Below are 69,903 nucleotides of genomic sequence, written 5' to 3' on the forward strand. Positions count from 1 at the left end.
AGGGTCTTTGCAGATGGAATGAGCTAGGATGAGGTCACACTCATCTTAGTGTGGAAGGTGGGCCCTAAATTCTATGACTAGGCCCTTATAAGGGGAGGGAGAGGCAGATGCAGACATGCAGGGGAGAGGCTATGTGAAGGCCAAGGCCGAGACCGGAGTGGTGCAGCCACCCGCCAGGGGACAGTAAGGACCCTCCCCAAGAGCCCTCAGAGGGAGCACAGCCTTGCTGTCACCCTGACCTCAGATGCCTGCCTCCAGAACTGGGACAGTGGATTCCTGTTCTGTAAGCCACCTCGTTTGTCCATTTATGGTGGATGTGACCACAGCCCGAGGGCTCTCACACTGTCCCATGGCCACATAGCTGCTGGCCACCAGAAGGGAGGAACAGCTGTGGGCCCCCTCTGGCCAAAGGCAAGCTGTGGGCTCAGCTGACAGCCGCTGGCAGCCACCTGAGGACAGCAAGGCTCAGTGCTTGCACCATCTGGGCCACACCCCGCAACGTCCACTCCAGGCCTGGACCGAGCCAGGCAGCCACAACCCCCACCCTAAGCAGCTCCTGGAAGGGACAGGAGCTGTGACGGCCACAATGATAACATTCATGGGCTGGGCGCAGTGGCTCATGACTGTAATCCCAGCACTTTAGGAGGCTGAGGTGGGCAGATCACCTGAGGTCAGGAGTTCAAGACCAGCCTCACCAACATGATGAAACCCCATCTCTACTTAAAATATAAAAATTAGTAGGGTGTGGTGGCATGAGCCTGTAATCCCAGCTACTAGGGAGGCTGAGGGACGAGAATCACTTCAACCCAGGAGTCAAGGGTTGCAGTGAGCTGAAACTGCACCACTGCATTCCAGCCTCGGCGACAGCAAGACTCTGTCTCAAATAAATAAATAAACAAACAACGTTCATCACAGCCCACCGTTGTTCCAGGTGTCCTAGGTACCCAGCTTCATGCTCAAAGCTACAGGCAAAGTGTTGGGTCATACAGGACTTGCCCCTGGAACAGGAAACCCAAGTCAAACTGGGGAACCTGCGAGGACATCTGTTAGTTTTTGCAACTGGACGTCCGGAGGGAGCGTGTACTTCTGGTGGCATCTGCTTCCCTCTTCCACGCCTGGGGCTCCGGCATGGTGGGCTTCTCTCAGGATGGGCCAGAGCATCCTGCAGCTTCAGGCCTCAGGGGCCTCCAGCAACGTCCAGAGGAAGGAAACTGCCTCTTTCAGGAGCCTGTGGCACTAAGAGGAAGCTTTCTATAAATGCAGCCGGCAGGCTTCCCCGCGGACCCCAGAGGCACAGCTGCTCCTGAAGCGAGCCCCGGGAAGGGGTGTAAGTTCAACCACAGAGCAGCCGCAGCCCTGCAGCAGCTGCGGGCCTGAGCTCCCCACTGGGATCAGGAAGGCGCGGTGGATCCTGGAGTGCTGATGGCTGTGTCAGAGGCATGTGAACCACAGCAACTCCGTCTTGAATAGGGGCTGGGTAAAATGAGGCTGAGACCTACTGGGCTGCATCCCCAGATGGTTAAGACATTCCAAGTCATAGGACGAGATAGAAGGTCGGCACAAGACACAGGTCATAAAGACCTTGCAGATAAGACGGGTTGCAATAAAGAAACCAGCCCAAACCCACCAAAACCGAGACGGTGATGAGAGTGACCTCTGGTCGTCCTCACTGCTACACACCCACCAGCGCCATGACAGTTTACAAATGCCCTGGCAACGTCAGGAAGTTACCCTGTATGGTCTAAAAAGGGGAGGCCTGAAGAATCCCCCTCTTGCTTAGCGTATCATCAATAAATATCCATAAAAATGGACAACCAGCAGCCCTTGGGGCTGCTCTGTCTATGGAGTAGTCATTCTTTTATTCCTTTCCTTTCCTTTTTTTTTTTTCGAGACAGAGTTTCGCTCTTGTTGCCCAGGATGGAGTGCAATGGCGCTGTCTAGGCTTGCTGCAACCTCTGCCTCCTGGACTGGGTATCAGTTTAGACTGTGAGGTCTGGCTCCAGCCAATGGATGCAGGACACAGCAGTAAGGATGACCCAAATGCATAAGGGATAAATATGTCTGCTCTCCCTTTGTTCATTGCACTCTCGGGGCAAGACTGCTGGCGAGTGTACCCTTTCTGCAGAAAGTAAAAATTGCCTTGCTGAGGGAATTAAATTTATGTTCAAGTGCTATTTCTTTATGGCACCAGAGAACAAGCATTTAGCATTTCTAACACGGGTTTAAGTGATTCTCCTACCTCAGCCTCCCCAGTAGTTGGGACTATAGGCACGTGCCACCACACCTGGCTAATTTTTGTATTTTTAGTAGAGATGGGGTTTCACTATGTTGGCCAGGCTGGTCTGGAACTCCTGACCTCAGGTGATCTGCCCGCCTGAGCCTCCCAAAGTGCTGGGATTACAAGCGTGAGCCACCATGCCTGGTCCGATTTATTCCTTTACTTTTCTAACAAACTTGCTTTCACAGACTTGCCCTGAATTCTTCCTTGCGTGAGATCCAAGAACCCTTACTGGGGTCTAGATCAGGACCCCTTTCTGGTAACACGTGTGCCTGGCGGGGAAGGGGCCAGAAGGAAGGTGATGCAGAGGCCACCTCCCCTAACCCTCACCAGCCTACACCACCTCTGCCACTCCCACTTCACAGGCGAGAAAACCAAGGCTTAGTGTGGTGGGGCCAAGTGCTCAGCTGTCACAGCTGGAGAGCGGCAGGCCAGGATTCAACATAAAAAGCAGCCCTCTCAGATCCTGGGAGGACGAACAGGAGAGCTCCTTCCCTGTTCTCCAGTTTCCGTCTCAAAGTCTCCAGGAACCCCAGCACCCAAAATGTTCTTGTACGTGAATAAGGAAAAGAAAAGCCGACAGGTGATTCTCGATGCTCCCGTAGGCCCCAGGGAGCGGAGTAGTGCCATATTCCAAGCACCTGGACAGAGAGGGCTCTGCCAACAAGACCTCAGTCAGAAAGAGGAGGAGGGGGAGCCAGGGCAGGGGGCAAGGAAAGAGAGTTCAGTGAGGGGTCAGCGCGTGCGAAGGCCCCAAGGTGTGTCCCGGACATGGAATGTTCCGGCAACCAAGAGAAGGCCATTGTGGGCTTGAGTGCAGACAGAAGGGGAGAGTGGCTCAGCACAGCCGGGGAAAGCTGGCCAGAGCAGAGGGACCATGGCCCAGAAATGGCTGGGGAGCTGCGGATCTGTCTGGAAAGCAGTGGGCGGGTGTCATTGGCACCTGCTGCCATCCATGGATTCACCCAAGCCAAGGATGGAGATGGGGAACCAGCAGGCTCGGGACAGAAACATCCCTCAACATCTCCCATTAGCAGACAGCAACCGTGCATGAGCTGCTTTGGAGGACCACAGCTTCTGGCTCAGGGGCCAGCCTGAGTGTCTCTCCAAGGCGGGTCATAACCTCATCAGCCTCTCTCCTGAAACCTGAATGCCACACGCCTGCTGCGTTTCTCAGGATCTCACAAATCCTACCCCAGCCCCCAACATCCTGGCCAGCCTGACAGTTACTTCCTGGAGCATCTTCCAGAGTTCCTTCGGGTTTGCTGACCCTGGTTGGGTGATGGCATTTTCTAGCTCTTTCTGTCTGTACCCTAGAATGTAGCTTGTCCAAGCCCAGTGACTTAAGTCCAATCTATTCATTTCACCACTGTCCCCTGGCAGGAGGAATTCCTCTGAAAAGACCCCAGGAGCCTGGCAAGGGGTACACTGGGGAGGCAGCTGGTGACAGGGCCTGGGCAGAAAGCCTGCTCGTCACGAAGAATTCTTCGAACCTTTTGAATTCTGTACTATTTGCATATACTGCCTATTCAAAAATAAGTAACTAATTGAAACAGTGAAATCATTCTCTTTGATACAAAAAGGCAAAATCCTAACCGGAGTTCTGTCATTCTGCTGTTATCTCATCCCTGGGTGGAATCTGGTCACCCCAAACTCCCCACGCCCCAGCCTCAGCGTCTCCATCTGTAAACCCAGACCCAGGCCCTCCGACCTTGGTGGTGGGGCTCCACTTTGTGACTCTGACTCGTCATAGCCTGAAGCTGTGGCCCGGGCCCCGTCTCCGCAGGCTGGTTAAATCCCGGGAGTCGAAACCTCCACTCCAGGAGCAGGTTCCGTGGTCTGAGAGTCCAGGACAGCTTGTCACTCAGCAAGACAGCAGAGGGGCCACCCAGGGCGACCGAGGACACCAAGGTGCGGCCTGTGGCTGAGGTGCCCCCAGGAGTCCCAGTGGAGGCTCCAGGAAGGTCACAAGGGATCCCTCCTCCCAGGTGGCCCCTAAAGAGGCAGCACACAGTCCATGGAGGAAGAGGCACAGAATCAGTGAATCTGGCTTTCAAGGAGCGAATAAACTTAGGCTCGTTGGTGTCTCAAAGGCATCTGGTCCCCACATTGCTCTTGGGGTTCCTACTGGAGGCTCCAGGCCTCAGAGGCTGAGCAGCCAGGGACAACACTCCGGGGTGGCTGGCAGTGCCGCCCCTGTTTCCTGCCAACCTGGGACCCGTGGAGACCAGGAGCAGCCTGTAGTATCCCCGGGGCAGGAAGGGAGACCCTCGTCCCTTGTCCACCCACACACTGGGGATCCCCACGCCTCCCTCATAGCTTGTGAGGAGCCAGGGATCCAGGGTCAAAGTCAGACGCCGCAAGCTGGAGAGGAAACGTTGGCAGACGTCCCCTGGGTGGGGTCCTGGGGTCTGCAGGTCACGTGGAGAAGGCACAGCAAGAACAAGACTGAGGCCAGATGGCCGTGTCCAGCACACACTCCACAGCGGGCTTCCCACAGCTCTGCGCAGCACGGCGAATTTCCACCACCTAAGTGTGTCCACAGAGCCTCCACCAGATCAAAGCTCGACACTTCCCCGGCTTCCCAGACAGCCTGAGGACCCTCAAAACTGTATTAAAAAACCACTGTTTTGGTGAGTGAGTGAATCGTTCGCATGGTTCAAAATTCAAAAGGAACAGAATGATGTCGCCTGAAAACGTCCCATCCCAGGGACTCAGGCTCCTGCACCAGAAACAGTCTTTGCAGACATCTTTGCAGACATCCTATCAGTGAGACAATTAGAACCCTGAGCTCAGCCACCCCAGCCCCCATCCTGTCTTTCCCTTCATTATTCCTGGGCTATTGGGCCAAGCTAACTTTGGAAGACCTTTAGGCTACAGTTCAAATGATTGATAACAGGCTTTGCCCCAAACCTGCTTTTGTAAAGCTAATGGGAGGCCCCCCAGGCTTCCAGGAAGAGGAAACCAGAGTCCTACTAAAGGGCAGACACAAAGGATGGTCGGCCATTATCCCAGAGGGTATCAGATATGCAACTTCCCCCATTACTCCTGCAAATAACACCACTGCTGTAGTTTGAAGTATCTTTTGAGAGATCTTTCCAGGTTTTGTGCATGGCTGAACCTACAGCCCCACCCAGACCTCAAGGCTCCACCTGGACCTACAGCCCCGCTCCTGTGGCCCCACCAGAAGCAATTCGGCTGCAGGAGGAAGGGTTCCACCCCCTATGATTTCATCTCCACCCCAACCAATCAGCAGCAAACATCTGTTACCTGGCCACCCCCACCCAAACCCCTAATCTAAACCAGGTGCGGTGGTTCACACCTGTAATCCTAGCACTTTGGGAGGCTGAGGCGGGTGGATCACAAGGTCAAGAGATCAAGACTATCCTGGTCAACGAGGTGAAACCCTGTCTCTACTAAAAATACAAAAATTAGCCGGGTGTGGTGGCAGGTGCCTGTAGTCTCAGTCACTTGAGAGGCCGAGGCAGGAGAATCGCTTGAACCCGGGAGGCGGAGGTTGCGGTGAGCCGAGATCGCGCCACTGCACGCCAGCCTCACGACAGAGTGAGACTCCATCCAAAAAAAAAAAAAAACAATGAAACAAAACAGAAAAACCCCTAATCTGTGAGCTTTGGATGAGATGATCTGAGTATGAACTCCATCTCCCATGCGGCATAGCCGGCCTTGTGTCTATTAAACTCTCTACTAAATGTTGTGCTCTGTCTGTATGCAGCTGGCAGGAAGAACCCCTTGGGTGGTTACGAACCTTTACTTTTTTTGAGGGGGTAACATCTCAGTGGGGATATAATTCTCCTAGTACACAATTCACGCATCTAAAGTGCACAGTGAAATGGTTTTGTAAACCCAAAGTCTCAATTCACTTAGAAAGTTCATTTCTGGGCCGGGCGTGGTGGCTCATGCCTATAATCCCAGCACTTTGGGAGGCCGAGGTGGGCGGATTACCTGAGGTTAGGAGTTGGAGACTAGCCTGGCCAACATGGTGAAACCTCATCTGTACTAAATATACAAAAATTAGCTGGGCATGGTGGCGGGCACCTGTAATCCTAGCTACTGGGGAGACTGAGGCAGGAGAATTGCTTGAGCTGGGAGGCGGGGGTTGCAGTGAGCCGAGATCGTGCCACTGCACTCCATCCTGGCTGACAGAGTGAGACTGTCTCAAAAGAAAAAAAAAAAGAAAAAGAAACTTAATTTCTGGTTGGGCGTGTACAGGTGATTACGCGCCTGTAATTGCAGCACTTTGGGAGGACGAGGCGGATGGATCACCTGAGGTCAGAAGTTCGAGACCAGCCTGACCAACATGGTGAAACCCCGTCTCTACTAAAAATACAAAATTAGCCAGGTGTGGTGGAGTATGCCTGTAATCCCAGTTACTCCGGAGGCTGGGATGGGAGAATTGCTTGAACCCAGGAGGCAGAGGTTACAGTGAGCTGAGATCAACCCACTGCATTCCAGCCTAGGTGACAGTGAGACTGTCTGGGGGGAAAAAAAAAAAAAAAGTTTTGCCGAGGTGCCACAGCCTCAGGACGTCCTGATGACATGTGCCCAAGGCGATCAGGGCACAGGCTGGTCTTACACGTTTTCGGAAGATAGGAGACATCAATCAGTATATAAAAGATACAAGAAACGCCGGGCAACTCGAAGCAGGGAGGGGCCTTCCAGGCCACAGGTAGATAAGAGACAAAGGGTCGCATTCTTTTGAGTTTTTGATTAGCCTTTCACTGAATGCGCAATCGACAGGGATAGTCCCTGACGCCTTGGTCTGGCCGAGTGAAACAAAAGCAGGTGCATTTCCGTCTCAGGAGAGCGGAGAGCGGAGGGATGAGCTTCACAAAGCGTTTCCTTCTGGACAAACTGGGTGGGGAGGAATGTGGCTTTTTGATCTCTGTGGCGATCTTATTTAGAAATAGAATGGGAGGCAGGTTCCCAGCTTGGCTTTACGTGTTGGCTTGGTGATTTAGGGCCTTGAGTTTTAGGTTCCGTTCTGGGTACTAGGATGTTCACAGTGCCCTGCCCCCACCACAATCCACTGACCTTTTCCATCCCAGGTGAATCTGTAGGTCGGCAGCGCATTCTTCCTGGGGAAGGGCCCAGAGTTCTCTAATCAGGCCCTGTTGTCTCGCCAGCATGTGTTTTGTTTTTTAAATTGAGACAGAATCTCGCTCTTTTGCCCGGGCTGGAGTGCAATGGCGTGATCTCAGCTCGCTGCAACTTCCGCCTCCCAGGTTCAAACGATTCTCCTACCTCAGCCTTCCGAGTAGCTGGGATTACAGGCGCCCACCACCAGGCCTGGCTAACTTTTGTATTTTCAGTAGAGACGGGGTTTCACCATGTCGGCCAGGCTGGTCTCAAACTCCTGACCTCAAGTGATCTGCCCGCCTCAGCCTCCCAAACTGCTAGTATTACAGACGTGAGCCACCGCGCCCGGCCAACTCGCTGGCACTTTTAAGACGCCCCAAAGAGGAGGCCAAGCAGCCTCCATGCCCATCCACTGCCTTCCATGGGGTGTGGGTGTGCAGTGGAGACCCTGACAACTCAGGACACTGGGGGAAGAGTGTGCGCGTGGGACAGTGGGGTGAGTGTCCGAGTCCCGGACTGTGACTGCCCAATGGGTTCTTCCCACGCACTCCACAGACAAAATCAATCCACTGAGACTGTGCACTGCAGTAGAGTTTAATTGTCACGAGGGATCACCTGAGGTCAGGAGTTCGAAACCAGCCTGGCCAACATGGCGAAACCCCATCTCTACTAAAAATACAAAAATTAGCCGGGCGTGGCGATGGGTGCCTGTAATCCTGGCTACTCGGGAGGCTTAGGCAGGAGAAGCACTGAACCCAGGAGGCGGAGGCTGCGGTGAGCCGAGATCTTGCCACTGTGCTCCAGCCTGGGCAACAGAAAAAAATATATATATAATAAATCGTCACAAGGCTGGCCATGCCACAAGAGAGATGGAATTATTACTCAAATCAACCTCCCGGAAGGCATGGAGGTTAGGGGATTTTCAAAGACTAAGTTTCTCCCAAAGCTAGCTTGGCGCACACCCAGGAATGAACGAAGCCAGCCAGCCTGTGAGGTGAGGAGCGGGATGGAGGCAGCCGTGTCAGATTTCTCTTCCTGTCATAACTTTGCAAAGGTGGTTTCAGGACAGGGCAGGAAGGGCCTGTAACCTGCAGGTGCTTGACAATGAAAAAAGGAGAGTAAGGCCACACACAGCATCTCCACATCCAAAGTCCCGAGGAGGGGTGTCCTGCAGTGGGGAGAGAGGGAGAGACCACCAGGGGCCCTAGAAGGAGGAGGTGCCTCGTGCAGCTCACCTAGGAACCCATCTTCATCTCCACAGCGTGGAACTCCACGAGTTCTGGAAAGCTCTCCGGTGTGTTCCGGAAACAGCTCACTGCAAAGATCCCCCTTCCCACAGGACTGAGATGAGACTCAGTCCTGTGGGACGCTGGGTCCGCCCAGGAAGGCCAGATGATGGCCTCATCCACGATTCCCTGAGCTCTTTTGTACCCATAGATCCAGCAGAACAAAATGCTTGTTTAGAAAAACAACAAAAAGAGCTTGTTCAGCTTCTCTGCCTCCTCCAAACCCTGAACCGGGAGACCCCTCAGCCTAGTTCCCCCTGGGTCAGCCTGTAACTCCCACCTTAGCCCCTGAGACTGGGCTGGCCGGGGGGACCTGCTGTATCTGCTGCCCCTCAGGCCCCCTCACGCCACTCCCCCACCGATTCTTTCCAGCCCTGTTCCCTCTCTCCATCAAAGAAAACCCCTTTTCCTGACTCTGGAGGCCTTGCAGGCCTGTAAGTTGGAGAGGAATGTACCCCTACTGTGAGACGCCCCCTCACCCCTCCGCAAGCCCTGCACTAATCCTTTTGGAATAAAGCTGTCCTTACTAAATCCGGATTTGTTTTTTATTTGACAATTTCTTCTCTGTGAAACTCTCGGCTCAACTCAAGGGACGGAGCCAAGCTTAGAAATAAAACAGGAGCAGCGTCAACAGATGTCAGGAGTGGGGCCTCGTTTCTGCGTGGTGCATTCTGAGACCTGGGCACGCCGTCCCAAGAGGGCAGCAGACGCTGGGGAAAGGGTCACTGCCGCTGAAGGAGAGGGAGGGGGACAGCGGAGGATCCAGGCTCCTTCCGGCCCCTGGCCGCCTGAAGATGAAGTGTTGTCCTGGCAGTGTTTGAAACGCGGTCATTAAGGAGTGAAATCGGGGCGGTGAGTTGTGCAGAATGTGGCGAAACCTCTCTGGAGATGAAGAGTCCCAGAGCGTGCAACCTCTCGGGAGCCTGGGTCCAAGCCCACCGTGTCCTCACCCAGACCTGCCCACGCCTCTCTCCCAGCTGTCAGGAGTTGTCAAGGGGATTAAGGGGATTCTCTTTGCGTCCATGGGAACGGCAGCGGGATTAGCTGGGGCCTCCTACCGAGGAGGGGGTGCGCTCGGGGCAGCCCAGACTGCGCGACACTCAGAGAGCTTGGAGGGGCGGTGACCAGAGGTAGGTCACAGCCAGACACCAAGGCCTTCACTTTGGGGTGTCATTTCATGGGTAAGAACCCTCCCTTGGCTGGAGGTGAGGCTAGGGCCACACACCCATTCCCCAGCCAGCCTTTGCAGAGGTCAATGAGAGAGAGGCAAATTCTGGAACCTTTCCTCACCCTCTTTGACCCGGAGAGGAATTAATCTGGAACGAAGCTGGTTGAGACTAGTTTTGTGAGGGATCTGTCCACCCAGGGTGCCAGTGCGTTTTACAAGGCTCGCTTTCGTGGTGCAGTTGAGTTCCCACTCGCAGAAAGTACTCACCCCATGGCTATGAGGCAAAGGGCTGGGTCTTGTAGGAACCGGACGCCAAGCAGGGAACAGGTCAGTGCAGGGCCTGTTTGTTTGCTGTGGCTGCACGTGCACAAGGGACAGGAATGTAGGCGTTTCTGGCTGGAGGGAGAAGGTTGGACAAGCACAACAGCACCTTCGGGGTGAGCGTTTGCGTTTCCACTGGAGATGAGGCCAGGTGTCCTGCATTCAGGTTGCCCTGTGAGGAACTGAGGCCAGGCCCAGAAGGAGGGTGGGATGGAAGGGAGGGGCAGTCTTGCGGATGAGGGGTCAGATGTCCAGGCCCTCCAGCTGCACAGGTTGGAGAACCCGGGTTCTCCATGTGTGTGGGTCCTCCAAGTGCCCAGGCCCTCCAGGTGCCCACGTCCTCCAGGTGCCCAGGCCCTCCAGGTGCTCACATCCTCCAGGTACTCAGGCCCTCCAGGTGCCCACGTCCTCCAGGTGCCCAGGCCCTCCAGGTGCTCACATCCTCCAGGTACTCAGGCCCTCCAGGTGCCCACGCCCTCCAGGTGCCCGGGTCATCCGGGTGCATAGGTTTGAGATGCTCCCACTGTGTGCTTCCTACCATTTTGCATCCAATGCACACGGATCCACTCCGACCTCTTGGCTCTCCTGGATCACCCCAGGCAGGTGAAGGAATGTTTTGGAGCCCCATTTTCTCCTCCCTGAGACAGGGTGGCTCCTGGCCGCCGCCTCTGGGTGCTGCAGGCTCAGTTCACTTTCCCACGCTGGAACCTTCAGGCCAAGCCTCGGGGAGCACAGAACCTCGGGACAGTGGGGATCCAGGGCCCCCAGAAATCCAGCTGAAGGAGCTTCAGGGTGACTCCACCTCCCCTGTCCCTCAGAGCAGATGCTCCTAGAATGTTCGTCCTTAGAGCAAGTGAATTAGCGTTCCACCAAGGCTGCCCAGGGAGGGGAAAGGGTAGGGGCAGGGTGTGTGGGGCCCAGCGTGGGCACCGAGCCTGTGTCATCTGTGGTCTCAGTGGGCGGGCAGTGCCAGAAGAGTCATCTCCATCCACTGTCTCCCCTCCGTGCTCTCCCAAGGCGTGGCCCCTCCCCAGGCTGAGGACCCCTCCCCACCATCACCATCTCTGCAGCGTTTTGGCTGAAGACCAAGGACTTCCAGGCTCTTTAGAGGCCAGAGAGGCATCCTGTGTCTGGGACAGTTGGCGGTGACCCAGCCCAGGTGGGGAGTGACCAGAGGACACCCAGGCAGAGCCACTGTTCCCTCTAGGACTCCTGCACCCCCGCTCTGCCCAGATGTTGGCTCCCCACCCTGCCCGGGCTAGGACCCCCATTCACCTCCCTCCACAATTCCCGCAGCCTGTGAAGCCCACGCCCTCGGGTGGTTTTGGCTGACTCCAGGGCAGGGTTGCCTCCTCCTGTCCCAGGCGTGCCGCTCTCACAAACACAGCTGGCAAGCACAGTGTGGCGAGCTCAGGAGGATGGTCTAGGATGCAGGAGTCACCGGGAAGGGTCCCAGCCTGCAGCCCACCGTCTTCTGTGTCGGGCTCTTCCCACGACCACCTTTTCCTCCTCCCTCTGCTTTGCTCTGTCCTCCATCCTCCTCTGCACTGGAAGCCTCTCCAGGCCTGAAGGCGGAGTTGCCGGAGCTGTTGCTTGATTAGGGCCGTGGCCCCCATCCCCTGGCCAGGGGAATTCTCTCTTCTCTCCCCTTTTTTCCTCCCCACTTCCCCCCTTCTTCCCTCTTCTCACACCCTGAGCTGGGTTAGGCAGATCGGCTCTGAGCACAGAGGCAGAAGCACATTGATTCCGGTCCTCTCAGGGGCCAAGACCCTTTTACATCAGAACTGGTGAACGCAGCTGCCCCTGGGCTGGGGGAGGGGCTGGAGCACCACAGAGCCAAGGTCCCCGCTTTCCAGGCCAATGCCTTCCTTCCGTTTCCCTCCCTTTCCTACACCGGGGGTTAGGGTTTAATGTGTGTCTCCAAGCCTCCATGCGCTTCTGCCCGTAGTTCCCAGCAGGTCCTAACAGCTGCCCAGAGTTCCGTCCAGCGGGACCTCACGGGAAGACAGGCTCCCAGCAAGGAGCTCTGCGGGAGGGCGAGGTAGCAGGAGAAGGCTGGCGAGACCTGGGCTTTCTGCAATGAGGGGGCGGTGAGAGGATTGGTCACTGGTTCCTTCAGGAAGCCCTGCTCTCCTGGGGAGGGCGCACCTGACAGGCGGCTTCATTCAAATGTGTTTGGGGCTCCCGCCCCCACAAACGCTCCCCCCTCACCCTCTCTCTGGGGGAGAGGGAGCTGCCACACACCATTCGTTTACGCCTGCTGTCTCCCACGGTGCTCAAGGCATTGAAGTGTCAGTTGGAGGGAAGGCAGAGCATGCATGGCAGGCCTTGCTGGGTCCACCGGGACGAGGCCAGGCCATACACAGCACCTTTCTTGGCCTCATCGATGATTCTCTGAGCTGTTTTTGTCCCCACAGATCCATCAGAACGAAATGCCTGTTGGCCAGACTGGAGTTCAGCTCCTCTCCCTCCGGCAGGCCCTGAACCTGGACCCACCTCGGCCTGGGCCAGCCGGTGACTCCCCACCCCTGAGAGAGTGCTGGCCCAGGGAAGCTGATTCATCATCCCTCAGGCTCCCCACCCCACTCCCCACACAAGAACAAAGAACAAGGTTGAATTCTTTCCAGCCTTGTTCACATCCCCCATGAAAGAGAACCTTTGGCCAGGCACAGTGGTTCATGCCTGGAATCCCAACACCTGGGGAGGCTGAGGCAGGCAGGTCACTTGAGGCCAGGAGTTCAAGACCAGCCCGGCCAACATGGTGAAACCCCATCTCTACTAAAAATAAAAATTAAAAAAAGTAGCCAGGCATAGTGGTAAGCGCCCGTAATCCCAGCTTTTCTGGAGGCTGAGGCAGGAGAATCACTTGAGCCTGGGTGGCGGAGGTTGCAGTGAGCCGAGATCACACCATCGCACTCCAGCCTGGGTGACAGAGCGAGACTCCATCTCAATAAAAAAAAAAAAAAAAAAAAAGAAAAGAAAAGAAAAAGAAGTCTGGATTGGCCGGGTGTGGTGGCTCACACCTGTAGTCCCAGCACTTTGGGAACCCCAGGCCAGTGGATCACTGGAGCCTAGGAGTTTGAGACCAGCCTGCCTAGGAAACAAGCAAGACCCCATCTCTACAAAAAGTTAAAAAAAATTAGCTAGGTGTAGTGGTGCATACCTGTAGTCTCAGCTACTCAGGAGGCTGAGGCAGGAGGATCACTTGACCCTGGGAGGCTAAGGCTGCAGTGAACTGAGATAGTACCACTGCACTCCAGCCTGGGTGACAGAGTGAGACCCTGTCTCAAGAAGAAAAAAAAAAAAAAGTCTGGGTTGGGCTTTGATTTTGACAGGCAGGGGAATGTCAAAATCAAAGCCCAACCCAAACTTTTTTTTTTTCCTTTGAGACAGGGTCTCACTCTACCTGTGTCCACCTCCATTTACAGGGCTGGATATTGGCCCCCGCAGTGGTCTGGCTGAAGGGAGCCCCTCCCATCTTCCCACAGACCTGCGCCCCACCCAAAGGCCCAGTTGCCGCTCACTTGGGGCCCCCGAGCTGAGATGGGATGCTGGCTTCCTTCTTTTCACCTCTTCCACAAATACTGACCAAGGCTTTTGTTTGACCAGACCCTAGAGCTGGGGGACCCGGCAGGGGACAGAGCAGATGAGGACTTGTCTTCAGGAACCTTCCTGGGGTGAGGGTTCACCCATGGGTGACTGCAAGAATGCCAACACCAGCACTGCGGGTGCAGACCGTGCTCTGGGGGAGACGGGCTGGCAGAAGGCACCGTCAGGGCAGGTGTCTGACCATGAAGGGTGGCTGGAGGCAGAGTGGTCCAGGCTGAGCGGAAGGCAGTGGAAAGCCCCCGGATTGGGAGGGGGTCGGGGCAGAGCTTTGGGGACTCCAGGGGCCCAGCCTGACTGGAAAAGGGAGATTGGCCGGGGCCAAGCCAGGTGGGGCTGTGGCTCTGTGGGGCGTCTGCATTTCTCTTCAGGGCAGGAGGAGCTTTTCTGACTGGTGTCCAGCAGGGGTTTGAGGGATGAAGAACAAATCAGGTTTTTTTTTTTTTTTTTTTTTTCCTGAGACGGAGTTTTGCTCTGTCGCCCAGGCTGGAGTGCAGTGGCGCGATCTTGGCTCACTGCAAACTCCACTTCCCAGGTTCACGCCATTCTCCTGCCTCAGCTCCCGAGTGGCTGGGACTACGGGCGCCCGCCACCACGCCCGGCTAATGTTTTGTATTCTTAGTAGAGACAGGGTTTCACCGTGTTAGCCAGGATGGTCTCGCTCTCCTAACCTCGCGATCCGCCCGTCTCGGCCTCCCAAAGTGCTGGGATTACAGGCGTGAGCCACTGCGCCCGGCCAAATCAGGGTTTTTAAAGGAGTCGATTTGAAAAGGTTATTGCAGGCTGGGCATGGTGGCTCACGCTTGTCATTCTAGCACTTTGGGAGGCTGAGGCGGGTGGATCACCTGAGGTCTGGAGTTCAAGGCCAGCCTGGCCAACATAGTGAAACCCCATCTCCACTAAAAATACAAAAATTTAGCCGGGCATGGTGGCACACGCTTGTAATCCCAGCTACTCGAGAGGCTGAGGCAGGAGAATTGCTTGAACCTGGGAGACAAAGGTTGCAGTGAGCTGAGATCACACCACTGCACTCCATCCTGGGTGACAGGGTGAGACTCCGTCTCAAAAAAAAAAAAAGGTTATTGCAGCACCGAGGACTATCGCGATGGGGGAACTCTGCTCCCACCGCAGGGTCTACAAGGAGCTCCAGGGCTAGGCGAAGGCTTTTTGTTTTTTTAAGCTCCCAGCCCCACCCTCGGATATCACTCAACAGGCTCCCAGGGAGTCCCCAGACGCTGGTGCAGGTGTGTGGGGGCCTGCTTCACTGGTGACCTCACGTGGCCAGTGTCAGGGGCTGGGGCAGCCCGAGTTTGAGTTCTCTTCTCCTTCCTGTCCCTCGACAAGCCCATCGCAATGGTCAAGTTCCCAAAGGGGTATGCACCTGCCCCAGGTCCATCCAAGGTCCCCAGCTCCAAAAATTGCTTTCCAAATTCCAGCTCCCTTAGAGGGCGGCCAGTTCTCAATCGTGAGGGGTGAGCTATAAGATTAATTTGCCTTTGAATAGCAGAGAGGCCTGGGCCTCATCTTCCCAGCAGCGGAAGCATTATTATAATACACCCGAATTCTCCCAGAGCCCACGGGAGGTGGGTAGGCCCTTACTGCCTGGGTGGTCAGAGTGGGGGGCTCACACAGATCCTGGGCCAGGGCTCCACGTGACCCCAGTTGCCGCAAAGGTTCCCAGCACCCCAGAATGCCCTGGTCCACCACTGGGCAAGGTCTCCCTAATGAAAGGGCCGCGGGGAGGAGGGTGCCCAGCACACTAGGGAAAAGCTGCCCAACCCCCAGTCCCAGGAGACCTGCAGCCAGGAGGCCTCTTTGCTAACACCCCGTGGAGCTGACTGCTCACTCCAGTGACTTCATATTTCTGGCACCTGGAGCCTTCCTGGTTCCTTGTGGGACTCGGTGGCTCCAGGATAAGACTCAGACTATGGGACCCACTCAGGGCCTGTGACCCCAATCCCTGTCCCCCACCTCCCGTTCAGCTGGGACAAGACTGCATGGGTCCTGCAGACAGGCACCTCCACTGGATCCAGGATGGAGCCCCACGGTTGCCTTCCCACCCGGTGCTGGGAGGTAGATGAGGGGTTCATGCCCTGAGCCCCGGACTTGCCCTCTTAACTGAGAGGCTCAGGAGTGTTCTGGGAACACAGAGTCAGTGCTGCTTCCTCTCTTGTTCTGATCCCAGCCTAGAGAAAAGCTTCCTTCCTGACCTCCCAGGATCTGGAGCCCTGCATCCTCCCAGCGGGTAACTTCCAAGCCCTTCCCAACTTCACCCCTGCAGCTCCCTGGGACTGGAACCTTCCCCCTCCTCCCCGGTGGTCTCCACCTGAATGTCCCTGTGCAGGCTGCCTGCCCCCTACTCCCGAGGCAGATCTGAGATCCCGGCTCAGCCCCCACATCCTCGAGGGGTGCGTGCTCACATGTGATGCCTATGCTACCTACCGGTCCATGGCTCATCCCCACCCAGCGGCCTCAGTGGGCTGTCGGTGAATGAATGAATGAATGAATATGTGGAGGTGGGAAGGAATGGGGTGGCCGAGAGGGGGCCAGGAATGTTCCCGCACACAGAGCCCGGCGCGGAAGAAAAGAACACGGAACATCAGCGGTAGGATGATTGAGTGTTTCTTTAAAAATAAAAATCCCACAAAAAAGCCAGAACACCCTACCCACCCCAGCCCAGTGTAACAGGTTAGCCATTAACACGGAATAGAAACGGTCCCAGGCACACACGTCATTACTCGGCAGAGGGTGTCCGGCCTGGTCAGCCGACGTCACAGTGGATGGCCCTGCGTGGTCGGGACACAGACGAGGAGCAGGCGTGGCACCTGCGCCACGCAGAGCAGCAAGGCTGAGCACGACCACTGGAAATAAATAAACACGGTGCCGACAGCATCTTTACATTAGTAAGACGTTAGCACAAAACAGAAAAGCAAAACGACTGAAAAAACACTTGTTTGTTTTGGTGGGGTGTGCTTGAAAACACCTGAAACCCACAAGTGGAAACCTTCGGGGACGTTTGTCAGCGGAGTGTGGAGAAAAAGGGACGGAAAAGCAGAGTCTTCTGAGACGGTCCCCTGTGGTGGCCCTGTTCCCCTGTGGTATTCCAACACAGCAGGAAGGGGAGGGGGAAGCAGGCCTCAGTCAGCACCTCGGGACACGGCCCCTACCTTCTGAAGTGGGGTCCCCAGGCTGGGGTGGGGCACACAGCACCAAGGATCACAGACTGGACCCCCCATCGACCTTCTGCGGAGGAGCTCCCACCCCAGCCCAGATGCCTGGAAGAGACCTATGCAGTGTGAAGATGGACCCCAGCGGCCCCTGCCATTTCACTCAGCAGCTACTTCCCACAACAGACACAGAACAGCCCCCATGCTCGCCCACAGCCGCAGCAGCCAACAGGCAAGCATGTGTCATCGAGAGTCCGCTGGCTCCCCGCATCCTTGAGGCATGCCCACCTCCCAGAGCAGGAGGCTGGAACAGAACGGCATCCCGAGGACCCCTACCCGAGGCGGGAAGGGAAGAGGCCGACGTCGTGCATGGGCCCCGCCAGCTCCAGTGGGACACACGCGTCCAGGCAGCACCTCTCCCAGACCCGGGTCTGTGGCCGCCTACAATGTCCACTGCCTCCTGGACTCGCACAGCAACGCGCCAGGCAGGTAGGGCACCAGCTACTGTCCTTATCTGCCGCCCAGAGAACAGGCCCGGAGGGAGGAGGTCTTGCCCAACAGTCAGTCCATCTGCCCACTGGTGGTCCTCGGCGTCCGGACTGTGGGCTGTCCCTTGGACGAGTGGGATTCGGCCCCAGGAAGGATGCAGTACCCATGAGCAGACGCTGTGGAAGTCGGTCCATGTGCAGCAGGAAGCAACAGGGCGGGGGTGCCAGGGCTGGATGGGCCCCTGGGCTCTGGAATAAAAGTCTTCATTCCTCAAGCAAGAGAGATGGACATCTGGCCCCGGGGCCCCAAACTGTCCATCAGGTTTCTGCAGGCCCACTGGATGATGAGGGGGTCCTGGGGCCCAGGCAGGGGGCGGCAGGCTCCACTGAGCACCTGCTCAGAGCTTGCGGCTTGAGCAGCCGCTGGTCAGTGAAGCCATGTCCAGCCCCGCTCCGGTGGCTCCCGGCTTGGGGTACTCAGGGCTGTGCCACAGGCCAGCTCCTCCAGCCACAGCGGAGCACTGGAGTGATTCTGGACCACGTGGCTCCACCTCTAGCTGGGGAGAAGAGAAGACAGAGCCCCCCACACCTCAGGAGGGGCCCAGTGGGGTCTTCTTGTTCTGCGGGCCCCTGGCTGCTGCCACAGAGGCAGCAACAGCTCAGGCAAGTGGACCACACTGGCCGGGCCTCGGCTGCCTCCCATAGGGAAAAAAATTCACGGGAACAACAGAAACAGTGGGGGCTGCTATCTCCCTCTCTGCAGGAGGGTGAGGACTGGGTGAGAGCCCAGGGACCTCCAAACGCAGGCGGCAGAGAGGTGAGCAGTGCTTGGCTCTGTCTCCTAGACAACGGGCATCAGGGGGACCAGGACAAGATGTGAGGGTGACAGGGAGAGTGGGGAGGTGTTTTGGCTGGGAGCCGGAACCCAGCCCTGGCCAGAAGGGGCTGCTGGGCAGGGATTTGGGCAGCACAGAGGCCAAAGCTTTGGAGCCTGAGGGCAGCTGTGACCTCCAGGACAGGGGACACTGCTGTGTGGAGCCCAGAGCGGGTTCCCACTTGGGTACCTGGCCATGGTGTGTCTGCTTTTCTTGCCTGCGTCTAGGAGACTGAAGGGCAGGGCTTTGTCTGCATGAACCAGAACTCAGCCTCCAAAACTGGACACAGAAATAGCCAGGAGGTCGCACTGCCCAGAGGCCAGGCCTGGTGAGCTAGGGGAGATGCCGGCACCCCCCGCCCCCCGGGGCTGTTCCCTGGCTTGGGATGGTGTCTCGGGGCTAGGATATACGGTCCGGAGTCCAACAGGGCCTCAGGTACCTCCTGGGAGGAGCTCTGGAATCACCCACCTCGGACCCTCCACCTCGCCTGGATCCCCCACCCCCATCCCAGTGCCACCCTACGGCTGAGTTTCCACTCTGCAAACCCTAAGGCAGAGACATAAGCCCACAGGGTTGGTTTTCATGAATGTCACAAGCACATGAGTCTGGGCAGCTGTCCGGCTTTCAGTGCAAGTCTATGGTAGCAATGAGGTTTCAAGTCTCAGTAGCTCTGTTCGCCCAGGGTCTGGTCCCTTGGGGCACATAGTGTGCAGGAGAAAGGAAGGCTCCTGCCCTCCCCAGCTCCTTAAAAAATCATCATCCTAGTGGTGTCAAGTTGACCCAAAATTTAAGTTAAAAAAAACACAACAAAACAAGTAAACAAAGGAGGGAAGAGAAAAGGGGCCCGACGAGACCAAACGCTGCTCCTGGGCCAGGAGCACAGGCACACCTGGGTCCCGGACTCGACCTCAGCTGGGGGACGAGATTCGTACCAGAGTTTTCACAGCAGCTCCACCGCCCGACCTGGGAGGGACAGCGAGGGACTGGGATGCGCAGCTGAACTGTGGACTGTGGGGAACCGGAGTGGGTTCGAGGGGGTGAGCTGCGTTAACTGGCCTCTGTGCATGCTCCTCTGGCAGCCTCTTGGCCTCCTGGCTATGTCTCCTGAGGAACCACCTGCATGAGCTTCTGACACAGGACGGTCGTGGAGACTGTCAGGAGAGAAGACAGCTGTGTTAACCTGGGGGCTGGACAAGCACCAGTGGGACATGGGGGCATGAGCTGGGGCTCCCCTAGCCCTGCTGTCACCTAACCCAGCACTGCCGCCCCTCCCAAAGTTGCAGAGAAGCCAGAGCTGGGATTTTAAGGAACCCTCCCTTGTGTACTTGTGCAGGTGGATACCGGGTGCCCGAGGCGCTGTCTCCTGCTGAAATGCAGAAGTACCGCATCCCACTCGGCCCACCCCTTGCCTGCTTCAGAACCCTGGGGAGGCGGAGTGCAGCCCGTGGAGCACACAAACCAGGCCCTGGAGTCTCGGCAAAGTGCAACGGGGGAATGACAGGCCTTCCTGCAGGTCCACACCCGGGCCAGCACCTGGACACACACCCGGACTGTTCACAGCAGCCAGGCTGTCCTGCGGGCAGGGCTGGAGGGGCCAATCTGCTAAGGGTTCTCGGAAGACCTGGCACGCCTGGGACTTCCGCAGAGACATGGCTCCGGGGAGGGAGACTGGTTTCAGGATAGACGGGGTTTTGCTTTAAGCTCCTGGTGTCCTGAATGACAGTTAATGCAGATCCCACTGCAAAGCTTGAGGCAAATGTTCTACCATGACCCTGGCGGTGATCAGTGTGGGTTGGGGTGGGGGGTCTCCCTGCCTGTGTTGCTGCCATCCCAGGAATTTTCTAAGCCATCCANTGAGACGGAGTCTTGCTCTGTCACCCAGGCTGGAGTGCTGTGGCCGGATCTCAGCTCACTGCAAGCTCCGCCTCCCGGGTTCCCGCCATTCTCCTGCCTCAGCCTCCGGAGTAGCTGGGACTACAGGCGCCCGCCACCTCGCCCGGCTAGTTTTTTTGTATTTTTTAGTAGAGACGGGGTTTCACCGTGTTCACCAGGATGGTCTCGATCTCCTGACCTCGTGATCCGCCCGTCTCGGCCTCCCAAAGTGCTGGGATTACAGGCTTGAGCCACCGCGCCCGGCCCTTATCCCAGGAATTTTCAAAGCCATCCAGTAACATGGGGATCAGCGTCTAGGCCCGCAGGCACCCCGGCGTTTTTCTAGGAGCCTGGCCACATTTACAGGCGCGGAGGATGGGGTCCTGAGCTTGGTGGTAAAGCACCCCTGGGTCTCTGGTCAGAGAGGAGGGTTTCTCTCTCTGCCTTTTTTTTTTTTTTTTTTTTCCTGAGACAGAGTCTTGCTCTGTCACCCAGGCTGGAGTACAATGGTGAGATCTCAGCTCACTGCAACCTCTGTCTCCCGGGTTCAAGTGATTCTCCTGCCTCAGCCTCCTGAGTAGCTGGGATTACAGGTGTGTGCCACCACGCCCAGCTAATTTGTGTACTTTTAGTAGAGACAGAGTTTCACCATGTTGGCCAGGCTGGTCTTGAACTCCTGACCTCAATTGATCCACCTGCCTCTGCCTCTTTCTGCCTTTCTTGGTAAGTCTGCTGTGTCAGCTGGTGGCAGCCAGCAAGATTTTGTCACTTGGCAGCAGTAGCCTGGTATTCTGGAATCCCTCGTCCTGAGAGATGAGCTGGTGCTGCGCTGAGCGTCTTATCCCCGAAACATGTGGGCTGCGTGTCACTGGCAGACACTGCAGGGACCTGAACCCTCCTGCCACCCAACATGCTTGTCTCCGTGTGGGTGGAGATGGCCGACGCCTCTCAACTCCCTTCGCTGCCCAGGGCAGAGGGTACCGTGGGCTGTGTGCCAGTGAGATACTCACAGATGCCCTGGAGGAGCCACTGGGGCTTGTTTTTCCACCAGACCCCGAAGAAGTAGACGGGCAGCCCGCTGAGGATGATGGTGAAGCCGATGCCACACTCCACAGGCGTCTTCCAGAAGGAGACGGCGATCAGGAAGAGGCAGGCCAGGATGAAGAACACGGGCAGGGCCAGGTTCACCTGGAGCAGAGGACAGGGCCTGGATGAGCCTCCCTCCCCCATGCCCCAAGGTTCCTCAGCCCTCCTGGACCCTCCACACCCACAGCCGCTGACTTCCAGGTCACCAGGATGTGAGCTGCACCCCATCTGGCTGACGCACCGGCCTGTCCCACTCTAGCCACTGCACACAGTGCTGGGCCTGGATCTGCCTCACGCACCGGCCTGTCCCGCCCTAGACTCTGCACACAGTGCTGGGCCTGGATCTGGCTCATGCACCGGGCTGTCCTGCCCTAGACTCTGCACACAGGGCTGGGCACGTTGCCAGGGGCTCAGGCGGCTGCTGATGAGGGATGGAAGGAGCCAGCTTCATCTCCCGAGGCCTCCGATGGGCAGGGAAGGTCACAGCTCCATTCCCACATCACAGGCCTGGAAACCCTGAGCCGCCAGGACACGCAGGGGCCTGATGCTTCCAGGAGACAGTGGCCACCCACTAAGAAGCCAGGAGACCACCCTCTTGGAGACCCTGTTGTGGACACCACTGAGCAAAAGCCCATCCCTGAAGCTGTAGCCTAAACTGTCACCTTCAGCAGACAAGCTCCACCCGGCACAGAAGCCAGGCAGGGCTGTGAGGAGCCTGCAGGCCCAGCCCGTGACCCGCGGTTTGGCACGGCTGTGGGATTGACTCGGCTGTCCTGAATCCATCCAATGGACAGGGCACCCTGGGAGACGCAGGGCTGACCACGTGTCCTAGCCCATCAGTGCAGGCCGCATGGATTCAGGACAGCCCAGTCAATCCCACAGCCGTGCCAAACCGCGGGTCACGGGCTGGGCCTGCAGGCTCCTCACAGCCCTGCCTGGCTTCTGTGCCGGGTGGAGCTTGTCTGCTGAAGGTGACAGTTTAGGCTACAGCTTCAGGGATGGGCTTTTGCTCAGCGGTGTCCACAACAGGGTCTCCAAGAGGGTGGTCTCCTGGCTTCTTAGTGGGTGGCCACTGTCTCCTGGAAGCATCAGGCCCCTGCGTGTCCTGGCGGCTCAGGGTTTCCAGGCCTGTGATGTGGGAATGGAGCTGTGACCTTCCCTGCCCATCGGAGGCCTCGGGAGATGAAGCTGGCTCCTTCCATCCCTCATCAGGGGCTCACCACCGCCCACCTACGACTGCAATGTCCTTATCTGCTTCCCTTCATTCAAGGGCGCACAAGCTCTGTGCCATCTGTTGTCCTTTGAGGAACCCCAGCTCCTGCAATCACACTGGGCACTCTTGTAGCTGGGTCAACAGTCATCACCGGAATTAGCTGACCCCGTGTCTGCTGCAAAAGCACGGGCACACACGGCCTTGCACCCCTCCCACTGGGACCCCCTGCGGCATGAGCCCTGGTTTGCCAAGGGGAGACTCGGGCTTGATGTGGACGTGGCCCTGCCCAGGTGCATGCAGGCAGGGGCAGGTCCAGAGGCTGAGCTGGGATGCTGGCTCCCGACTCAGGGTCCTTAGGACCCATGGACCCTGCCTCTGTGAAGGCTGCCTGGGGGAGCCGGAGGCTCTGGGCTCACCTTGATGGGCCGCTCCAGCCCGGGCTTTCTATAGCGCAGCCAGATCATGCCGATGATGGCCAGGGCCACGCAGAGCCAGTTGAAGAAGCTGAAGAAGTTGATGACGGAGAAGATGTCCTTGGAGAAGGCATAGAGCAGCGTCATCACGCACTAGAAGAGAGAGGCGGCTGGCTGAGCCCTGGAGCCCACAACTAGGGCTGGGGAGGGCCGTGGTAGCCACTGGGGACCGTCTATCCTGGCTGGGCCCAGCTGAGCACCAGGGAATTTTGTTTTAAAGGAGAAACCTCATCTGAGCAACATGCAAGGTCTTAGAGGAGGAAAGGAGGCAAGGAGAGAAGGAAGGAGGAGAAGAGGAGGAAAGGAGGGAGAGGAGGGAAGGAGGGAGGAGGGAAGGGAGAAGGAAATGGAGACCACATTTGGGTTACGGACAGATGAAGAGCACAGTGTACACATGCAGCTGGGCTCCGCTGGACTGTGGCTTTGTGTGTAAGGGCCACAACCTGACCTAACTCAGTGGTCACCAAGAAAACTGTTTCTGTAACCCCTAGCACAGCTGTGTTCCCGAGGACCGTGCAGCTGCCAAAGAGTCCAGGACTCACTGCCCTTCCTGACTCGCTTCTAACACAGGGAAGGATTAGTAAGCAAGGGCCAGGATCTCTGAGGCCAGACCACAGCTTCCTCTGCTGTCTCTCACTGGTTTTGACGGAAGCAGCCTGTAGGGAGGCCAGTGTGCTGAGGCGCGGGGCCTGCAGCCCATAGTCATGCAGGAAGCCACCATGGGAGTGGCCTCTCCAGCCCTGGTCACACCCTCGGATGAGACCACAGCTCCAGGCATCAGCTCCCTGAATCCTTGACTCACGGAAACTGTAGGATAACAAGTGCTTTTCCTTTTAGATCGCTATGTTTTGGAGTGATGAGTGACACAGCAAGAGGGAACGAGGGCAATCAAAGGCGCTGGCATGGAAAGATGCAGGAGAAGTGGAAGGAAACTGCGTGTGATGCACGCCGCTGAGAAACGAACCCGGGGCAGGTGCCTGCGGAGGCAGAGGTGCAGTGAGCCAGGCAGCCAGCAGAGCAGCAACCTGGGTGGAGCTTCTGCTTCCCGCATTCCCGATGGACTGAATTGCTTGCAGCAGTCACCATATATTGTTTTTGGAATAAAATCTTAAGGCCCTCCAGCACTCTCTGGTATGCAGTGGAGCTCGGCAGGAGGCCATGTTTGAGCTGCCACCCAGTCCACACTCCAGACAAAGCTGCAAGCTGTGGCAGCCTCCCTCTGGGAAGTTCCTGGACAACCCCCAGGGACGTAGGGCACGGGGCTGTGCAGCAGGCTTACCGTGAACACGAGGGACGGCACAGGGGTGAGGAGCCGTGGGTGGATCATGGAGAGGATGGAGGGCAGGTGGCCTTCCCGGGAACCCACGAAGAAGAGCCTGAGGACAGAACAGAGTGGCATCAGCCACTGCCTCACAACTCAGCACAGGGACAGGGACATGGCAGGCTGGGGAGTGGACAGGGTCCGTGCCTGGCTTGTCTGGGCCTCTCTGGCCAGAGTGGGAACCAGGACCCTCCAGCTGCTGGCTGTGGGCCTCTCAGTGTCCCCAACCAACTCAGCTGGCAAGGACAGAAACTTGGGAGCCACTGCTCACTCCAGCCCCGGGGGCTGAGCGGCAATCATGGGGCATCTAGGACACCACAGCTGTGTCACTTCCAGGCAGGAACAGGGAGGCGAGGGCCAAAGTTCACGCTTCCTTTATTTCTGTATTATTTGAGCTTGCTGCTTTTTTTTTTTTTTTGAGATGGTCTCACTTTGTCACCCAGGCTGGAGTGCAGTGGCACCATCTCAGCTCACTACAGTCTCAACCTTCTGGTCACAAGCAATCCTTCCACCTCAGCACCCCAAGTAGCTGGGACTACGGTGGCACATGCCACCACGCCTGGCTGATTTTTGTATATTTTTGTAGAGACAGGGTTTTGCCATGTTGCTCAGGCCGGTCTCGAACTCCTGAGCTCAAGCGATCTGCCCACCTCGGCCTCCTAAAGTGCTGTGATGACAGGCATGAGCCACCGTGCCTGGCCTATTGGAGCAACTGTGTATCCCCAGTATCACAGAGACAAACCCTTTACAGACATGGAACGTGTTGAACCGGGCCATGAGCCCTGGGCCTCCCTCACCTGCTGTGGGTAGGGCTGCGCTCACCTGGAAGATGTGAACAGGGACCCATTGACGGAGCCGAAGCAGGACAAGCCCACGAAGACGGGGATGATCCAGGACATGACGCCCAGGTGATAGTTCCCGAAGTCCTAGGCAGGCACAACCAGTGAGCTGGGCCCCAACGGCTGGCTCTCACCCTCCCCGCGCTCACCAGGAGCCCTGTGAGCTCACAAGAGCCCTCTGCAGAGGACCTCTTGGGCTGGATTCTGGCCTCTGGGGGGACTTCCCAGGACAGGGCTTTCCAGCGGCCCCTGCCCAGCCTGCTTGTGGGGGAGCACTTGCTGGTCCTGATTTGCCCCTTCCTCTGGACTCCTCTGGACTCCTCTGGAGCAAGCTACGGCCTCCAGGTGCCTTCCCTATCTGGGGTCCTCTGCAGGCCCAGCACAGTGCCCTGCAGGCAGTGGGCTGGGAGTCAGAGCTTGTTCAGTAGGAAGCTGGCCAGAGCGCCCACTCCCTGTTTCCCCGGCCCTGGGAGGGCAATGGGAGGAGCCTTGGAAGCTACGGGGCCAGCCTGGCTGAGCTGCTCAGTGACACTGCCCGGGCTTGGCCTCCCGCCTGCCAAGCCAGCAGCAGCCATGCCTTCTAAAGAACCCTAGTCTGTGGCAGACTCCAATCTTTCTGCACTCAGATTTAAAACGACCGCTGCCTGGGACTCCCTAGGCCTTCTGGCTTACAGCTGGTTCTGGGTGTGGCCTGGCATCAGATTTTAAACCCCTCTCCCCTGTGACTCTCCCCAGCAGCCGAGGTCGAGGACGATCCCCAGACACTTCCTCTGCGGCTGTTGTGAGGGGAGACCACCACTCCACTCCTCCGGGTAGGGGAGGCTTAGAGACTGGGGCACCTCTCCAGTCTGGAGGGGATGCACTGGTCACAGCCTCAGACCCCTGGTGGAAGCTGGCGGGTAGCGACTCACCACAGCCACGGCCTCGGAAGCCAGCATCTGCTCGGTGGACAGGGTGGTGAAGTAGGCCAGGTTGGTCAGCACGTACACCAGCGTCACGATGGGCAGGGAGATGATGATGGCCAGGGGCAGGTTTCTGGAAGGAACAGGGACGACATGTCACTCAACGCGCCCAGGCTGAAAGCCAAACCCTGTGCCCACGAGCCAGGTGGGCTCCTTGCCAGCAGCAGCTCCGGCCTCTGTGCCCAGCTTCTCGGGGAAGGTGGGAAGCAGTAAGAGAGCACAGGCTGACGGCAGGAGACTGCCTGGAGCGGGACACTGCACAGACCTGGCTGGTGCCTTGGCCATGGCCTCAGCTTCCCCACCTGAGAAATGGGGATTCTTCTGGGTGACCTCAAGGGCTCAGGCGAGCTAAGTCAGGCCGCCCCGGTCTGAATCCTAAGGCTCTGCCCACGAGCTACACAGCCGGGGACCAGAGACGAGAGCCCAAGCAGCTCCTCTGTACCATCCCGCCCTAAGTGGGGGCCTCACTTGCCACCCGTTCTCTGGAGAAACCGTTCTCAGGGCCACATGGCCAGAAGCCACCTGCTCCACATCCTGCTGGCCCCAGAGGCCCCAATCGCGGCCCTACTGTGAGCTGGCCTGAGCCAACCAACAGGCTTCAGGTGGCACGTGGCTGCCTCCTGCCTCGCAGTACAATAATGAAAAACGACGCCTCCGTCCCTTCTTGCACGTACCTGTAGGGGTTGATCATTTCTTCTGTGACAAAATTCAAGTAATTCCTAAAATTTAGAGAACAGCTTTCAAATGATCTGATCCTCATCAGGCAAAAGAAATCACCTGGCAGAGAGCACCCGACCCCCCAACCCCAGTGGTCTGCTCGCCGGGCTGGAAAGCAGACCCGGAGTGGAAGCTCAGCCTCCTGTCTGCTCTGGGGGTCCCTCTACCCCTTCCAGGCCCTACTGCACATTTCCTGCCCGCTCGCCCTACCGGGGTGATTCTCAGGTCCCTGTGAGGCCTGCCTGAGCGCAGGAGCCAGGCCGGGGACCCGGAGGGGCCGCAGGGCTCAGCTGCCTCCACCTGCCACCTTCGCCCGCCAAGACGGAGACACAGAGCTGGAGCCAGAGTAGGGCTGCAGTGGGCGGCCTCCCCACGCTTCACTGGGGTGTGGGAGATTCTGGAGGGTCACCTGCCACTCTATACCGTCCACTCCCTTCAACTGCCCCTTGATGGCTGGGAGGTTTGGGATTCCTGGACACGTCAGGGAATGTGTGTCCCCAGACCAAGGGACCCAGACATTCCAGAACCTACCATCCTCCGTAGGCAAAGAGGCCGCTGTATAACGCCAGCACGATGTTCCCCACATCCAATTTGGTGCCTTCAAATGAGAACTTGGGATCTAGATTGGACACATCACCTGGCAGGGGCCAAAGAAAGGAACGCTGGGTTAGAGAGCACAGAACAGAGGTCATGCTACCAGTTCCAGAATGTTCCTGGAGCAAAATACATAGCCAAAAAAATGCTGGAGTGAAGGCTTTTCACTGTGACAAATGGTATGTACCTGCTGAGCCACATGGAGGGTGCAGGGTTCCAACCACAACCAGAGGAACGTGGCCCCACTGGAGGCCCTGCGCTGTGCCCACCTGAGAGGGGACCGGCAGCTCTGACCACCGCCCAGGAGGGCCCCTCAGACGCTACAGGAGGTCAGGAGGGAGGGGTCAAGCAGCCCCAGTTGTCTTTAAGAAGGTTCCCTGAGACCTCATGACATGAGTGTCAAGGCAGTACGAAGCCAGGGGACCTCAGTTTGCATCCTGGCTGCGGCACCAAGGAAGGCCCAGAGCCACCAGGGCCCCGCTTCTTGGGGTGTGGGGAGCTCGGAACAGACTGCCTTCCCTCCAGGGCTCACAGGACAGGCCTGGGGAAGAACACAGGTTTGTCCTGGACTGTGTTGAGCGTACAGCCAGCTGCAGCCAGGGCAGGGACAAGGGCAGGGCTGCCGGGCCGAGAACGAACCCTGGCTGTGTGCAGAGCTCTCTCCTTTGCTATCTGAGGAAACGCGTCACTGGACTTCGTGATGGGTCCACCCTGTTCCAGAAGGACCTCATTTCAAAATCTGAACCTCAGTCACATCTGCAAAGACCCCTTTTCCAAATAAGGCCACCAGCATTCACGGGTTCCCTGGGAGGACGTGTCTTTTGGGGGAAGGAGTGTCTCCGGAAGGTCACCTGGCTGCTAGGACAGCTCTGGCCCTTTCTGTGACTGTTACGTCCTCTGTGAAATGGGCCTGGTGTGTTCGAGCCCGGAATACATTGCCCAGACACCTGTCTCACGGACCACTGTGCTTCAGGAAGGAGAACTTGGAAACAAGACGAAAGACACCACCGGAACAGAGGAGCTGGTCCCCTCCCGCCCGCCTGCCAGGCGCACACACAGCTGGAGGCACAAGTGGAAATCCTGGTCAGGCTGTGGACTGTCAGTTCATGTGAGAACCGTGTGTGAGTGCCCGTCGTGCTGAGAACTCACCAGCCCGTCTCGCAGGGCCAGGAACAGATGGGCCCCGGGGCTGCTGTGTCCCACCTTGTGGCCTTAGACCACAGGTCACCATGGGGGCCCAAGAAAGGGAAACACCTTGGTGGTCCAGGGAACACTGTAGAGCAACGAGGTGAGCAAATTTCAAAGGGGGCCCGTGAAGGGAGGTTCCCATAAGACCTTCCTCTGCCGTAGGAAATCTGGTGCCACCTTTGAAGCTCGCACTTCGGGCAATTGCCCCAAACGAAGTGCGAGCTTCAAAGGTGGCACCAGATTTCCTACGGCAGAGCCCATGGTGGGGTCCCTTCCCGGTGGGTGGAACCGGTTCCTGTTTTACACCTGCTTCCCTATTGGATGCCTGCGGCTCTGCCCCCAGCTCTGTCTGTCCCAGATGCCAGGTGTGCTGGGGCCTTTGATCTTCAGCCTGCAATGGGGACGCTGGTGGGTTCCCTGAGGGCTGCCCGCCACCCCGCCCTGCCAAGGCCTTGATCTCCTGAGAAGAATGAGCTCTGGGGCCCACTGCCTGCGTGTGATGTGTTCCAGGTCCTGGTCACCGGGTGGTCAGCAGGCGGGGCTTGATCCTGCAGGCCTGGAGCGGGGGCAGCTCAGAGCAACTCAGGACAGTGCACTTTGCACAGCACGTCGGCCAAGACGCCCACAGCCCCTCTGGCCTCCCTCCCATCTGCTCTCTGATGGAATGTTCTGGAATGTGCAGACCCTTCACATCTGCATAGCCCTACTGTGTCCTGCCCACTTACTTCTGCAGGGGGAAGCATCTGTGCTACAAGTGGGGAAATGCTGACCTGCCAGGCTGCTTGAGAAGCGAGGTCCTGCCTCCCCCATCTGGCACTCACAGTGGGAGGGGGTGAAGGTGAGCCCTGGAGGCCAGAAACACATGCTCCATTCACTGTGACCACCCCCCGGACTCAGCCTGAGCTGATGGACAGGAGGCCTCAGTCCACGGTCCCTGCCAGACACATCAATCCCTGGAACCCACCTCCAGCCTCACGACAGGAAAGGCAGCTGATCCCACACAGAGGGTGGCTGCTTTTGCTAAGGACAATATGCTGGACACGGTATGAGGTCTTCAGGCAGGAGCCAGACACTGGCAGCCCTAAGGCCTGGGTAACTTTTTATTTTTTTTGGAGACAGAGTTCCACCACACCAGGCTAATTTTTGTATTTTTAGTAGAGACAGGGTTTCACCATGTTGGCCAGGCTGGTCTTGAACTCCCAACCTCAGGTGATCCACCCGCCTCGGCCTCCCGAAGTGCTAGGATTACAGGCGTGAGTCACCACACCAGGCCAGGCCTGGATAACTTTAATGTTTTAATCAGCGTCTCACTCCATTCTGTGGTCACAGTCATCTCCATGACTACAGAGCTGGGGACGGGATACCTCCCACACAGTGGCGCTCCCTGGGGTGCACAGTTCCATTCTGCAGCCTCTGAAACTTCCAAGAAAAGAAATACCAGCCGCTCTGACCAAGCACAGACTTAAGAATCGTCCCCGCACCGGGTGCGGCAGCTCACACCTGTAGTCCCAGCACTTTGGGAGGCTGGGGCAGGTGGATCGCTTGAGCTCAAGTTGGAGACAAGCCTGGGCAACATGGCCAAACCCCGTTTCTACAAAAAATACAAAAAGTAGACGGGTGTGGTGGTGGCAGGCCTCTAGTCTCAACTTTTTGGGAGGCTGAGGTGGGAGGATGGCTTGAGCCGGGGAGCCAGGAGGTTGCAGTGACCTGAGATCATGCCATTACACTCCAGCCTGGACAAGCTCCAGCTAGGGAGGCTCGGCAGGGCCCCTCTCAAGCCACTCATGTGGCTTCCATTCTTAGGACAGTGTGGCCAGGGATGCCCTGCAGGGACCTCCTGGGCTATAGCTTGTCCAGGGCCTCTCTCTGTCACGTGTCTAAGGTCCTGGAGGCCGGTGGATATGCACAGAGGAATGACATCCCCCAACCTCACAGCCTTGGGTGCAGCCGGCAGACCCACTCCTCACCCCTCATGGGGGAAGGCAGGAAGGCAGGGGGGCAGGGGTTCAGGCTCTCCCACGGACCCTAGACTGGGGCTTGGTCCTGGCTTTGACATGAAGCCCCAGGCACTGGGCAGGACCGGAAGGAATGGCTGAGCGGCTCACTCATTCAGCAGTCACCCAGCCTCCATACCTGGCAGTCTACTGTCCAGTCAGCCTCCACCCACGAGGAGGGGACAGCGTGACAGGGAAGGGAGGAAGAGAATCACCATGGACAGACGATGACATTTGCCAGAGCCCACAGAGACGCAAGAACAGCCTCAGCGCAGAGCCTGAACGGGACCTTCCAGCCCCTTCCTTGTCCCTAAAAGGCATCTTCCTCAGGGGCTGGTGGGGTTGCCATGAAAGCAAACGCACGGCCAAACCCTGGGGGAGCAGGCAAACTAGAAAACCACGCGGTGACCCGGGAACGGCAGCCTCTGCCTCGTCAGCAGGATCCCCTCGAGAAAGGGGTAATTGTGGTGGGAACGCTCCAAAGGCCCTGGGGAGATGATTTCAGGGAAAAGTGGCCTTGATCCCTGAGTCCCACAGATGTGGCCATGGGAACCATCCACCCAGAGGCTGGAGGGGAGACTCCGCCCATGTCTAAAGCCATCCTGCTGACAGGGCCCGGGGACGCCCCAGTGGCCAAACGCACATGGGAACGGGATCCTCCCCCCTCCTCCGTGAGGTGGCCAACCCTCTGGCTCCTGACTCAGAGGACAACGTCTCCCCATGAACGCTGTGTCCGTGGAGAGAGCAGCCTGCCCAGCCTGGGAACATGGGAATGTGGAGAGGGAGGGCATCCCGGAGCCTCAGGGCTGATGGGGCCCTGCCCCAGCCCCGGAAACACCTCAGGGGCAAGACAGTCACTCCGCAAGCACGGACCTTCCGCTGTGCTGGGGCCTTCCGCCTTCCAACCACGCTGCACTCTGGCCCCTTGGGGCTCTAGGTGGAGTGTGCTGAACAGTGTCCCTCAAATTCACGTCCAGTGGAGCTGAGGGATGTGTCCTAGCTGCAAATGCAGTCTCCATAGGTGTAATTAGCCAAGGACCTTGAGACGAGATCATCCCAGATTAGAGTGGGCACTAAGGCCAACGACACGGAGGAGGCAGACCCAGGCGAGGCGGAGCTGGAGCAGCCGAGGATTCCTGGAGCCACGGGCAGCTGGAAGGGGAAGGTGGCACCTTGGGTCTGGACCTCTGGCTGCCAGGACCGGGACCGTCTGTATATGTCCATTGCTAAAGCCAGTCTGCAGGCATCTGTCACCACACATGAGGGGCCAACTGTGCCACCCAGGGGAGACCTCCCTGGCTTCTCAGTGCGTCAGACACGGGGCAGGACAGCTGCAGCTCAGTCACCAGCCGAGTGCACAGTCAATGGCTCCTCATCTAAGAGAGGGCTGGCCGCGGCCAGGGCTGGGGGGCTGTGAGCCCCGTGTGGTCAGTACCCTGGAGCTAGCTGCCCTGTGGGCTCAGGGAGGACATGCAGTGACTGCCACACGGGTTCGGTCCAGAGCCCAGGCCCCACCTGGGGACCACACCTGGGGCTTCCTCTGGTCTGCCCACCCCAGGCCATGGCGCCACTTTTCACATGCCTGTTTCATTCTGGCTGTCTAACGTCTGGGAACCGTGATGGGGCAGGAATTTGGGTTTGGGGATTCTGGCAGTGACCACACGGCACTTTTTGACCACCAACAGTGTCTGTCCATCTTGGAAACTCACGAAGGAGTAGGCCCCTTTGCTTAGGGCTGCCAACCTCACACCAGAAGTAAAACAGCTTTTTCCAGCTCCACAGGCCAGAAAAGACCCTAACAACTGTCCCCAGCACAGGGCTGTGGCTGCGACACCTCCCACACTCACCTTTTCCCGTGGCCGCTCTGGCCTCCATCCATGCGTCTGACCAAGGGCACTGGGAGGTGAAGGCAGCGGGAAAACAAGCCCCGTTCCTGTCCTTTGATTCTGTCCCAGCACACGGCACCGGCAGAGCCCCAGCTTCCCCGGCCTGTCATCCTCCCGAGGCCAGCGGCACAGAAGCATGGCAGGCCTGGGACACACTCAGAGCTCCCAGAGCAAGCAGCAGGTCAAATGTCCTTTATCAACCGCAAGGGCTTCGAGGCCCAAAAAAGGTGCCCTGCGTCGCGAAGCACCCGCCCTTGGGGCAGCCAATGCCGCAGCCCTGGCTCCAGGCCTAGGTTGACTGGAGCAGAGCCTGGCACCAATCTGGGCGCCCCTGAGTGCAGTGTCCTGTCTGTCCCTGCGTGACCCTCAGCCTGTCCGAGACGCCTCACAGAGAGACGCCCTGGCGTACCCCACAGAGAGGCGCCCTGGCGTACCCCACAGGGAGGCCAGCCTGGAAGCGTCTCTGGAAAGTGAGCTTTGGCAGCTCGAGGCAGAGCAGAGGCCGACTCCTCCCTCGGTTAACACAGCCTGGCCCCAGCTGGGGTTCGCTTTGAGGCCCTGGGGCTTGCCCTGTTTCCTGCCAGGGGAGTGGGGCCCGAAGCTCCATCCCATCCCCCAAAACTCAGACGTGGAAGCCCTAACCCCGGTGTGGCCGTACGTGGACATGGGGCCTCTACAGATTAAGGGTAAGTGGGGTCCTCAGGGTGGGGTCTGATCTGACAGGATTCTCCTCCACACCAGAGGAGCCCCAGAGAGCCCGCTGTCCCATGAGGAAACACAGCGAGGGGGCGTCTAGGAGCCAGGAGGCTGAGCACCTGGCCCAGGGCCTCTTACCGATTCTCCCCCCGGCCTCCGGTAGCAGGGCCTCAGCACCAGACCCTCTGAGGCTGAGACCCAGCCACCCAGGCCTGCTCCACTCTTGCTGTCACCCCCGGAGAAAGTGGCAGTCAGGGCATGAGGTGAGGAAAAGGGGCCGTTAGACCCTGCATGGCTGTGGCTCCCGTGCCGGGAATGCGGTCAGCCTGGCCTCCTCCCAGCAAGAGAGGACAGCCCATTTCCCAGGGGAGGACACCGAGGCTCAGACTCACTTCGGCCGGGGGGGGCGGCAAAACTAGAATCCCAAGGCAGCAGCCCATCTGGCGCCTGCCCCTGCCCTCTCTCCAGGAGGGCACCCCGGAAGCCCGCAGTCCCAATCTGGGAGTCAGAGCAGGCTGGGCTGAGCTCTGCTAGGGGCGCCTGAAAGCCCAGCTCGGGGTCCACGCACACACTCAGGTGAAGCCAGGCCCAGAAGAAGGAATGGCTCTAAGCCACAGCCCAGGGGGGCCTCTCCATCCACCCCCCACGAGGTGACCCCTCCACACCCCAGAGCCGCAGCCAGCCAAAGTGTGGGCGAAATGTTTTTCCCACCAGAACAGCCCAGCAGCCGGGCATGTGCTGTGACCACTGAGGGGACTTTGTCAGAAACACTGCCTGGGGGCCGGATGCGCCCACCCACAGGAAGGAGGGACCAAGACAGGGCCGCACACCCCCAGCCGGATGAGGGCCAGGTGAGGGTGGCGGCACCTCTTCTTCCACGAAGCTCCTCAGGACAGAGGGGGAGGGGCTCGGGGGGCTGCCTTCAGGGAAGCTCAGCAAAGCTCAGGGACCAGTCTGAGAAGAGATGTCCTCCAGACCCGCACCCTCTCAGGACAGACCGTCCCGTCAGCCTTTCCCGGAACACATGAGAGCCCACATGAACCTCCCAGAGCAGACGGGCCCAGCGCTGCGCACCCTGGGAACAGGTGTAGGCCTTCCGCCAGCAGTGCTCGACCCTGCACACTGCGCCCAGGGTCGCAGCGGGGGTGGGGAGGGACCTGCCCACTGTGGGCTCATGGCTGTGGGACCTGGGGCAGGGTACCCCACTTCTCTGGGTCTAAGGGGCCCCACTAGCTGAAGAACCAAAGGAAAACCATCATTTCAAAATTGTCATGTGACACACAGAGGCAGTCCCCCCTCCACAGCCCAGTGGCACACACGTATTTTCCGCCTGGGACACGGGACCATCCAGAAGTGCCCTACTCATGGGTGCGGGTCACATCCAGGGGTCTCAGCCACCGGGACCAAGGCCCAGCGGGTCACATCCAGGGGTCTCAGCCACCGGGACCAGGGTCCAGCGGGTCACATACAAGGGTCTCAGCCACCGGGACCCAGGGCCCAGCGGCCCAGCAAGGCCACTCGGTGGGGGTCTGAGCCCTACGCAGGGGAAGCATTTTCCTCTCCTGGGGCGAAGGACAGCAAGAGGCGCCGCCCTGGCTGGCTGTGGCTTTCTTTCCTCTTTGTGGACACAGTGAAAGGGCAAATCTTGCTCCAGGGAAATAATGACCTCCAACAGCACAACGTGGGAGGAGAAGGAAAAGAAAGTTTTTACGGAACCTTTTTTTAATCTGCCCAACTATCCAACGTGGAACTGCTCAAGCAGAGGTTAGTCTGTTCTGCCGCCGACTGCTGCAGCCTGAGCAAAAGTACAAAGCGTCCCATTGTGTCCTCCAAGAGGGACAGGGTGCCGCCGTTGGGCTCGGACAGCAGACAGCAGAGCCTGTGCACTCGCTCCCAGCCTCCACCCTGCAGGCGAGGGCCCAGCCACCCTTCTCCTTAGGGAACAGCCCGAGCGTGGGCCTCATGGGACGGTGGGTCAGATCTGAAACCTAACTTGAGTACTGTCTCCCCTTTCAAAAAGGCTGGGACTAACTGCAGAACCTCGTGTGACACCTAAGCCTGCGTGTCCTCACGCCCCAGCCTAGGGGCAGCCGTGGCTCCCCCAAGACGCAGAGGTGAGGGCTCCTGACCAGATTTGGCCCCTGTCACTCACCCAGCTGCCCCTCCCAGCCCACATCTCAGGGAGGCCCAACCCCTCAGAAGGGCTTTTCTGGTCTGCACCAGGGCCCTGCCTGTGCCCCACTGCAACTCTCCCATTCACCATTCACGTGCCTCTCCCATTCACCATTCACGTGCCTATGGCTCTCACGTCCCCCCACGAGCTCTGGATGCAAGGCCATGTCTTCGTTGGGACCTGGCATAGATGCAGCACATGGGACAGAAGACAGTTCTGCAGATGGCCAACTGGGAAGGGGTGATCACGAAGTTCCCTGACAAGGAGGAAACAGGCAAGAGGCTGTACGGTCGGCCAAGGGCCTCCGGGACCCTAGGGCCAGTGCCTTTCCACAGGACAGAGCCCACCTGGGGGCCAAGAGCAGCAAGGAGGAGCCTTTTCAGCTCTGATGGAGCAGGGCACCCAGGATGCGGGACAGGCAGGGACAGGTGCTTGGGCCAGGCCTGCTCTGCCAGATTTTCGCTGCATTCTCACTGACCAATCATTGCAAAATTGGGGCCGGAGTCTCTGCCTTGAAGTATCTGGGGGCTCTGCTGCCAGGTACCAGCGAGGGGAGGGGCAGCTACCCAAGGGCTTTGTGCCCTTGGGGTTATAAAGCTCGACAACTGGGACAAAGGAATCAACACAATGTATCTTCTAAAAGCAAGGCATTCATCTGGTAACAAAATAAATATCTTGAAGCCAAACAGGAGACAGGAATTCTGCAGACGCTGCACTGTGTCAATTATGTATTCAAGTTGAACAAAAAGCTCTTTGCTCTCCCTACTGACATGTGTTTTTACAAAAATCACGTTCCCCTCCTAAATCTTTCCTGGCTACCTGATGAGCGCAGCCAAGCAAAGGCCTTCACGAGCAAAGCACCCTTCCATGCACACCTCCTGGGAGGCACAGGATCCTTCCATGCACACCCTCTGGGAAGCACAGGGCCGATTTGTCTCCTGCCTGTAACATGTTACTCAGGCCCAACCACCTCCCTGGGCAACTTCTGAGTGCCCGGGAGCCATGGAATGAGCTAGTCTTGTTTTGAGTAAGGTGCTGGAACCTGAGGTCCCAGGAAGGTTCAGAATTGGGACTTCCCGCCAGCCCTGTCCTGCCAGCTCTTGAGTGGCTCTGGTACCCCCGGTGACTCTGAGAATCCCTGGTCAGACACAGGCATGGGGGATGGGCTCAAGCTCCTGAAGGATTGACCTGGGCCACCTTCCAGAGCCACCTGAGAATCGGGTGGGACTTCCCCTCGATGAACGCCTGCTGCAGGCTTTGTACAGATTGATGTGTTTGATAAAGACAGTCTGGCCCCAGCACCTGGAGCTCGCCTCCCTGTCGTGAGGTCAGTATATCCCGGCACCGCATCCCCCTGCAGCCCCAGGTTACCTGCTTGGTGCAGAGACCCCTCCCCAGCTGCAGCCGGCCTTTGTCCCTAAGGCGAAGTGCCGTGTGCGGCCAGCAGGGGGCGCTGGGAGCAAGGCGGAGGCCCAGCTAAACCTGCATGCTGGGTGCTGGGTGCTACTGGGCAACCGTTCAGTTCACAGCCCACCAGTGGTAGAGTGCACACAAGAGAGCAGCCCAGCCCTGAGGCAAGGCCCCATGCAGGAGGCAGCGTCCTCATGTCTGCTTGTTTTGGCCTGGCCGTGCATGGGCTGCAGGGCAGCTCACAGCTTGCTGGGTGGGGGCCTCCCTGCCTCCAGGAGCAAGGTCCCTGTCCTGTCCTCTGCAGCCCTGGGGTCCTACCTGCCTCCCCCACAGCCACGTGGGACCAGGCAGCCTCTCTGCAGCCATCAGCGACTCCAAGTTATCAGAGCCTGCATCCGCCAGACACCCAGCGACAGCTCCACAGCTCCAGGGCTGGAGACATCCCTAACTGAGGCTCTGGGAGAGAAGAGAATGAGGCCAGCTCCTGACTGCTCTGCTCCTAGGCTGGCTCCAACATGGATGGAGACAAACTCAGAAGGAACTGCCGACAGAGGCACCCATGCTGGACTCAAGCAACAGGGCCCTCCACTTCAACTGTAACCGACCACGGGTGGGATCCAGCGCCCAGGACAGTGTGTCTCAGGGTCTGTGACCACACAAATGGGAACCGCTTGTGAAACCCCAGCCCAACCTCACTGCAGAATGGCAGTGTGGAAAGGGTGGAGGCTCTGCAGGCAGACACAGGACACAGAGCTATGGGGCGTGTGTTCAAGGGTCCAGAGACACCCAGCAAAAAGTACCAATGGTGTCAGTCCATGTCAACAGAGAACGCAGGTGCAGGGGGCGGGGGCTGTTTCATACTCATTCTCTTTATTCCTCCCAGCAGCCCCAAGAGAAAGCAGCTGGGAAAAAGGCTCAGAGTCAGTGATTTCCCCAAGATCACACAGCACAAGAACAAAGCCTGGGCCAGCCAGTCTTAAAACCTGTGGGCCAGACTGCTCTCACTTGCTCCCGAATGCTGACAGTGGACCGAATGCTAACATCTGAGTGATGGGGTTACAAGGTTTGTTTTCCATGCTTATCTGATCTTCTTTAAACAGCAGACAGAAACACGGAGACAATCCCACGCCTGCCCACGGAACGATGAATAAATCACAGCATGACCAGGAGCATGGCCCCGTCGGGGGAGGGTGGGGAGCGACGGCACACGGGACTCTGAGAGACCCAGGGTGAGATGGCGCGAGGGTGGTCAGCCTGGCAGGCACAGCCCCTGCCGGGCCTGGAATGTCCCACATCCCCCCAGGTGAGGTTACAACACATCAGCTGGGCACTCAAGCCTCACAGACATCACAGTGTAAAAAAAGCATAACTGCCAGAGCCCCTCCCAGTGGTGGCCACGCTGTCCCAGGGACAGGGGAGCACGTAGGATTTCACTTGCTGGGTGATTTTCCCAGAGGGAAGTCTCCACGTTGTACAGTACTTCAGAGCTGCGGACTGGGACCTCATGCCCTGTGAAGGACACACAGCCTCGAGGGGCTGCCGGTGGGGCCTGGGGGATGTACTCACCCTTCCCGATCTGGACAAAGCCCAGCAGGATGATCAGGGCCAGGGCCAGGAGCTTGGCAGCGGCAAAGGCATCCTGGACCCGGGTCGCGGCCTTCACGCTGTAGCAGTTCACGGCCGTGAGCAGCACTGTGGAGACAAGAGGGTGGCAGTGAGTTTCACGGGCAGATGCCAGCTCTGGGGGAGGTCGGGATGTGATGACCCCAACTCCACCCCAGGGCCAGGGCTGGGTCCACCAGAAAAACAAGCTCCTTAAACAGCTCCAGTCCCGTGCCAGACCCTAGGGCAGGTTCTGACTTTCCGGGACCTGTTTTGATAAACCAGGTGCCCCTCAAGGGTTGTAAGGGACCTTTCCTCATCCCCGCCCCCCGCCAACACCAGGCCACGGAGTCCCACCTATAGTCAGGGCCTTGAGTGGGGTTGCTGCCTTCAGAGATCCAGGTGAGCAAGGTGACCCTGCCGCTTGGAAGGTGCCCATTACACCTCTTTGCACCTACTTAGCACCCTGACCTGCCTGTGAGACCCGCACAGCCCGGCTGCCAGACTCCATGAGGGCGGGGCCCCTTCCTCAGAGAGGATCTTCTGTGGATTCCAGCAGAAGCGGGTTGTCCCGCTATCCTGGAACTACCTGGCGAGTCACCTGGGGACGGCGGGGCACTGGCGCAGCCTGGGAGGGGCCACAGGGGCCTGTGGTGAGCAGAGCTGACCCTGCTGCCCTGTTGCTTTGGGGGCATACGATGAAACCCAAAATAGCACCATGTGCTTCAGAAGCCTGAGTGACTCCACACAGATGGCCGGGACCCCTGCCTGCCCCAGAAGGAGCTGAGACGTGCGGTCAGGCACGCTCAGACAGGTCTCCAGACACCAGCAAGTCCTCCTGGGCCCTATAAGGCACCCAGTTCTGAGCCAGTGTGTGTGTGTGTGTGTGTGTGTGTGTGTGTGTCGGGGGGTTCTGTTGCAATATGTGGGCAGGCTGAGCTGCTATTCAGGGATCTGTGAGCTGGTGGGGAAACAGCCACCCCCACAACTTAAAACGAAGTAAAAGCCTATTAACCCCGAGGCACTGACTCCCCAACACCCTCATTGCCTGCTGCACCACCCTTCACCCCTCCGTGCCCACAAGGCGATTCGTAGCTGTTAGGAGCTTGAAATCTGCCAGTGGGAACTTCTACACCCCAGAAGTGGGCAAAGGCCCAGCACAGGCGACCCGCACAGCGCGGCTCTCGCAGCCCTCCCCGCACCGCACTGCTCAGACTGTGGGAAGGTGAGAGCATCGGAAAGGCCACAGGCTCTTCTCTTTCCCCCTGGGAGTAACGCTCAGAAAGGTCTGGCCAGCCGAGGTCTTGGGGGCTCCAGTGGCTTTTCCTCAGCTGAACAAATCTTGTGGAATTTTAGAATTTCAGCAACAGACCCCAGGAAAGACATCCATGCTAACTAACTGATGACAGCAGCCAGCAAACATGGGAAACGTCCTGAGGTGCGGGACCGGCCGCCCGCCCGCCCGCCTCTCTCTCCGAAGTTAACCAGCCCACTGCAACTGTGGGGGTGCCAGAGTGGAGATGGCTACCACACACCAGGAAAGTCTGGCTGAAAAATGTCTGAAAGTCAGTGTTTTTGCTGCTATTCCTAAAATAAAATACTTGAAATTCCCTTCCACTCCTCATCCAAAGAGAAGAGGTGAGGAGTGGGACACTCCCCTTTTGCCAGGGCTGCCAGGGACATGGAGATGTCACCAGTCCAGAGCTCTCCAGTCTAACCCTCGGGGCTCAGCAGGGTTTGGTCAGTGGGTCCAGGCAAGTGGGTCTAGGCAGTTCCTTCTCTGCCGCACAGGGTGAGGGGGCAGGTCCTGACCTGACAGTCCCATTTCCTTATGGGGTGTGTGTGTGTGGGAGTGTCCATAAAAGAAACTGGGCCTCGGGGACCTTGCGGACAAGCCAGGGATTTCCGGATTTGCAAGAGGCCGGCTGATTGCATCACTCGCTCATTCATGCTGGGAGGGAGGCGGGAGTAGGTGTGGCCAAGCTGCACTCAGGTCTTTCCCCAAAAGGGACACGCGGCACGCTGCCACCACTGAACTCCAGATGCCAGACAGGCGCTGCGGACACTGAGCACGGCCCCCGCGGCTATCATGTCTGCTGGGGGGTTGGGGGGTTCAGGAAAGGCAGCGATTTGCCCAGAAGTGCCCAACCAGCCATCAGGGCTGCCACCGTGGGTGGGGCAGAGGCCAGGGCCCCCCTGCCAGCCTGACCCTGTCTGTCCAGATCCAACCCAGCTGCTCCCCAACCAAAAACAGTCCTGAGGGGCCGGCGGGTGCCACTGGATCATCTCCTGACATTAAAAATAACCACAGGGCAGACAGGCGGGCCTGCGTTTTGGAAGTCAGGTGGGGAGCAAAATGGCCACAGAACAAAGGGGACCTTATCATATTTATTCCTTTTATAACAACATAAATTTTAATGTTCACTGATTCTGGGTGATGAGTAAACAAAGGCTTCATTATTCTCCACAGTGTTCTTTTTTAAAGTTTTAAGATGAAATAAAATCTTAAATACATGAATTAATGTGGGTTCAGCACCTTTTGACCTTAAGGAGGCGAGGCAGTCATGGGAGAAGTCTGGGGTTTGAACCTCAGCCCCTGCTGGCACCTGCCCTCTCCCCAGCCTGTGTCCACACCACAGAGGGGCTGCTGGCTGCCCCAGCAGCATACAGCAGGGAGACCGGCAGGGCTGTGCCCCGAGTCAGAGTGAGGAGGCTGAGCACACAGGGCCGGCCATCCCCAGATAAATGTGGCCACGCCGGCCTGTGGGGACAGCTGGGCCAAGAGATAAAGGCCGTCCCGGGGATCCTGGGAGATCAAGCCTCGTGGCGTGGCTTGGCTTGATTGACAGGTAGCCGGGCAGGCTGAGCTGGGGACCCCTCCCAGTCTGGGGTGCTCTCGTCCTCGTCCTCACCTGGCTGGCTGGCAGGAGCTCCCAAAGAGCCGGGGTCCCTTGGGGGCAGTGCATTGGAAGGACCCCTGCCTTCCTCCTCCCTTCACCTGCGCCCCCACCACCCCCCAGGGCCATCTGAGTCACAGAAACATCCTCATCTTCAGGTGGGCCTTGACAGCAAGGCCCACAACCCGGTGAAGGAAGGACAGCCCCAGCCACACCCAGAGCCAGCGCCAGGGCCTCGGCCAGGACACCTGTCACAGTAAGGCCCAAGCCGTGGTCCTGGTCCTGACTCAAAAGCCACTTCAGATGCCCTAAGGCTCATGCAGGAGGGACTGGGGACGCAGCCAGCCCACTTCTCCTCAGGACTCTGGTGTGGGCACCAAGACCTCCCACTCTTCTCGCCACCTGCCCTGCTCAGAGCTGGGGCGTCCTGGGGAGCTTGCCACCACCCGGCATGAGGTGGGGGACACCCCCACCCCTGTGCCTCCCCATCTCTGGGGTGGGGCCCGCAGTGATACTGACCTCACAGACCGTGCAAGAAGGTGCCTGAACAGGGAGGTCCCACAGATGGGACAAGTACCTACCGCAGGCTGATCCCCCAACCCCGCTCCCTCACACACACCCACAACTTGTAAACCAAGAGGCTGCCTTCTCCTGGCCCCTGGCCTCTCCTCTCTCCCCTTGGGGAGGTGATTCTCTGAGGTGCCTGCCTCCCCTGCCTGATGCCCGTGAACGCTCACCTCTGCGGCAGCCGACCCTGCTCACCTCCCCTGATGCTGGCAGCTTGGTCTTCTGGCCCCAACTCTGTCCAGTTCCTGATAAAATCCCGCCACAGACACAGGGACGATCCCCCAGGGTCCAGTGTTGGAGGAGAGGGTAGGGGAAGGGCCAGTAACAGGCACGTTCAATGTGGAGAGCAGGTGGGACCTGTGGGCCCGGGCTGGGTGGGGACCCTGCAGGCCCCATGAACCCTCCCCACACAGACTAATGCCTGATTCTTTCAAGTAACAAACATGGACCAGATACAGAGGTACAGGAGCGTGCGTGGATAAGGCTCAGGACCAGCCACAGTGAAAATTATCTGTCGGCCCCAGAGGCCACTCCCTGGGCCGCCGGTCCTCACCTGCCCCCGAGCCGGACAGAGTAGTGAGTCCGGCAGGGCTCAGCACCTTGGCCGGTCTGTAAGTGGGGGCACCCAATGAACATGATCCTCCGGGACCCCTTCAAGTCCAAGCACAGCCACTGTGAGTGCCCCAGGCGGGCATACCGCAGTCCCTTCTGTCATTTTCAGGCCCAACAGAAACAGGTGCTACTGCCAGGCCCCCAGGGACTGCCTCTAGGAGTCTTTTAAAGAGAGGGTACGTTCTGAGCACGGTTTCAGAGTCTGTTGGTTTCAGAGTCTGTTCATACAAAGGGCTAACACTGGGGCTGGGGCAGAGATGGTCCAAGGCCTGCTTTATAGGCAAATGAGGACTGTATAACCAGAACTGTCTGCTGGAGACAGCACAGAGGAAGTGGCTGGCAGCTTCACCAGTTGCAGGAAGCCCACGCAGCCTGCTCCCCCAGGGTGCACCTGGCACAGCTGTTTGCCCTGGGCTGGAGAGCGGCAGCTGACCACTGCAACAACAGCTGGGCCGACACCAGGCACAGGTACCAGCCCAGCCCAGTCCCGCCTAGCGCAGCCTGCAGCCCCTAGCCGAGCCAGCACCTGGTAACCCTGACAACCAGCCTTGGAGCCTGGGCCCCCCTCTGCAGCAAGCTGGGGTTCCTGCGACGACGGCTTCTTTGTCAGAATCCACTCGGTACATACAGGGCCCCGAACTTAGTGGGTGCCCAATAAACACGGGGCTTAGTAAAACCAGTACCTTCCTGCCTGGCCCCTTCAAGTCTAAACATCCTCTGCTCTGAGTGCAAACCTCCACCTTCTCCATTGATAGACAGCCCCCACCATCTCCCACGTCATCCCCTGGGGAGGCTTGTAAAAGCAGTGCGGGGGGTGGGGGGTGGGGGGTGGAGGGGTGGAAACCCAGAGCTTCTGATCAGGCAGGTGGGGGGAAAGGGAGAGGACACATCTGCACAGAATAAGGTCCCAGGGAGGCTGGCGGAGCGCCCCCAGCATAGGCAGGTGCTTTCCTGATGGACACGTCACCTCTACTGGGCTCCAGAAAACGAATGTGTCTGACCCTGTGACCCCTGTCCTCACCCAACGCCAACCTCACCTCACAATGAGCTGGAATGCTGAGCCTGCCCATGTCGGCTCCAGATCCACCCACCTCCCCGCCATCGTTGGCCACGGAGAGGTCAAAGTGGTCCGGAGACCCCAAGGAAAACGATGCAGCTCCAGGGCAGGGAAGCAAAGGCAGCGTTTCCATTTTTTTTTTTTTTTGAGACAAAGTCTCGCTCCTGTCGCCCAGGCTGGAGTGCAATGGTGCAATCTTGGCTCACAGCAACCTCCACCTCCTGAGTTCAAGCCATTCTCTCACCTGTTCAAGCAGCCTCTGCCTCCGGGATCAAGTGATTCTCCTGCCTCAGCAGCTGGGATTACAGACACCTGCCACCATGCCTGGCTAATTTTTGCATTTTTAGTAGAGACAAGGGTTCACCATGTTGGCCGGGCTGGTCTCGAACTCCTGACCTCAGGTGATGCGCCCACCTTGGCCTCCCAAAGTGTTGGGATTTCAGGCGTGAGCCTGGCCGGGATGGTCTTCTTAAAATGGCTCCAATTTTGATGCCCAGTCTCCGCAGAGCACAAGGCCCTGCTGTGGGTCAGGCCGGACATGTAGATGTCCCCGGGCGAGCAGAGAGACGGTCCCAAGGCCCTGGCCACACCTGTCTGCTCAGTGTTGAATCAGATTTCTGTGGAAACAAATTACTAACAGGCTGGTGTCACATTTTCAAATTCTGTCACCAGCCCTTGAACACATGTCTTTGTACTTTTTTCCATTTTTAACCGGGGCTGAGTTACGCCCAGCCACACTGTCCTGTCTGGCACAGGGGCGGAGGTGTCAGCTGCTGCCCGGAATGGAGCTGACACATTCATTTTAAACAGGCCAGGAAGACGCAGATTTGGCAAGTTCTGAAATTTGCCTACACCCCAAGTCCCAGGGTAAGCAGGAGAACCTGAAAAGGGCAACTTCTCATTTGGTCAGGTTCTCCAGACACAAGCGTCCTGGTGGACATGGGTTTCCCAAGGGTCCTGACTCGAGACCACCAGGACCAACAGGAAGGGCCACCCCTCCCTCTGAAACTCTGAAACCAGGCCACCCCGTGCTGAAATGCTGTGTGAATTCGGGCAAGTTCCTATGCAGGGACTGAGCCTCCCTTCCCTGTTTCCAACAGACTGTAACGCTGCCTCCTGCTGCATGGGCGAAATGCCTCGCGGTCATGTCTTATGGCGCCCCGTGAAAGCATCACCATTAATCTGACCAGTCACCGCAGTGTGAGTATCTCCAGGGCACAGATGAAGTTGTGGGCACCAGTGATAAGGAGTTGCCACTGCTGGCTAAGTGCGGAGCCTCACACATCTGTGGCCCACTCCAAACCCTCCACAGCTCCAACAGTTATGCTAACAAGAAAAAGGAGTGAAAACCCGCTCCAGTCACAGTATTGTGGAGGTGGAAGGATACTTGTGGCAGCCAATCCAACACCCCCATTTTATGGCTGGGGTAAACCGAGTTCAGAGAGGTTGTCCCACTTGCTGAAAGTCACACAGCAGTTCCTGGGTAGCGAAGTCAGGCCACCCAGGTCTCCTCAATCTCACCCTCGTGCTCCAGCCACTTGACTGGGCTTCTCAATGCCGGCTGTCAAAGAGAAGCACCAAACCCACGAGGGCTCCTGGCCAGCGTCCAGGCCAGTCCAACTCAACAGCAAGCGGAAGCAAATACTACACAATGAACTCGTTGAACAGACTCTGCGCTCAGGCTTAACCAGTGCACAGCCTGTACACCCGACAGGCGGATGCAGCTGTTCCAAATGGAGGCCAGGGCCTCTCCCCAATCCCAGTGGGCTCTGCAGGTGCAGTGATGGAAGAATCCCTGGTGATGGGGAGCCCTCAGCTCTGAGCAGGGCCTGAAGCCATCTCAGGGCCTGCACCAGCCCAGACGCTGCTGCACAAGTGCTCCACGGCTCCTGCCCTGCCCTCCTCACCTGTCCCCTCACCTGTCAGGGATGTTTGCTTCCTGGCTGGCCCCTCCCCTACCTGACCCCTGCCAAAGACCCAAGCCACCCCAGGCTCCCAGCTCTGAAGCAAACGCCCAGAGAAGTTAAGCACCTGGCTCCAGGTCACACAGCTTGAGGGACTCAGAGCTCCAGGGACAGAGCCTGGGCCCTGCTCAGGCCTTCTGCAGAGGCCCTCGGCTCTTCCAGTTGACTCAGCTCATAGGGCTCCTACATGGTACCAGGTGAAGACATGGCTCCAAAAACCCTCAGGCTCTGAAGCCACACATGTGAGCCGTGGGCAGAATCCTGCATTGGCCGCAGGCAGCTCGAGAGCACAGGGACAAAGCTGGGTGGGCCCCGGGGTCACCGTGGCCTTGGTTTTGTACCAGCTGCAGTTTGATCACGTACACCAAAAACAAAATTCTCAGCCCCCTAATTGACTGAATGGACCCCTCCTCTTGGCCAAAGGGATTCCAAAGTTAACCTGTAAAACAAGTTCAGCTCATGAGGGGAAGAGGGATCACATATGCCTCGTTATACCCCTTCCCTCTGGAATTCAGGTACAGCTGACCAGCACTAACATTCAAACACAGATCTTGGCCTGGCTCAGTGGCTCATTCCTGTAATCCCAGCACTTTGGGAGGCTGAGGTGGGCAGATCACCAGGTCAGGAGTTGGAGACCAGCCTTATCAACATGGAGAAACCCCATCTCTACTAAAAATACAAAAAGTAGCTGGTCGTGGCAGTGGCAGACACCTGTAATCCCAGCTACTTGGGAGGCTGAGGCAGGAGAATCGCTTAAACCCGGTTGCAGTGAGCCGAGATCATGCCACTGCACTCCAGCCAGGGTGACCAAAAAAAAAAAAAAAGAAAAAGAAAAAAAAAATCTTGGTCTCCACAACCTCCCATCTTACCCAGATATTCCTTTCTATTGATTCCAGGTCTGTAGCTAATAACTCCTTTTTTTTTTTTTTTTTTTGAGACGGAGTCTCGCTCTGTCACCCAGGCTGGAGTGCTGTGGCCGGATCTCAGCTCACTGCAAGCTCCGCCTCCCGGGTTCACGCCATTCTCCTGCGTCAGCCTCCCGAGTAGCTGGGACTACAGGCGCCTGCCACCTCGCCCGGCTAGTTTTTTTGTATTTTTTTAGTAGAGACGGGGTTTCACCGTGTTAGCCAGGATGGTCTCGATCTCCTGACCTCGTGATCCACCCGTCTCGGCCTCCCAAAGTGCTGGGATTACAGGCTTGAGACACCGCGCCTGGCCGCTAATAACTCTTTCAATCAATTGTGAATCAGAAAATCTTTTCCTAGTTGCGGTGGCTCTTGCCTGTAAGTAATCCCAACACTTTGGGAGGCCGAGGGGGGTGGATCACGAGGTCAGGACATTGAGACTATCCTGGCTAACACGGTGAAACCCCGTCTCTACTAAAAGTACAAAAAATTAGCCAGGCGAGGTGGTAGGCGCCTGTAGTCCCAGCTACTTGGGAGGCTGAGGGAGGAGAATGGTGTGAACCTGGGGGGCGGAGCATGCAGTGAGCTGAGATCCCACCACTGCTCTCCAGCCTGGGCGACAGCGCAAGACTCCGTCTCAAAAACAAACAAATATGGCCGGGCGCGGTGGCTCACGCCTGTAATCCCAGCACTTTGGGAGGCCGAGGCGGGCGGATCACAAGGTCAGGAGATCGAGACCACAGTGAAACCCCGTCTCTACTAAAAATACAAAAAATTAGCCGGGCGCGGTGGTGGGCGCCTGTAGTCCCAGCTACTCAGGAGGCTGAGGCAGGAGAATGGCGTGAACCCAGGAGGCGGAGCTTGCAGTGAGCCGAGATCGCGCCACTGCACTCCAGCCTGGGCGACAGCGCGAGACTCCGTCTCAAAAAAAAAAAAAAAAAAAAAACAAACAAACAAATATACATACACACACATATATATACGTATACACATACACACACACATACATACGTATATACATATGTGTGTGTATATGTGTGTGTGTGTGTGTATATATATATATAAAGAAAAAAGAAATCTTTGAACCCACTTGTGACCAGGAAGCCCCTCCCCGCCTTGGAGTTGTCCGTCTTTCTGGGCAGAACCAACAAACACCTTTCATGTACTGACTGATGTCTGCCTGTAACTTCTGTCCTTGTACAATGCATGAATTCCAGCTGTGGCCCACCTCCCGAGGCACATGTCCTCAGGGCCTCCAGGCCTTGGTCCTCACATTTGACTCAGGATAAATCTCTTCAAATATTTTACAGAGTTTGGCTTTCTCGTTAACAAGCAGCTCACACATGTAGTGTCTCAGCAGTGACAGGTGCTGGCCCGTCCCGAGGTCAGGATGACTCAGCAAGGGATCGGGTTTGTGGGCGTCACGCTCCAAGGCCCGAATGGGAGGTCGGTGCTCATTCCTCACATAGTGGGTAAACCCTAGGGCAGGGGAGGGGCGGGCAAAGCCAGAGAACGGCTCCCATCTGGGGCAGTCTGACAGACAGGGATGCACAGAAAGAGATGCCTCCACGCTCCGGGAGGCACGCAGGTGCTGTGGCCACCCCGGAGGGTCTGCCTTCCAGAGGGAGAGTTCAGGACTCGGCCAGTACCAGGGAAGGAGACGCTGGGGGGCCCTCCTGTCGGAACAGGGCAGTGAGGGGAAGGGGATGCTGCCACAGGGCCTCCGGGGAGCGGGCGGGCACACAGTAGCAATCTGCGTGCGTACACGTGTCCTGTCCCTGCAGACGGGCCAGGCAAGGCCTGCCCATGGCCAGCCATCCAGGCGAGGATCCAGGGAGGGCCAGGCCTACTGGGGGGCAGAACCTGTGGCTGTGCAGGGTACCTGCCCTGAGTCTGGGAAGGATGGAGATGGGTGGACGAGCTGCGAAGGGCCTTCCCCAGTCACCCCTAGGGGCCCCTAGGGGTGGCTGGGGAACACAGATGAGCCTCTGACCCACCTGTGTCCTAACCCGGGCCGACTGGGCCACCCAGTCTTGCTGACTGACACCTCCCCAGACCCCTGGCACCCACCACACTCCCCAGACGTGGCTGTGTGCTCCCCTATGCCCGATGACAAACAGTGGCCTCAGTGTAGAGGTGGGCACTGTGGCCCGTGGCTCCAGGCTCGCTCCTGCATCGGTTTCCACAGCTGTAAATTGGGGATTATCACTGTCTCCAAAGGCTGGGGTGGAAAGTGGTGACAGGAGGTGAGAGTCCAAGCGTGTGCCCTGCCTTGGACACCACGCTCCGGGGGGTGACTCTCACCCTGGCCTGGGCCCCTGGGGGGTCTGCACAGCCCACCCTTCAGTGTGAAGGCAGCTGGTACACATTTCTGGGCAAGATTCTGCACATTTGGCTCGATTATGAAAGAGGTCTGTGATCCAGAAAAAAGGGTCAGAAGTGCCCGTTAGGCTTTCCTGCGTGGCTCAGGTCATGTGCTTCTATGAACTCCCCCGACGACCTTGCCCCGAATCCCGTGACGCAGCGTGACCTGCCCAGGCGCCAGCGGCACTTTCATGTCTGGCTGGGAAAGTCGGATTTCAGTGCTAATCACTTGCTGCCGCCTGCACTGAGCCCACGGCTTGAGCTCTGGGGCCCACATGCAGAACCTTTGCTGGCTGAGCCAGGGCTCCAGCTGTGGGGGGTCGGGGATGGAGGGGTGCAGGGATCCCAAAACCCAACCCGGGGCCAGGTTTACACAGGCCTGGACTGAGAAGTGGGGCTCCAGGCTCTGGATACCCAGGGGGGGTCCCTGGAACAGGCCTTAACTGAGAAGCAGGGCTACAGGTTATAGGTGCTGGATACCTCGGGTAGCGGGGAGGGGGGGCGCTGGACACCCCAGGGGTCAGAGAGAGGCAGCCAGGCAGCCTGAAGACCCGGGGGCAAAACACACACAGGCCCCCTCTGCTCTCTGGTCACTGCTAACTGGCCCCCTGGCCTTTGATTCCGCTGACCACAGCTAAGCCCACAGCCATCGAAACCCACCCTTCACCCTCAGGGAGGGGCTCAGAGACAGTCGTGGCAATTCCTACTTCCACCCACAGCCCCCGGACCCTGGGCCTGTGCTGAGCGTGGGTGGGTGACGTCTCGCACCCAGAGCTCCAGATGAAGGGAAACCCTGGCTCCTCTCCGGCTCTTCCCTCCCTCTCTTTGTTCCCTTGCTCCTTCCTCCTTTTTGCCAAAGGAGGAGACAGTGAGGCTGAGGGCTACTCAAAGTGCACAGTGAGCAGGAGATGCAGGCACGTGGAGGGACAGTCACAGCCCGTGCGACTGGCACCTTCCCACACGGAGGCCTGGGATTCCCAGACACCTGGCGCTGGGGCAAATCGCATTCCACAGCCAGAAACCGACTCGGCGGGGCCAGGTGGATTTCTCAAAGCTTTGGTTGCTTTTGGCTCGATGCTAGCTGGACCATGTCTCAGCTCACAGGTTCCTAAATGCACACCCGCCCACACCGATCTACTGAGGAGTGACAGCCATGGGGAGGAGAGCCACCTCACTCCACGGACCTTGGCACCTTCTCCCACGAGGCCAGGTGTTCCCGCAAGACTGATGGACGGCCTGCCCCTGCGTGACGGCACGCCTGGGACTGTCCCAGCAGACTCCCATCCTTCACCCAACTGGGACAGGGAAACAGGAGGGGGCTACTTCTGCTTTCAAGGCATGGAGGAGCTGTCTGCAGGCCACTTCTCTAACACCGATGCGCTTGGGGAAGTGACTGAGACTGTGCCAGGGCATCTCCTCCACGACCCGGTGAGTCCATCGGGCCCTCCTTCTGAGAGCACCTCCCTGGAGGTGGAAGCCCCTGAGGCCCAGAGCATCTTCTGAATCTGCGAGTTCCCACTTACTGAGAACTTGCCTGGGCCAGTGCCGGTCCACGGCTGTGGCTGGGACTTTGAGTAGATGCTACCCTACTCGCTATGCAGAGCCAGCTGGGGCCCAGGGAGGTCAGATAAACTTCCCAAACCAAATCCAAGCCCAGCCAGAATCTCAGCTACAGCCTGTACGCCTTCTGATAATAAAAACCCAGCATCGCTTGAATTTCCAGTACACGCTACCAAGTCTTCGATAAGCAATAAATAACCCACACAACCCTCCTCTCATGCCAAGTTCCACATGGCCATCCGGAAACAGACACATGGAGCTGTTCCTCTCGCCTTTATGATCAGTGAAAAGCGCACCCACACGAAGACACGGGTGAAAGGACCTCATCTCCTAACCAGACCGAGAAGCAAGGGATTTTTTTCACTGTCACCGTCAGTGGGATGGTTCTAAGCACCGAGGCCAACCCATTTCACACGATTATTTCACAAAAAGAAACTTTCTGTGGGATGTGCCTGGGACACTGAAAAGACAGCCAGCAAAACTGAGATCCTTGTTCTCAAATCCGTACCCTCTCCCAAGGCAGCCTCAGAGGCCCAAGGGCTGAGGATCCAGACCCAAAACCATTGTACCTTCTGTAGGATCAGGCTCAAGTAATAAGGGGGTAGAAGGTGCCCTTTCCCTTCCTAAGGAGAAAATTCTGGAACCCAACCTTACCTGTGATCATTTAAAAAAAGAAAAAAGAAAAAAAATTCAGCCGGTTACGGTGGCTCATGCCTGTAATCCCAGCACTTTGGGAGGCCGAGGTGGGCGGATCACCTGAGGTCGGGAGTTCCAGGCCAGCCTGGCCAACATGGAGAAACGCTGTCTCTACTAAAAAATACAAAATTAGCCAGGCATGGTGGCACACACCTGTAATCCCAGCTACTCAGGAGGCTGAGGCAGGAGAGTCGCTTGAACCCGGGAGGTGGAGGTTGCGGTGAGCCGATATTGCGCCACTGCCCTCCAGCCTGGGCAAAAAGAGCGAAACTCTGTCTCAAAAAAAAAAAAAAAAAATCACTTTCTATGGCTTTTCACTGGTCCAGGAGCAATGTCCACAGATCAAAGGCCCAGCCTCTCCTTCACATCCCGGAATGCCCATCCTGCCCACCAGTCCGGGATCCAGGCTGCCCCCTGCACCTGGAATGCTGCTGCCACTCCACCTGCAGATGGTGCCACATGCACCTGTCAGAAGCTCCCCTACAGGGCAGGGTCTTCCTTCCTGGGACATCCACTGTCCTTCTCCATGCTGAAGTCAGAATGACCTGAGAATCGGCGTGGAGTTCTACCAGTCTCAGACAAGCCCACCTTTGTGACATCACTCCTTTTGAGGGGGCACCAGCTGCAGGGAGTCTGTCCCTTGCAGACCCCTGACCCGGAGACAGATGAATAAAGTACACTGACACACAGATAATCTGCTCTGCCAGTCCAGCTGCGGGTCCCAGCCGCTTACAGGCTCCCTGCTGAGTCCTGTAAACCAATTGCTACTTGGCCCTGATCAGCTAGTCAGACTCGCATTTATTCGGTAAGATTACTCGAAAGCTTGAGTCAACACCATTAGAGTATAATGGACATGGTGGACTTGCCACGTAAAAAGCACTTAAGCGTCCATGGTCTTAAGATTATGAGTAAACAAGATAGCTAGGTAAACTACTCTGCCTTTCTTTTAATACTATTTTTATTTGTTTAACTAAAGGTAAAGAGATCAGGCCGCCTTCAGCCAGCTCTTCTCGGTCTTCCAAGATTTGTGACTATTTCTATAACTATCTCTAATATTTTTCCCACCAGAATGATTGAACCCCAACACACCTCCTTCTCTCAGCAGGGTCTTCCTGTTCAGAGAACACAGTTTCTCCTTCTTGCCTTACACACAGGGGCAAGAATAGATTCACTCTTGCAGAGAGCACATCCCTTTGTTACTGAAAATCACTCTCCAAAAAAAAAGCAACACGTACACACACATACACTCACCACACACACAGGTGGGTCAGACAAAAACAAGTACGAATGGCTTAGGGACATGAGAAGTGAGGCCCTCGCCTTTCCTGAAAGGGTTCCTATTAACAATAACCCTCACCTCTGGGTCAGAGAGGGCAGGCACTCTAGAGCCTGCCTCCAGGTTTTATCTCCTGGGACCAAAAGGACTGCTGGAAAGCTATTTAAAATACTTTTAGGCCAGGCGCGGCGGCTCACGCCTGTATCCCAGCACTTTGGGAGGCAGAGGTGGGTGGATCACCTGAGGTCAGGAGTTCAAGACAAGCCTGGCCAACATGGTGAAGCCCCATCTCTGCTAAAAATACAAAAAATTAGCTGGGCATGGTGGGCGCCTATAATCCCAGTTACTCGGGAGGCTGAGACAGGAGAGTCGCTTGAACCCAGGAGGCGGAGGTTGTAGTGAGCCAAGATCGCACCATTGTACTCCAGCCTGGGCAACAAGAGCAAAACTCCATCTCAAACAAAAAATAAAATAAAAATAAACAAATAAAAATACTTTTTAAAGCCCTATTACCACAAATTAAATTCAGGAACGTGTGACTCGGTACAGCCTCTTTGGAAGGCATATTAGCTGTTACATTAGAATCCACACCCAGCCGGGTGCGAGGGCTCATGCCTGTAATCTAAGATCGGGAGGTTGAGGCAGGAGAATCGCTTGAACCCAGGAAGCAGAGGTTGCACTGAGATGGCGCCACTGCACTCCAGCCTGGGTGATAGGGAGACTCTGTCTCAAAACAAAAAGAAAAACAAAAAACCAAAGACAACATACCCTTTTACCATTTGCGCGAAGCTGGGAAACCACAAAAGCCCTCCACAGGGGTCTATGGGGGCGGTGTGGTGAGCACAGGGAAGACACAGGGAAGTCTTAGCAGCTAAAAAGCCAGACGGTGGCCTCTGCGTACTGCCTGGAACATGGCAAGACCATTTTAGGCTTAAAAAAAAAAAAGGTGGAGAACAAGTTGAACACTACAATCTTTTAAATAAATAGGCCAGGGATATATTAGTAACAGAAGCAGCTCTGGAAATGTATACTGGCAGTCACAGAAACTCCAGGGCTGGGGGGTGGTAAAGGAGGAGGAACATGTCACCCAGAGCGGAGCTTAGTGGTACCACCTCGGCTCGTTGATCTTGGCAAGATCAAGCAATTCTCCTGCCTCAGCCTCCCGAGTAGCCGGGACTACAGGTGTGCGCCATCACGCCCAGATAATTTTCCTTTTTTTTTTTTTGAGACGGAGTCTCGCTCTGTTGCCCAGGCTGGAGTGCAGTGGCCGGATCTCAGCTCACTGCAAGCTCCACCTCCCAGGTTCACACCATTCTCCTGCCTCAGCCTCCTGAGTAGCTGGAACTACAGGCGCCGGCCACCAGGCCTGGCTAGTTTTTTGTATTTTTTAGTAGAGACAAGGTTTCACCGTGTTAGCCAGGATGGTCTCGATCTCCTGCCCTTGTGATCTGCCGGTCTTGGCCTCCCAAAGTGCTGGGATTACAGGCTTGAGCCATCGCATCCGGCTGCTTTTTTTTTTTTTTTTGAGATGGAGTCTCACCTTGTTGCCCAGGCTGGAGTGCAGTGGCACGATCTCAGCTTACTGAACCTCCACCTCCCGGCTTCAAGTGATTCTCCTGCCTCAGCCTACTGAGTAGCTGGGATTACAGGCATCTGCCAGAACGCCCAGCTAATTTTTTGTATTTTTAGTAGAGACGGGGTTTCACCATGTTGGACAGGGTGGTCTCGAACTCCTGACCTCAGGTGATCTGCCCGCCTCAGCCTTCCAAAGTGCTGGGATTACAGGCGTGAGCCACAGTGCCTGGCTGGTTTGAATTTTTTTTTTTTTTTTGAGACAGAGTCTCGCTTAGTCGCCCAGGCTGGAGTGCAGTGGCACGATCTCAGCTCACTGCAAGCTCCGCCTCCCGGGTTCACGCCATTCTCCTGCCTCAGCCTCCTGAGTAGCTGGGACTACAGGCGCCCGCCGCCTCGCCCAGCTAATTTTTTGCATTTTTAGTAGAGACGGGGTTTCACCGTGTTAGCCAGGATGGTCTCGATCTCCTGACCTCGTGATCCGCCTGCCTCGGCCTCCCAAAGTGCTGGGATTACAGGCATGAGCCACCGCGCCCGGCCTGGTTTGAATTTTTAAATGATGACGAATTCATGTATGACTGATGTGTTTTTCTTTTTTCTTTTTTTTTTTTTTTTGAGACGGAGTCTTGCTCTGTGCCCCAGGCTGGAGTGCAGTGGCCAGATCTCGGCTCACTGCAAGCTCCGCCCCGCCGGGTTCACGCCATTCTCCTGCCTCAGCCTCCCGAGTAGCTGGGACTACAGGCGCCCGCCACCTCGCCCGGCTAATTTTCTTGTATTTTTAGTAGAGACGGGGTTTCACCATGTTAGCCAGGATGGTCTCGATCTCCTGACCTCGTGATCCGCCCGTCTCGGCCTCCCAAAGTGCTGGGATTACAAGCTTGAGCCACCGCGCCCGGCCTGATGTGTTTTTCATTAGAAAGAGAAAACTAGGCAGCACCCCATCCTATGTCTCCTTCCTGGTGGCCAATGCAGCATTTCCCATGACTCACTCCTGGCACCAGTAGGAAGTCAGAGGCTCAGCACTCAGGAACTCATTTTTTGAGATGGGCTTGCTCTGTCACCCAGGTTGGAGTGCAGTGGCAGGATCTCGACTGGTCTCCTGACCTCCGTAGATCCGCCCGTCTCGGCCCCCCAAAGTGCTGGGATTACAGGTGTAGGCCTCCACACCCAGCCAACCAGATATTCATGTTTAAAGATAAGAGTGCAGGCTGTGTAAGCTATTATCCATGTCGTTACATTCCAGGCCGACATGTACCTAGGTGGGAGGGAGACTGAACTCGTGAAATTCTCCTAATGACAAAAAGAGAAACCAGAGTCATCCTCTACATCCACATCGCCCAGCTGGAAGCCACAAGCTCTACCCACTCCTGTCCTGCTATGATTTTTCCTGGCTTTGACCTGCATAGTGGTGCGGCTGCTCCGCTCAGAGCCTCAGGGAAGCTTTTGAGACTCAGGGAAACCACACAGAGCCCTGCTGAGTCTTGCCCTCGGGGCATTCTCACATTCTCACATTTATGAATAAATGCCTCCCCCTCTCCCTTCCCCCCAAAGCACAATGTGGCAGAAAACTGCGCCAACAGGTCCTGCCAGTCAGAAGTCACTCCAAGTAATTACACAGTCCCCTGATTTTGGCTCCAAACTATAAATTTAGTCCTTCCCATCTTGAATGTGTGCACACACTATTGAGATCCAGGCCCATCCTCAAATTAGCTGGCAGCTCTTAACGCAAATAAATCTAAGTTGGGATGGCCAGGGTTCCAACATAAACCTCAAAAGCAGGACCCTTCCAAGGCCGTGGGATGAACCTGAGAATTGCCAAGACCTGCCTTCGCACCCCACCCAGCCAAATCATGTGACATCTGGTACAAGTGATTTCCCCCCTGAAATCCCACAAGAAAACTGTTTTGAAAAGCAGTTCTCTGTGGCCTGGTGAAGAACACACCAGCACCGAGCCCACCAAAACAGCTGCCCCATGGCTGTTTCCCAGCCTAACCTGGGACTCGCACGTCCATCCACTCCAAGACTGAATCTGCAGCCACGCTCCCCTGTCTCACTACTGGGCAACCCTCGGGGGGATCCCTTAGCCTAAACCAGCACCAGTCACTGCCCGCATACGATTTTATTACTACTGTTTTCTTATGAGTCAGCCCGTGTCACTGACTCCTGACAAGCTGGTTGGTTTGGAGAGCAGAAATGAATGGTTTTTGTTTTTTTTTTTAACTGCAATTTCCTTCTTACCAACCAGTCAGCAATCGGAGCTCTAACAGTAAATCGGTTGCTCAGTTACTCCACGTGGGTGCCACGCAAGAGGCTGGGAGTATTGCTCAGCGGGGCCAACGGGAGGCTGGCACTTGCCTGAATCGCTTAAGTGGGGGAATGGAATGCTCACCGAAGGGCAGGGCAAGGACCCTGCCGTCCCCTCACTGAAGATATTCCTAGCCCGTGGGAAGAAGTGTAAAAGAATGAATGAAAGAAACGCACGTGGTTTCTGGGACCAATGACCTTAGCCTAGAACTGCCGGGATGGTCCAGGGATGCAAAAATGTAGAGATGTGGGAGCCAGGGGAGAAGTGACGCAAGGATGCAGGGACCCAGGGACCCAGGGATCCGGGGACCTAACCCTAACCTCCCAACTCCCGGCCCGCGCCCCGTACTCACGCACGCAGAGGCAGGCCACGAGCTTGGCTGCCTCTTCGGGCACTGGGCAGGTGGGGAAGAGCGGCTTGAGCAGGTAGGTGGCGAAGACCAGGGCCACGATGTACTGCGAGGAGGGCCGGATGATGAGCAGCTCGATCCAGAGCTTGAGGAAGGCGGGCAGCGAGCCGTAGACCTCCAGCATGTAGGCATAGTCGCCGCCCGACTTGGAGATGGTGGTACCCAGCTCGGCGTAGCAGAGCGCGCCCACGATGGAGAAGACGCCGCACGCGGCCCACACCACCAGCGCCAGCCCCGGCGAGCCCGCTTCCTTGAGCACGCCCGTGGGCGTCACGAAGATGCCCGAGCCGATGATGGTGCCCACGATGATGGCCACGCCGTTGAGCAGCGTGATGTTCCGCTGCAGGGTCACGCCCTCGCCCTCGCCCGCCGGGCCCGCGCCGTCCGCGCGCTTGGCGCCCAGCATCTTCTCCCGCGCCTCTTCCTTCTCCTCGGCCGCCGGGGCCGCCAGCGCGCGCCGCTTCGGGCCCGTGACCGCCATGCTCTCCGCGCCGGCCGGGCCTGGGAGACCCGGGAGCCGCAACCCAGCCCGGAGTGCGCGCGCCGCCCGCCGCCCGCCGCTGCGTCAGGAGCCCCGCCCGCGCCGCCTTTTAGGCCCGGGCCCGCCGGCCCCGCCCACCGCCCGCGGCCCCGCCCCGCCCCGTAACCCGCCGCCAGGCCCCGCCCCGGCCCCGGCCCTCAGCCCCGCCCCCTCGGCCCCGCTCGGAGCACGTGCGTCGTCCGGCCCAGCCTGGCGGGCTATTCCCAGGCCCGCGTCGTCCCCGGAGGCCCCGGCCCTCCTGCGCCGTGGAGACCCCGGCCTCGCGACCTCCCCGCCGACGCCCGCGTCGCCCCAGCCCGTCCTCCCGGGTGCGCCTGGGCGGGGCCTGGAGGTCACGGCGCGCCCCTTCACCTACTCGCCCGCAGCCTCGCGTCTAGCTTGGGAGCCGGCGGTGCACCAGGCTGGCCTGAAGCCAATGATGGGGTTTGGGGTACCCCCCAAAGCGAACCAAGGCTCCTGTCCCGGATGGGCCGAGGGGATAGAGCAGCCCCCACAACCAGCTCCTGGGGCACAGGGGAGGCATGAGAGGATGACCCGCGGGGAAGCTCCTACAGCCTCCTTCCAGCCTGGGGGCTGCATCAGGGTGGCTGGTGAGCCGCGAACTCAGAGGAGGGAAGAACCGAACCGAGGCCACCCAGTAATTCCCATTGTATCACAAAGGAGTCTTGCCAAAGACGGCGATCCGGTGCCCGCAGCTTTGAGAAGCGGTAATAACACGGGCTTTGGGAAGCCAGGAGTCTGCCTGAGCTCAATTTAATCAACAGAATGGGGGGGTTCCCCTGGAGCTATAAGACCCCACCCCCAAATCTAGCTGAGGAATTCAAAGGCAGACTTCAGTGTGAAGGGGCTTTAAAACTTGTTACTCCTGGGGAATGTGAGAGGCATCTCAGGTAAAAAGGATTGAGAGGTAATTTCAGTTAGAAGAGCGAGAGCAGGGTGCCAAGGCTCTAGGCCTGGAAATGGGAAGGAATATAAATACTGCCCCGAGATTGACCAGACTGGTGAGCAGCCAAAGACCTGTTCAGAGGGTGTGGGTCAGGGAGGAAGCTTCCCGGGATCCCCCCCAACCCGGGGTTCCTTGGCATGTGTCCTAACGGCTCCTTGGAAGCTCACAGCGGCAGCAGCCTACAGGCATGTGGAGAGGCCTTGTTCTGGGTGAACGTTCACCCTCCCAGGGCAAACACACAAACTCCGGTTGCAGAGCTGGTTGTTCACAGCAAGACAGTCTGCTGGGCAGATGCCTCTGGAATCCACAGAATTCCGAACAATAGCCATGGTGGAGGGGGGTCGGAGTCCCTGTCATGCTGGGACGTCTAACTGCAGCCAGGAATGTCCAGGCCCCACCCCGGGGAGGGGGCCACTGAGGAATGCCAGGGCTTGTCATTCTGGACCTTGCTTGCCCCCCAGTATGGCGGGCATTCCTCTGCAGTGATAAAACCAAGCGAAAGCTCAGCAGTCCAGGCAGCCACAGGCAGGGAGTGCAGAGGTCACACAGACGCTAACTTCTAATCTGCCGTCCACATTGCTGGCTGGGAAAGGTGCAGAGAACCCTCCATCCACCTTGTTCTTGCCTCTGTGCCTGCAGAGGGGAGACAGTACCACCATGGCTGGGCAAAGTCACTGAGCACTCACTAAGTCCTCCCCTAGGCAGCATCTTATGCAATAGGGTAGGTGCCAATTAGAACCATTTTGGAGATAAGGAAGCTGAGGCTTAGTAAGTAGGGTTACCTCTCTTGTCTGGCCAGCAAGTGGCCTGGGAGCTGTCCTTTTGACTCTGAACTTATATGGTACTTTTAATCATTCTGCCATTCTTCTCTGAGCAACAAGAAGGACAACCAACAGTCGTACCCCAAAGCATAGAATTACAACCATGATAAGCCAAGGACACGACAGGGGGCCAAGTAAACCAGCGACAGGGACCAGGCAGGTCCACATAGACTTTTCTGAGGTGGTGTCTGGAGCTGAGAGCCCAGGGTGAGTGAGAATTAATAAGGGAGGCACAGGGGGCCCCACAGGCACAGAGGGGCCCTGTGCAGTTGGTGCAAATCATGGTTGGTGCCCCCAGAGCCAGGCTCCTGGCAAGTGCTGGAGCCCTTGAGCAGGAAGGGTGACAACAGCCATGAGCGTTTTCAAGTCACACAGCTATTACGCCATCTCTGTCGGTTTTTACTTGGTTTTCATATGACAACATCCTAGATTTATGCAGCGAATCTACTCATCTCAGACTTTCTGATGCAATCTGAAGTTCTGAAACGCCTTCACCTGAAAGCTACGACTCTATAATCTTAGCAAAGAGTGCCATCTGGTGGACACATTTGGCAGCGTTTTGTTTTTTACGGACAATTCAGCCCATCGTCAGCAGCACCGTGGTCTTTTCAGCTCCAGTCAGTAATTTATCAAAAGCTGTGTATTTTCAGAGGATAAAAAAAAAAAAAAGAAAAAAAAGTTGTGTCACTCTCACTTGAGGTGGTTGGGAGAATACTTTCTTTTTTTTTTGAAACGGAGACTCGCTCTGTTGCCCAGGCTGGAGTGCAGTGGTGCGATCTCGACTCACTGCAACCTCCACCTCCCAGGTTCAAGCGATTCTCCTGCCTGGGCCTCCTGAGTAGCTGGGATTACAGGCACGCGCCACCACACCCAGCTAATTTTTGTATTTTTAGTGGAGACAGGGTTTCACCATGTTGGTCAGGCTGCTCTCAAACTCCTGACCTTGTGATCCGCCCACCTTGGCCTCCCAAAGTGCTGGGATTACAGATGTGAGCCACCACATGCAGCTGATGGGAGAGTGCTTTCTTTTTTTTTTTTTTTGAGACGGAGTCTCGCTCTGTCGCCCAGGCTGGAGTGCAGTGGATCTCAGCTCACTGCAAGCTCCGCCTCCCGGGTTTACGCCATTCTCCTGCCTCAGCCTCCCGAGTAGCTGGGACTACAGGTGCCCGCCACCTCGCCCAGCTAGTTTTTTGTATTTTTTAGTAGAGACGGGGTTTCACCGTGTTGGCCAGGATGGTCTCGATCTCCTGACCTCGTGATCCGCCCGTCTCGGCCTCCCAAAGTGCTGGGATTACAGGCTTGAGCCACCGCGCCTGGCCGAGAGTGCTTTCTATAGAGGGAAATTTGGGAGTGTCTATCAAAAGCCTAATTCCCTTTGATTCAGCAATTCCACTTTTGGGATTTCTCTAAGGAAATAAGAATATATGCTGTGTTATTAGCCAGGCATGATGGCACATGCCTGTAATCCCAGCTACTTGGGAGGCTGAGGCAGGAGAATTGCTTGAATCCAGGAAGCGGAGGTTTCAGTGAGTTAAGACCGTGCCACTGCATTCCGGCCTGGCGACAAAGCGAGACTCGGAGACTCCGTCTCAAAAAAAGAAAAAAAAAAGAAAAAAGAATATATGCTGTGTTTTGACTACACAGTTGTTTACTATAGCTTTAAGAGATAATAGCCAGTGCTGGGTGTGTGGTGGCTCACGCCTATAATCCCAGCACCTGCGGAAGCCAAGGTGGGAGGATTGCTTCGTTCAGGAGTACAAGACCAGCCTGGGCAACATAGCAAGACCTTGTCTCTCCCAAAAATAAAAAAGATTAGCTGGGTGTGGTGGTGCACGCCTGTAGTCCCAGCTACTCAGGAGGCTGAGGTGGGAGGATGGCGTGAGCTCATGAATTGAGGCTGCAGTGAGCTGTGATGACGCCACTGCACTCCACTCTGGGTGACAGTGTGAGACCCTGTCTCAAAAAAATAATAATAGCCAATATTGGAAATAAGCCAAATGTCCAGCAGATTTGTTTTGGTAAACACTGTACATCCACACGGTGGAACAAAATGTATGTCACCAGTAACGATCATGACATGTTTTTTTTGTTTTTTGTTTTTTTGTTTTTTGTTTTTTTGAGACAGAGTCTCGCTCTGTAGCCCAGGCTGGAGTGCAGTGGCATGATCTCGGCTCACTCTAACCTCCGTCTCCCGGGTTCAAGCGATTCTCCTGCTTCAGCCTCCCAAATAGCTGGGACTACAGGCGCTTGCCACCACGCTCAGCTAATTTTTTTGGGTTTTTTTTGTATTTTTAGTAGAGACGGGGTTTCACCATGTTAGCCCAGATGGTCTTGATCTCCTGACCTCGTGATCCGCCCGCCTCGGCCTCCCAAAGTGCTGGGATTACAGGCGTGAGCCACTGTGCGTGGTCCCCTTCAGGTCCTTCTTAAGGCCGTTTGCAGCATAAATGAGACGAGGCTTCTTCCGTCCCGCTCAGAGCGCCAGCGTGGAGTTGGGCAGGCCACCCTCTCTCACTAGGCGAACCTGTCATTATTCTGTCATTTGGAGCAGCTGCAGGGGAGCAGCAAGGCTGCAGGGCGAGGAGAGGGAACCTGGGGGACAATCCTTCCTTTTCAGATTGTGAGGCGAGTCTCCCAGTGCAGAGATTGTGGTTTTCATCTCAGCAAAATGCAGGAGTGAGGGCCTGAGCGGATCCTTGCTCTTCCTTTCAACTCGTTCTTTTTCCCAGGAAAACGACTTACCTGGTAAACACTGTAAACCAAAAATAAAATTCTAAGGGATGCTCCAGCCATCTAAACAGATTTCCTCCTCAGCCAGGGCTCTTAAAATTTAACCTGAAAGACTGGTTCGGGCCAGGAAGGGAAGTGGGGGTCGGAGACCTCTCCAGCACTAACACCAACACAGACTTGAAGTCTATCAGACTTAAAGATTAACATTTTACAGCCTGTTCTCTTTGAAGCCTGCTAGCTAAAAGCTTCATCTGCATGATACAACTTTCATCTCCACAGCCTCCCTGCAACCCAAACATTCCTTTTTTTTTTTTTTTTTTTTTTTTTTTTGAGACAAGAGTCTTGCTTATCGCCCAGGCTGGAGTGCAGTGGAGTGATCTCGACTCGCTGCAACCTCTGCCTCCTGGGTTCAAGCGATTCTCCTGCCTCAGCCTCCCGAGTATCTGGGACTATAGGCACGTGCCACCAAGCCCGGCTAATTTTTTGTATCTTTAGTAGAGACGGGGTTTCATGGTGTTAGCCAGGATGGTCTCTATCTCCTGACCTCATGATCCGCCCGCCTCGGCCTCCCAGAGTGCTGGGATTACAGGCGTGAGCCACTGTGCCTGGCCCCCAAACATTCCTTACTACTGATCCCAGGTCTTTTGTGTTTTTCTTTTTTTTTTTTTTTTTTTGAGACAGAGTCTCGCTCTGTCCCCTGGCTGGAGTGCAATGGCACGATCTGGCTCACTGCAACCTCTGCCTCCCAGGATCAAGTGATTCTCCTACCTCGGCCTCCCGTGATCAAGTGATTCTTCTGCCTCAGCCTCCCGAGTAGCTGAGATTACAGGCACCCGCCACCACGCCTGGCTAATTTTTGTAGTTTTAGTAGAGGCCGGGTTCCACTATGTTGGCCAGGCTGGTCTCGAACTCCTGACCTCAGGTGACCCACCCAGCTCGGCCTCCCAAAGTGCGGGGATTACAGGCATGAGCCACCACGCCCAGCGATGATCCAGGTCTTTAGACAAACTCAACCAATTGTCAACCAGAATATGTTTAAATTGACCAGGCGCCGTGGCTCACAGCCATAATCCCAGCACTTTGGGAACTTTGGGAGGCCGAGGTGGGCGGATCGCAAGGTCATGAGTTCAAGACCAGCCTGGCTAACGTGGTGAAACCCCATCTCTACTCAAAATACAAAAATCAGCGGGGCATGGTGGCAGGTGCCTGTAATCCCAGCTACTTGGGAGGCTGAGGCAAGAGAATCACTTGAAAGTGGGAGGCGGAGGTTGCAGTGAGCCAAGATCATGCCACTGCACTCCAGCCTGGGTGGAAGAGCGAAACCCTGTCTCAGAAAAAAAAAAAGAAGAAAATGTTTAAATTTACCTCTAGTCTGGAAGCCCCCCTCCTGCTTTGAGTTGTCCCACCTTTCTGAACCAAACCAATGTATTTTTAAAATGTACTTGATTGATGTCTCATGTCTCCTTAAAATGTATCCCAACCAGTTTGGGCCCATGAGGTCAGGACCTCCTGAGCCTGTGTCATGGGCGCGCCCTCAACCTTGGCAAAATACACTTTCTAAATTAACTGAGGCTCAGATTTGCTGGGTTCACAACCCTTCATTGAAGTCAGGCTTGCTGGGGCTGCCTCACATCTGTGAGTCCCCTGCCCGGCTGGTTCTCAGTTGTAGGGGAGAAATGTCTGCATCTTTTAACATAGCAAGGGTCCTTGCTTCTTCCGGAGGTTTGTTTTTGAAAACCATGCTTGGCCGGGCGCGGTGGCTCAAGCCTGTAATCCCAGCACTTTGGGAGGCCGAGATGGGCGGATCACGAGGTCAGGAGATCGAGACCATCCTGGCGAACACAGTGAAACCCCGTCTCTACTAAGAAATACAAAAAAAAAAATAGCCGGGCGAGATGGCGGGCGCCTGTAGTCCCAGCTACTCGGGAGGCTGAGGCCGGAGAATGGCGTGAACCCGGGAGGCGGAGTTTGCAGTGAGCTGAGATCCGGCCACTGCACTCCGGCCTGGGCGACAGAGCGAGACTCCGTCTCAAAAAAAAGAAAACCATGCTTTTGCTATGCTCAGAGGTTAGCTTTCCCGGTCTGCATGCTTGACAGGGTGGGGCTGCCCTGAGTACAACCAGAAATTCCGTTCTGTTTCCTGGTAGATAGGTGTGTGGGGCAGCCACTCAGTGAGTGTTTGGCCTGGGCCAGGCCTTAAAGACTCTTGCCAGTCACGGAAGATGACTGAGGCAAGTCTCCACCATTTTAGGTTTAAATGCCAACATTAGGGACGCACACTTGGGAGACTGGTCTGTGCCTTTATCCGAAGATGATTTTGAAGGCTTCAATATTGAAAGGGGGAAGGGCAGGATATTGGGAAATACACAATTTTCATGTGAGGGGGTGGAGGAAAAGTCACAGTTTTGTCTGGTTCAGTGACTCTGCGGTTTAAGATACCGAAGACAGGGCGGCGGAAACAATGAGATATGCATTTGCCTCAGGTGGGTGGAGGGACAACTCAGCTCTGCCCCTCGTCCCAGCGCATGTGAAGATAAGCTATCAGTTCACATTGCCAGGATGAACTTTAACAGAAGCGCTTTAGGGTGAAGATCTTGAAGCCCACAAAGAATTTCCTTATGGGCAAAATGTGAGGGAGGTGTGTAGCTTTTCATCTTTTTTTTTTTTTTTTGAGATGGAGTCTCACTCTGTCGCCAGGCTGGAGCGTAGTGTGTCGATCTTGGCTCACTGCAAGCTCCACCTCGCAGATTCAAGTGATTCTCCTGCCTCAGTCTCCCCAGTAGCTGGGATTACAGGCACCTGCCACCACACCGGCTACGTTTTGTAGTTTCAGTAGGGATGGGGTTTCATTATGTTGGCCAGGCGGGTCTGGAATTGCTAACCTCAAGTGATCCACCCGCCTCGGCCTCCCAAAGTGCTGGGATTGCAGGTGTGAGCCACCAAGCCCAGCCAATCTTTTCATCTTTGTAGTTATTTGTTCCTCAATAATTTGGAACCGACACAGGAGGCCGGTCCCCATGACACAGTCGCTAGCTTCACTTTTCCCTTTGGTTAGTGAGTGTGGGGTCCCAGGATTTATGTTCCTTTCACACTTTCTATGCCATTTAATTTTTGTAGCAACCGTAGTTAGTCCTCATTTATGGTTGGAGAAAAAGGGCAGTTCAGTAAGTGGCCAAGCCTGGCTTCAGACCCAGGGCGGGCCTTTAATCCTCGTGGCGATGCTGATGGCCACAATGACGGTGCCACTTACATAGGCAGCCAGATTCATAAGCATGTGAATTCTCCCAGTTAAAAGAGAACTTTGGCCGGGGGCGGTGGCTCATGCCTGTAATCCCAGCACTTTGGGAGGCTGAGGTGGGCGGATCACAAGGTCAGGAGTTCAAGACCAGCCTGGCCAACATGGTGAAACCCTGTCTCTACTAAAAATACAAAAATTAGCCAGGCGCGGTGGCAGGTGCCTATAATCCCAGCTACTCAGGAGGCTAAGGCAGGTGAATTGCTTGAACCCGGGAGGCAGAGGTTGCAGTGAGGCAAGATCGTGCCACTGCACTCCAGCCTGGGCAACAGAGTGAGACTCTGTCTAAAAAAAAAAAAAAAAAAAAGAGAGAACTTCATTTCAGCTGCTCCTGGTGGCACCTTGAAAGCCTCATTGCCTCTTCACTGGAAACATCCACCGTTCTGGTTAGAGAAAAGGCACTCATGACTTTCCTTCACCGAATCCTTCTAGCTTCTGAAGTTCGTATGGGGGAACGGTAAACAGTGGCCATGCCTGCAAGTAAAATCCGAAGCCCTGCGATTGCTCAGTAACAGCTAGAAGCAAGGTTAGAGATTGCAGGGCCAGATTTTTTGCTTAGGTTCAACTAGATAAAATAAAAATAGACTTTGTGTGCGTTTCAGGCGCCGTACTGACGACCGGCCACCAGGAAGGGCTCCGCCCCACTTCTCAGCTTTGGCCCCAAAGTTAGTCTTGTTGCTGCTCTCAGATGTGCTCTGTGTGTCAAAGATGACTTGGAGGTCGGGTGCTGTGGCTCACGCCTGTAATGCCAGCCCTTTGGGAGACCAAAGTGGGAGGATCTCTTGAGCCCAGGAGTTCAAGACCAGCCTGGACAACAGAGGGACCCCATCTCTACAAAAAAATACAAAAATTAACCTGTTGTGGTGGTGGTGCACCTGTAGTCCCAGTTGCTGGGGAGGCTGAGGTAGGAGGATCACCTGAGCTTGGGAAGGTTGAGGCTGCAGTGAGCTGAGATCACGCCACTGCACTCCAGCCTAGGCAACAGAGTGAGACCCATCTTGGAAAAAAAAAAAAAAAAGATGACATGGAAGCAACAGTAGAAGTCGGGGTCAGAGTTCAGGCCTGTCCATCCGTGGATGATGGATAAACCCAGTGTAGTCCGCCATCCCTTGGAGCGTCATTCAGCCGCACACAGGAAGAAGCACTGCAACGTGCAGGACCCCTGAAAACACTGGGCTGCGTGAAAGGGTCAGTGACCATGCGTTGTATGATTCCGAGTGCACAAATGTCCAGGACAGGTGGATCCAGAGAGACGGACGAGATTCGTGGCTGCTTAGGGCTGGGGGCAGGGGCGATGGAGAGTGAGGGCTGAGTGGATGGGGTCTCTCTTTGGGGTGATGGAATGTCTTGGAACTAGATGATAGGGATGGTTGCCCAACACTGGGAGTGACCACCACGGATCTGTACGTGTTTAAATTACTAACGGTTAATGTTATGCTATGTGTGAACTTTACATCCAAAAGCTAAAAGCAGTTCAGGCCTAGAATTGAAGGGTCCTGGGTTCAAATCTCACCTCTACCACTTGCTGATTAATGTGGCACCAGGCAAGTGACTCAGCTCAGCTTTCGAAGTCTCAGTTTCCTGTTCTGTGAAGCAGGGAGACACCTGTGCCCGCCTCCTGGGGGCCAGCGGGTAGAAGACCCTGAGCCGCTGGCATTGCCATCACTGCAGAACTGTGCTCCTGGGGCTGGTGGGTGGAGGACCCCAAGCTAATGCTGTCATCCTCACTGCAGAACTGTGCTCCCGGAGCCAGCAGGTGGAGGACCCCGAGCTGCTGGCGTTGCCATCACTGCGGAACTGTGCTCCCGGGGCTGGCCGAATGCCTGGCTTCTACCCTCAGACTTTCTTTCCAATGTGTGTGGAGGGGTTGGTGGGCACAGAGGTGGGGACGCAGCAGTGCACGGACAGCCCACCTTTCAGCAGGACAGACAAGTGTCAAAAAATGACAGCCCCATTACTGCTGGGCACCGCTATGTGCCAGGTGCCATCTGGGGGCTCAGTTCAGGCTGAGGGAACAGGAGGAGCACGTGTCGAGCAGGTGGTGTAGGACCAGCAGGGAAGGGTGCCCTCAGGCCCATCAGAACAGCCACGAGGGCCCTGGGGTGGGAGGGGGCCGATATCCTGGTTGGCACAGAGTGGGCTTCCAGGAGAGGGCAGGGGCAGGGGGACAAGAATGTGAATTCTGTCCCGATGGGGCAAGGCTGAGGGGATTTAGCTGGGCACATGGCCTGCTCTGAATTGAGCTTGGTTCTCTGGAAGGTCAATGGGAGGACGTGCTGGGGACGGGGAGGAAGCCGGGGAGGAGGAGGCGGCGGCTGGGAACAGGCGATGCTTCTCACACATGCGTATCTTTATTAAACGAGAAAATAACATAAAAGCAAAGAGAGGAAGCCTTGAACCTTAAAAGTTGGGCCAGAAATTCTATAATACAATCGGAAGTCGCAATCTGGTCCCAGGGAGAGTCTGTCCCGTAGAGCCGCAGACATTGGCCGCTGTCCCTGGGGCGGGAGGGAAGCCTCCTGTTTGTTTTTTGTCCCGTTGCTTTGAGGGTTGGAATCAATGTCTTTTCCTCTGGGTGCGTTTGTGGTTTCATCTCCGTGTGTCCAGGCTTGGTTGGCTTCCCGGGAGTATCTCCACATCTCAGGATTAACACCAGTTTTTAAAAATAACTGACAAAGGCCATTTTTCAGGAGCCAAAGATGTTCGTGCACGCAGAGGGCCCCCCATGTCGATATGGAAAATGAAGGTCAGCCACTCCCTGCTTCTCTTGGTGTCTTGTTGGACACGATGTCAACGTGGAGCGGGTAGAACTGGAGCCCAGGGCCCCTCTGGCCTCTTGGACCTTTCTGTGTCCCCAAGTCCCCATGGAAATGGGCGGCCCATGGAGAATGGCTGTATAGCTGCTCTCTGCCCCCATCCCAAGCTCCAGATTCAGAGACCACCCCCTCCATTGACTGTGTCACCCCTTCCCCACCAGAGAAACAGGCTGTTCTCATACTGCTGCAGGAAGCTCAGGCAAGTGCCTTCCTCTGGCCACTGCTTCCATCAGCGTGAACTGCCCAGCATTATAGGATAAGCTTTCTCCTGGGTTTTAAAGTTCAGGACTTTCTCTCTTTGCTGCACTTTTTCCTTGACTAATTGCACAAATCAGAGAAGCAAGAGTAAAATGCTGCCTATCCCTTGGCCTGGGGGGTCAGTGACAAGTTTCTCAACTTCTCAAGTGAGTCTCAGTTTCCTTATTAAAAACCAGGGATGATTTTGTAGAACTTGTCACAACTCAGTGGGAGTGCCGTGGCCCTTATGCCCGATGACACCATCCTGTCACTTTGGGAGCTTCCTAAAACACTGTTCCCCAGACCAACGGCGCCGCAAGCTTCTGGGGCGTGGGCTGGGCCCAGCATGTCAGTACGACCCACAGCGGGACTGGAGCTGCCGAATGCGCACAACACACTTCACCCCGGGCCTGGTTCAGGAGCGGGCGAGGCAGCCATACACCCTATCCTTCAGCAAACTCCTCTTGATCGATGGATTCTAAGTCAGGAGCATCAGTTAGATGCAGAACTGAAACGTGCCCGTTTCCCAGCTTGGTGCTATCCCACTTCCACTTTGACTCCTTCCACCCAACCCTCTTTCACCCAGCATCACCACCAAATGTGACCTCCTATAAAGAGTCAGAAACTTTAATTTGGTGGGGGCAGGGGGTGGAGTCTCACTCTGTTGCCCAGGCTAGAGGGCAGTGGCACAATCTCAGCTCACTGCAACCTCCACCTCCCAGGTTCAAGAGATTTCTGGCTAGTTTTTGTATTTTATTATTATTATTATTTCTTTTTGAGACAGAGTCTCGCTCTGTCCCCCAGGCTGGAGTGCGGTGGCCACCATCTCGGCTCACTGCAACCTCTGCCTCCCAGGTTCAAGCAATCCTCCTGCCTCAGCTTCCACAGTAGCTGGGATTATAGGTATGTGCCACCACGTCCGGCTAATTTTTCTTTGTGTTTTTAGTAGAGATGGGGTTTCACAATATTGGCCAGGCTCATCTCAAACTCCTAACTTCATGATCTGCCCACCTCAGCCTCCCAAAGTGCTGGGATTACAGGCGTGAGCCACCGTGCCCAGCCTGAGTTTTTTTTTTTTTTTTAAGATGGAGTCTCACTCTGTTACCCAGGCTGCAGTACAGTGGCGTAATCTCAGCTCACTGCAACCTCTACCTCCAGGGTTCAAGCATTTCTCCCTGACTCAGCTTCCCAAGTAGCTGGGACTACAGGTACGTGCCACCACGCCCAGTTAATTTTTTGTGTTTTTTTAGTAGAGAAGGGGGTTTCACCATATCAGCCAGGCTGGTCTTGAACTCCTGACCTCGTGATCCACCCGCCTCAGCCTCCCAGAGTGCTAGGATTACAGGTAGCATCTGTTTTCTGTGCTTATCTGACTGTAACGTACCTAACGTACCGTAACGTACCGTAATGTAAAGTAAGGTTGGAAGAGAACATGTTTAGGTTGATTGCAAAACTTTCTCTCTTCTGGCAGGAATATTTTTTAATGCTGTGAAAATAAAAATACTGGGCCAGGCTCGGTGGCTCATCCCTGTAATCCCAGCACTTTGGGAGGCCAAGGTAGGCAGATCACCTGAGGTCAGGAGTTCGAGACCAGCCTGGCCAATATGGTGAACTCCATCACTAATAAAAATACAAAAAAAAAAATAATAATAATTAGCTGGGCATGGTGATGGGCACCTGTAATCCCAGCTACTTGGGAAGTTGAGGCAGGAGAATCACTTGAACCCGGGAGGCAGAGGTTGCAGTGAGCCGAGATTGTGACATTGCACTCCAGCCTGGGCAACAGAGAGAGACTCTGTCTAAAAAAAGGAAAAGCAAAATACTGTACTGATTCAGAATTTTTTCCAAGCAAGTAATAGGTAAAAAGAAACCCAAACTGGCTTACAAGAAAGGGCACCCGTTGGCTTGTGAAACTGATCAGCTGCAGCCATTGGTATAAGCTTGATCCAGGCCGGGCGCGGTGACTCCTGCCAGTAATCCCAGCACTTTGGGAGGACGAGGTGGGCGGATCACCTGAGGTC

The 69,903-nt window shown here is 56.5% G+C and overlaps 1 protein-coding gene across 2 annotated transcripts; it reads right to left on the minus strand.

Moving 5' to 3' along the window:
• Positions 1–16,361: 16,361 nt before the first annotated feature.
• Positions 16,362–57,287, minus strand: SLC7A5 (solute carrier family 7 member 5). Of its 2 annotated transcripts, XM_025370319.1 has the most exons (10): positions 56,440–57,287; positions 38,277–38,402; positions 27,301–27,406; positions 26,727–26,771; positions 26,002–26,125; positions 25,074–25,177; positions 24,210–24,306; positions 22,874–23,023; positions 21,169–21,346; positions 16,362–19,437 (listed from the first exon to the last, which is right to left on the minus strand). In XM_025370319.1, the coding sequence occupies exons 1-10, from the start codon at positions 56,975–56,977 to the stop codon at positions 19,382–19,384; spliced, it is 1,524 nt and encodes a 507-aa protein (XP_025226104.1). In that variant the 5' UTR covers positions 56,978–57,287; the 3' UTR covers positions 16,362–19,381. The 2 variants fall into 2 exon arrangements, with proteins under 2 accessions (XP_025226104.1, XP_025226103.1); XM_025370318.1 differs by lacking the exon at positions 16,362–19,437 and having other exon boundaries at positions 20,638–21,346.
• Positions 57,288–69,903: the final 12,616 nt, after the last annotated feature.

This window comes from Theropithecus gelada, chromosome 20, assembly GCF_003255815.1.
Source record: "Theropithecus gelada isolate Dixy chromosome 20, Tgel_1.0, whole genome shotgun sequence".
Classification (NCBI taxonomy): domain Eukaryota; kingdom Metazoa; phylum Chordata; class Mammalia; order Primates; family Cercopithecidae; genus Theropithecus; species Theropithecus gelada.

Excerpts from the sequence above, each read along its gene's own strand:
- SLC7A5 (XM_025370318.1), bottom strand. The coding sequence starts at position 56,977 with ATGGCGGTCACGGGCCCGAAGCGGCGCGCGCTGGCGGCCCCGGCGGCC. Across the intron at positions 26,772-27,300 it reads CTCTTTGCCTACGGAGGATG|GAATTACTTGAATTTTGTCA; the intron begins GTAGGTTCTGGA and ends TCTAAATTTTAG. Across the intron at positions 21,347-22,873 it reads GGCTGGAGCGGCCCATCAAG|GTGAACCTGGCCCTGCCCGT; the intron begins GTGAGCCCAGAG and ends CCTCTGCTCCAG.